This window comes from Neofelis nebulosa, chromosome 1 (assembly GCF_028018385.1).
Source record: "Neofelis nebulosa isolate mNeoNeb1 chromosome 1, mNeoNeb1.pri, whole genome shotgun sequence".
Classification (NCBI taxonomy): domain Eukaryota; kingdom Metazoa; phylum Chordata; class Mammalia; order Carnivora; family Felidae; genus Neofelis; species Neofelis nebulosa.
Window position 1 is genome coordinate 213,851,760 of NC_080782.1, and position 66,868 is coordinate 213,918,627.

Consider the following 66,868-nt stretch of genomic DNA (forward strand, 5'->3'; position numbering starts at 1 on the left):
ACAGCACTTTAAAATTTGGCAATACAAACAGCAGAGGCCTAGTCTGGCCCAACTCCCAAGCTGTTTGGGAACCAGAGCAGAGGATTTCGGTAATGCTTCTGGCCAGGTTATTATTAGTAGGGCTGCCTCCAGGCAGATATTGATCACAGGAACCACTACCTGGTGTTAATCCCTGTCTGTCTCCTCTCTCCCCACTGCAGGTGAGGTGGCCCACAGCCATCCTAGCCAATCCAGGGCCGACCTGAAAGGGGATAAAAGTCCCCGCAGCCTGGGGTGGGAGAATAAGGAAGAGGGCACACAGCTAGACAAGCAGCCTCAGGGCTTTGGCAACATTTTAATTGCACATAGATGAAGTTTATGTTTGTAGCTTCTGCCTCTGGGGTCCTTCCCGAAATGGCTCTACTTTCCTGACCTCTGGGGCCATAAAGGGCACCCTTACAAATCTGTATGTAATAATAAATTACATACATAACTAAACAGATACAATTCATAACACAAAGCAGAGGTCCAAAGATTATTTAAGTTTGCTAAATCTTGAGTGCTACTCTAGCTATTGGCTACCAGGTCAATTTGCTGTTGTGATAGATATCAGGGGACAAACAGGAGGCATGGATATGTTCTGCAGATAAGGTACCACAACAGTAGCTACCCACAGTGGACTAGCCTGGTGGCAAGAAGAGGAGTTAGGAGCTTAGAAAGTGCCTTTGCTAACGAGTGCATGGTGGTAAGGGTTACCCATTTCTAATGGATAACATAATATGCCCTGACAATTCTACACCAAACCCTGTGCTAAACGGCAAGATGGAAACAGAGATGGAAACCTTGCAGGTGCAAGCATGACTGGGGAGATTGCCCGAGATGGCAAGATAATGCTCATACAGACAAGGAGTTTGAGATAAGGTAGATTCTGATGACCCTGAGCACATGTCTTGGGTTTAAAGGGCTCTCAGGCTAGAAGGAGACACAGCACTTATATAACTAACTATGTAACGATGCAGTTAAGTGGAAAGAACAAAGACTATGGAAGTAAAAAAGACAGGGTAATTAATTTTGGTGGGAAGGGTCAGGGAAAACCTCACAGAGGTTCTCTGAAGAGCCTTGGCTGACAAGAAAGGGGGTAAGGGGGGTGATGGTAATCTTGGGAAAGGGCCTGAGCAAAGGCCAGGGGGCTAGGGTGGTTATGCAGGTGCAGGGAGCAGAGGTAGAAGGGCATCCAAGTCTATCATGGGTGTTGGGGCTGCAGAAGCCAGGTGACCCATTTCAGTTGGAAACCGAATGCCCTGCCAAGAAGTGTGGCGACGGGGAGCTGGCAGAGTTCTTCAAGCAAGGAAGTCATCGAGAGATTAACTTTGACAGTGGTGATGAGCGAAGGAAAGAAGGTAGAGACAGGCAGACCAGGTAAGGGGCCATTGCACTGGTCCAGTGACAGAGGCTGAGAGCCTTACCTGTGGACAGAGAATTCAAAATGGAGAGTAAAAGAGATATTTTGGAGAGACATCCAAGGCAAAATCGAAAGAATCTGATTGGAGCTGGAGAGAAAGGAGAAGGTGATAGAACGTGGATAAAACTCGGGGGTGATGCCATACCTGACAAGGGAGAGAGGAGTTTGAGGTTTGAGTCCAATGATTTTGGGCTCAAATGTGTTAAGCTTGTGGGGCTCATGGGACACCCAGTGGGAAACCAGAACTACAACTCTGGAGATCCAGTGAGGAGCTAAGAGCACAGATTTGATCCCCCAAAAATGTAAGCTCCATAAGCGCATGAATTCTTGAGCATCTGTTCACTAGTTCATCCAAGCCTACAACGGTGCTCGGCACATATCAGATGCTCAATAAATAGTTGCTGATATTTATTCACTGAATGAATTGTTTTAATGTTTACTTATTTTGAGAGAGAGAGCGTGCAAGCGGGGAAGGGGCAGATAGAGAGGGAGACATCTGTGTCTGTGCTGTCAGCACAGAGCCTGAAGCGGGGCTCGAACTCGTGAACCGCGAAATCATGAGCTGAGCCACCCAGGCACCCCTGTCATTGGATGAATTTGATGATCACCAACCCGAGGCAGATACAGCTGAGTGCACGGGAGATGGGTGAGAGCTCTCAGAAAGTGAAGAGCGAGGATGTGGTGGAACCAAGAAGGATGCCCTAAGTATTTAGAGAATGTTTGCAGAAAGTTTGCGGTTAAAAAAAAAAAGGGGGGGGGGGGGAGAGAAAGGACGGTACCTTGAGGTCTCTTTAAGATGGATGCCTTCGTAGGGTTCATCAGTCAATGTCCGGGCAGGCGACAGACTTCCATTCAGATGAAGAGGCTGGATGAAGGGGCTGTTTGTAGAGGTCTGAGCACAGTGAAGAGAACTACAGAGCGGCAGGGCCCCAAGAGACTGACCACAGCAGGCAACCATTTCCATCCCTAGGTCTGAAAGGGCGATGGCAGTAAATAGTGTTACCAGAGTCCAAAGAGTGCTAGAGCCTTGAAGCAAGGGCCATTAGGCAGGAGCTGTAATGGTGGAGGGATAAAGGTGGTGCCACAGTGGGGAGCCTATGGGGAAGAAAAGCCCCCAATCTACCTTCTCTTCCACTCTCTGATCTCTTTCCCATGCCTCCCACAGGCAGAATCCCACTGGAAACCAAAGGCAAGGGGGTAGGGGGAGACAGGATGTGGGGGCCAATTCTCCAAAGGAAGGAAAGCCATCTGGTGAGGTGGGGCAAATAGAGAATTACCAACACAGAAACTAAAGAAAAAGAGCCAGGAGAGACGGAAACCTTGCAGGTGCAAGAATGACTGGAGATGTGGCCCGAGATGGCAAGATAAAGCTCGTACAGACAAGGAATTCGAGATAAGGTAGATTTTGACGACCCGAAGCACATGACCATCCAGAAGGCCCTTTCTCCAGACTCGAGAAATAATTGCTCCATTGAGGTAGGTCAGCCTCCTTGTGTCCAGGGATGACCCTGAAGCTGTGAGTTTCAGGCATTGGGTCCAACTGGCCCACCCCATAGCCCCTTTGGGCATATTCTAAGAGTCTCTCCTTCCCTCTGGTACCATCACCACCTGCTATCTCTCCAGAGGCCACACGTGATGAATCTTCAGAGTGAGGCAGAAAGAAGCAGAGACCTCCTAAGGCATTTCTGTTGCCACAGATCCTGAAGCTGAGCTTCACCTAGCATGCCCACTCCAAACAGCTGTCTGTGGCACCCAGTGTGCCAGATGTGGAGATCGGGGCCTTGCTTTAGTTGTTTTAGATGTCCTAACAAGAGTGCCAGAAAATCATTGTATTATCATCCCTATCTTAAGGACAAAAGAACCGCTGTTGAGTATCGCTGAGAAACTTATCCTAAGTCACATTTAGTAATCTGACCACAGAGCCCACGCTTGAAACCCTTTCTGTCGTATAACTCACATTCATGGAGGTTCTGTGATGTGTGTAGACACTGGGAATTAAGCAGTGAACGAGGCAGACAGATCCCCTCCCTTCTAAGCGGGGTGGACAGACAGCAAGCGTATAAGCAAGCACAAATCAATATGATCATCTCCGAAAGCGACAGTGACTTTTCCCAGAGCCTCGCTGTACAGCTTTTGGACGCCCTCCAATGCCGAGCTCCCAAAATCCATGATCACAACACAAAACCCTGATTGTTAAGAAGGCAACACACCCACACAGCGGGTCTGTCTGCTGTTTGTGCGGCACCTTCCCACCAAGCACTTGAAACGTGTTAAATAATCATTGCCATTCCACGGCAAGTGCATTTCTCTTTTATTTTAATCCTATTATAGAATTTTTTGATGGCAACCTGCTGTTAGAGTACATCTAACTATGTTAAAGCTCCCCAGGCCCCGAGCATGAAAGAACCCCTTCAGAACACACGCTAGGACAGGTCTACCTTGTTAGCATGGAAATGAAAATAGAAAGCACCGCTCTGGGGCACGGGGAGGAGGACGGCTGTTCTAATACCAACGCTTAGGAGGCGATCTCTCCTTGTTCTCTCCTTCATGCTTCGGGTGGTAGTGGCTCCATGGTAAGGATTCTTTTCTGTATTCTGTCCTGCGCCCGGTGCTTGGTGTTTGAGCAGCGATGACTGGTAATATAACTCGCAACCCTTTAACTAAAGGTCATCTCTGTTGCTCCTTATGCCCCAGTTGCTTTTTTGGTGCAAGGGAACCAGCAGTCAGGTCGGCTCCTGAACTTTGGTGGTGTTTCATTAACGAAATGGAAATATATATAATTTAAATATTGCTGGGCGAACCTCTCCCTCCGCCTGCGATTATGCAAACGCAGAGCAGCCCTGGCGTGGCAGGAAGAACCGCTTCCTCGAGAACAAAGAGTTCACATTCCCTCAACATAGTTTCATTTATGGGTTGCCGCAAGAATTTGTAGTTTGATTATTTCACTCTAGAGAATAACAACACGCAGGTAATACTATGTTGGCAGTCAAAGTCAGAAAATACCCAGGGCACCTGAGCTTCCTGGGCCTTATGTATGTCCAGCAGAATACATAATGGGTGCTGTAAGTAAAATTAATAATTGAAGCCCATTTGAATAAAAGATGGATAGACACATTGGCTCCCCAGAGTGGTGGTGGCAGAGGTCACAATCGTTAGGCATCCCTCACGTGCTCCGAAAGGCCAGTTCCTAGAAAAACTGTACGGCATGATCAGGATCTCCTGTAAGGATAATGTCTTATTATGATCTTCGGGGCCCATGATACCACGTTAGGTCTCAATGTTATGTTCAGGAATCAATAGCGTTAGAATCATTAATACCTCACAAATGTTGTTTATGGATTCTTTTGATATTAACACCTCAAGCGGCACTAAGGGGATAAGAGCAGATCATTTTAAAGTGCAATTTTTAATTTTTTTAATGTTTATTTTTGAGAGAGAGAGAGAGACAGAGACAGAGTGTGAGCAGGGGAGCAGCAGGGAGAGGGAGACACAGAATCTGAAACAGACTCCACGCTCTGAGCTGTCAGCACAGAGCCGGATGTGGGCAGGGCTCAAACTCACGAACCGCGAGATCATGACCGGAGCCGAAGTCGGATGCTTCACCGACTGAGCCGCCCAGGCACCCCAAGAGCAGATTATTTTAAAGAGAGTTTGGGCAAGCCATTCCCATGTCAGCGTGGGGTTGTGTATGTGTGTATGTGACCACAAGATTCCTCACTGATATCGGAGAGTGATATATACTTCATCCCCTTAAAGAACAGTCTAGAAAAACATACTGGATGAATCCCTCAACTCGGGGGTTATATGTAAACTATTGAACAGGCCGCCAGATACGAGAGGTCACAATACCTGACTTTCACAATGCACTTGTCACGCACAGAGGCCCTGGGGTAGCCCACACGAGGCTCTCCTGCAGATGGGAGCATCTATTTACTTACTTGCTAAGTGCGCTCCATGGACGTCAAGGACTCTGGCTAAATGCCAGTGATTCATAGAATAAAAAGTTACAGCCCCTGCCCTCAAGGAGCTCAGAATCTTGTAAAGAAAAGAAAGCACATATAAAACATAATGTACAACAGAAAGCATAAATGTCCAAAGACAGGGGTGTATGCAAAGGGTTATAGGAGTTGAGAAGAGGAGAAATTATTTATACTTAGAGGAAACAGGAGTCTCCTCTTCATGGAAGAGATTGTATTTTAAATGAGGCTTGAAGAGTAGATGGGATTTAGACATGGTTGTGGGCCATACGTTAGTATTCCCCCAGAATTTATACCTCGAAACCCTGACCCCCGATGTGACAGTGAACGGACGTGGGGCCTTTGGGAGGTAACTCGGTTTTGATGAGGTCATGAGGGTGAGGCTGCCATGATGGGATTAGTGCCCATAATTATAGGAAGGGGAAGAGACCACTGCTCCCTCTCTCCACCTGTGAGGACACAGCAGGAAGAGGGTCCTCACTGTGGAACTGAGTCTGCCGGAAGCCTTGCTCTTGGACTCGCCGGCCTCCAGAACCGCAAGAGTAAGCGTCTGCTGTTTAGACCGCCCAGCTTATGGTGTGGTTACAGCAGCCCTCGCTGCCTACGACAAACATGGACAGTCAGGAAAATGAGCACCCCAGAGGAAGGAAAAATGTAAGTGACTACAGAGGTGGGAAAGTACGGGACAGACTCACGGAGCAGTTCAGCCTGTCTGCATCCCAGGGCTCACGAAGCCCGGTAATAAGAACTACAGCTGGGACGGTAGATTGGGGTCAGACCATGACACGCCACGAATGTCCCAGGGAGGCGTTTGGACCTGATCCTGTGGCACGGGGAGCCCGGTCAAAAATTATTTCAGTAGGAGAGTAACACGATCAGAGCCTCATCATCAATCAGCTCGACGATATTTTAACCTTAACAGGTAATGGTGGCAGTGAGCCGGCCCCGGATGCCAAGCTCAGCTGAATAAGGTCAGGCAGCGGGCTGCGTGTGCCTCTTACACCTGAGCCTGGAAAAATAACTGCTTATTCAGGCTGTCAGTCACCAAGTCGCTCGAAGCACCCTCTGTGCAGGACGACGATGAACTTCGTACTTAGCCGCAGGACTTCGCCCTGCCCCACAGCTGTCATCTGGGACCAGGACAAAGAAGAGGCTTTAGAGGATCTGAGAGAGGAGCCTGTGGGCGCTCCCATTTGTACCGTGTATTTCCGTGAGCTTGGCTGATGAGCCTGGTCAGTGTTCATTTTTCTGCATGAAACGGAAAAGCAAAACTCTGTTGATTTTATGTTTTACGGCTGATCGATGGGGGTCAGAGCGAGGGCTTTGAGACATGCTGAGGGGGAGGAACTGCGGGGCTTTTGATGGCCTCATTTGTGTTGTGTCTTCTTCTGGGAAAAAGGAAGGTCAAGGTGAATCCTCTTTCAGACTCAGATGGCTCCAGCGGCATCACCCCTGGGCTGCAAGAGCCAATGTTGGGGAGGGTGGGGGCAGGGCGCAGGCGTCGCCAGCCAGGCCAGGCAAGGAGAGGTGACGCTGAAGGGCTTTGAAGAAAGGCTGCACTTTTGGCAGAGGGACCCCAAACTGCACCTGCGTTTCTGCAGGCTCTTCAGTTGCTTTTTATATCCTCACAGGCTGGCTGGCTCTGGAATTGCTGAAAGGTGGAAAATCTGCACGCTCCTTGGGTGCTTGGAGAGACAGCAAGGGCAGGGAAGAAGGCGGGGAGAACTCAGGAGACCTGGCTCTCCAGGAACCAGGCATGTGCAATTCCGGCCCTGGCCATGGTACCTTCAGCCAAGCCTCGTAATCTGTATTTCTGTAACACTGCCACTGATACTAATAGGTACCAGTTGTTATGAAATGCTTCACTTCTGTATGATTGCATTTAACCCTGGGAATAACCTCTAAGCATGTGATGATTGTCCTTATTTTACAGAAGAAGTCAGAGCTCTGCCAGGGTAAGGAGCTGGTCCAAGGCCACACAGACATAAGCAAGAAAACAGACCGGAGCCCAAATCCCACCCTCTTAGTGATTGGCCGTGCTGTCTCCTCTACCTTAGTCTTCTCACCTGTGTTATGGGGAAAACCGTCATAAGAATCAGAGCCCGGCTAAGCCTCAGTGTGTGTAGACAGGCCCTGTAAACCAGGAAGGGCTGGGCAAATGTAAGACACCAGTGCTGTCCAATCCGCTCGGCCTCCCCTTTGTTAGAGACAAGATTTAGATGCAGATGTGTTTCCAAAGGCCAAAATGTCGCACAAACCGAAGCGCTATTATCATGAAAATTTGCCAGAGTCGATGAGGCCCCGTCATTATGTTACCGCTCAGGCATCAGGGAAGTTGAGCAACAGGAGGGGCTACCCTGGGATGCACAGGAAACATGTGACTAGGTAAGGAGGCTAAATGGCCACTTGAGCCCAAGCAAGAGGCAAGAGACCCACGCGGAGATACATCTGCTCTATTCCACGGAGCGGAGACGGGGACGTCGTCCCCAACCCAGCCCCCAGCGTCGCCCTCCTCTCTTCTGCCAATTTAAGCTTTTTCCCATCGTTCTGCTCCCACCCGGTTTGCATGTGAAAGCGGCAGTGTGGACATCATTAAAAGTATCGTGACTGGAGGCTGCAATGAGACGCTGATGGTCCTATTAAGCAACAGATTTCATAAACAAATGCAACTCGTTCTGCCTGCAGCCTGACCACTGTCTGAGGAGCACTGCTGAAAATAATACACCTGCTAGGGTTCTGCTTGAAGTTTCCGATGCCATGGAGCCCCAGCAAGTCACAAAGAACCAGCAGCTCTGCCAAGGGCTTGCTGCGGCCACACGGTGGTGAATGAGCCCCCCCTTTCCCACCCGCCCCACATCGCCCCCCCAGCCCACCCCCAGAAAGCCGGAGCGTCCCAGTTGCTGTTACTGCCTTGGCTACAAAGCCATCGGAGCAGCCAACCGGGGCAAGGGCCTCCCGAGAAATGACAGATTGAAAGGAAGAAATACTGTGCACTTGCTTGAGGCGAGTTATTTTAATATAATGCCGAGATGACAGCTCTCCACATTTAATCACCAGACTCCTGATTTTTTTTTTTGCCACGACATTCGAATTTCTCACAATTTGGAAAACGTTCCTTTTCTACCCATGCCTGACAGTTGCATGTTTGCAAAAAAAAAAAAAAAAAAAAAAAAGTCTGTAAACTTCTCCAATTATTTTTAATAAAATGTAGATGATTGTCTACCTCAGCCCTCTGTCTCCCAACAGCCCCTCCACCCACAGCCGTTGGAAGGCCTGGGCCATGCCCCCCAGGCAAGGTCTCTGCCACTCTGTAGTTTGCCCCGAGCTACTAACTTGCCACTCAGAAGGCTGGCCTCTCTCTTAGTCACCTACATTATGACCATTTCTTTTTTAATGGTGTCTATGATCAGCACTGTCAGAGAGAGACTACACATTTGATTATCTGTGCCGACGTGGGCTAAAGCAGGCCGGCTGGCCCCCGGTCACAGCGACATCTCAACGTGGGGCAGACATGAAAATGGACATCAGCAGAAGTCTCTAGTTTGCTACTTCCTAACAAGGTGGGGCCGTATTACTTTCACACCCATTTCTTCTGAACAGATAAGAAAGAAGCTGAAACAGAGACACACGGTATCTTCGTTAAAGATGCGCGGCAGGATGGGACGGCAGCCGGGACCCCCACTCAGTGTGCAAGTGACTCGGCACATTTGTTCTTTCACAAACTTTCAGGGAGCGTCTCCTGTCTGGAGGCCCTGGGGATGAGAAAATAAATAAGATATGGGTGCGTCTCTAGAAGAGTTAACAAGGCAATAGAGCAGACAGACAGGTAAATAAATAATTTGAGCACAGTGTGGAAGGCGACACAATCCAGGGAAGCTCAAAGAGAAGGGAGGAGGGCCTCTGCCTGCTGCCAGAACCACGCAAGTGACAGGAAAGAGCCAGGAGTGTCTCAAGAGCAGGCTGTCTTTGGGGAGGAAAGAGCACAGGCCACTGAACGGAGGCGGCATGGGGCAGGGCAGCTGGAAGGGACGATGGCGGTGAGAAGGGAGATGACTTTAGTGGTTTTCTGACTATTGAGGGTCTGACGCACGGCCCAAAGCAGGCTGGACGAACTTCTTATATGTCCCCAATCCTTCTCCCCCTGGCCTCCACGAAAGGACAACCCCAAATCAACAACCTCTTGGGGCAACACCACCCCACTGCGTGATAAACAAACCGCGGTGCCTTCTACGGGGCTGAGGAGCCCTGAGGTTAAGGAACCCACTGCTGGTGCCCGAGTTACAGGAGTGAACTTTGCTCTTCTAGGAGGCAGCTGCAGACACTCAGCCTGTTCCTGGACTCGTGAAATACGTCCCCACCCGCCCAGCAATGCTTTGTCCACCTTCAACCACAGCCTTCCCCACCGGGCCACCGGGCTGCACTCATTAACTGCAACGGGGGCCTCTCAGAGAGAATGAGGCCATCATTAGTCCCCCTTCCCTGTCACCTGAGAGAGAAGTGCTGACATTCGTTCCCCTGGAAGAGTGACAAATCACAGCCAGGGAACCGGTGCCAGGAGAGAGCCCCGAGAAGCCACCTCCCTCCAATCTCATTTTCACCTATTTCTGAAGTGCAAAGCTGCGACTTGAGAATGGGTGGTTGTGATAATAACACGAGGCACTTTGCAGATCTGGGTTAGCTTCTGGATGGTATTCGGAGTAAATAATTAGTGCTTCTTTTCAGAGATCTGAGCTCTGAAGCTCCATTAACTCACCAGAGACAATGGGCGGGGGCACTGGAGTCCTCCCGAGGATGTCCATGGAGATAAGCGGCATCCCCTGCTTCGTCCCCAGGATTTAGGGGACTGTATTTGACACTCCGCACCTGGCCCCGCAGCACTGGTGGTGCTGAGGGGACAATTCCTGTACTCAGCCCTCTCAGAATTCCTGGGCAGGTCATTGCTTTGTAAACGCAGGGCATTGTTCCCAAAAGGGCGGGTGCCTGCTTCTTTGTGAAAGATCCCGTTCCTTCCAGAACCTGTCCTGTCTTTGCAATTTCCCTCCCTTCTCCTGCCAGGTGCTACCTTGAGATACAAATGAAGCTAAAAGAGCCCAAACTCTTTTACACGCTATACACTTCAAAGGGAAACTAAAATCTCTTGAGGTGACTGTATTTATTCTAGCACAGCTCGGTATCACCACTGCCATACCCCCTCGCCACAGGTTCCAAATGAAAAATTTTGAGGGCTATTGAACACACTGCAAGTTTTCGGAGCAAATCGCGGAAAGTTACTTAGCACAGTTGTCTCCGTAATTGTGATCCATTAGAGAAGCGTGCGGTGTTCAGCAGCCCTCAGCCTTGCACTTGTTCGGGCGGCGGGGCAGCGGGGGTTAGGATTCTGCACCGCAGTCCATTAGCACCAGCAGGGAGACGGCAGCCTGACGGCCGCATCCCAGCGAGGCAGGCTCTGCAGCTTCGTCCTATTTGGTTTAATGGATCTGTTTCCCATATCAGAGGGTCACAAATAGATGAGGATAAAACCACCGCCACGGTGATGATGCCTTTGAACTGGCCTGGTGTGCTCATCGAGAGGGCTGTCTTCCTCTCTTCCACCCACATGCCCAGGATGCTGGACTGCAGGGTCCGTGTGCATCCTCCGGGGTCCTTCTTAGCCTGGAAGCACCTACAGTGTTTCCCCTCTACCACCTTCATGGCCCCGGTCTCCATGGCCATGCCCTGCCTTCTAGCGTCACGATCTACGTCAGCAGCAAAGCCCCCAGATATAAAAGGGGCCAAAGACGTTCTAACATACGCGTTTCGTCTTCAGTTTCTCATTCGGCTATGCACGTGCGAATGCCCTCGTGCTCCCTAATTCACTCATGGGAAGAGCATGGCACGGAAGAACGAGAAGAACCGAAAGTTATCATAAATCCTGTGCTAGCTATGGGACAGGCAGACAAAAAGTACAGATTTGTAAACGTTGTTTTTATTCTTCATAACAACCCTGTAAGGGAGCTCTGATCATTATCCCCGTTTTGCAGGTAAGCAAACTGAGGCCAGAAGAGGTACTTATTAAGCAGATATTCTTGACTGCAGAACTATGTGTATTGTTACAAAAACTGTGGTAGTGGCCAGAGTTGAAAGCCTGGATGTTATCTCCTGGAGCGGAGGAAAGAACTCAAATTCCAGAATGAGACAGGCTGGGGTTAAAATTCCACCTCCCCTACTGATTAGCTATGAAATTTTATGCCATTTTCTTAAGGTATCTGGGCTTCAAGATAACTGCACCTAAGATTGATTTTTGTAAGAATTTCATATAAAAAAATATATCATGGGCTGAACACAGGGTAGGCCCTCAACATAGGCCTCCGTCCTGCCCCTAACTCAGCTACACATCTCATGAACCACAACATTGGCTGGTGAATTGCTCATGATCACCCAGTGTTACCTTATGGTTATTTTATTTCTCACCATTAAGATGTACAAATGAAAGTGGTAAGGGCAACATGCCTACCTTCACTTCTACTCAAGGAAGGGCATAAAATAATGACACGAACCACCAAAATACCTAGAATGATTATCTGTGCATAAAAAATGTTTACAGAGAAAAATCTCAATTAACCAAAACCAAAGCAGGATCAGTTAGCTAGGATTTCTTCTCTCTTGGCCTAAAGAATTGTGAAACAAAGAACAATACAAACTTTCCTAAAATAGAATGTGCTACCTGGTAAAGTAATGAGGTCCCCGTCACTGGATGTAATCAGGCAAAGGCTGGAGAATCAACTGTAAGAGATGTCATAAAGAGGATTCATGCACAGGCCAAGGGTTTGATGAGATCAGCGATTTTCAAACTTTTTAGCAGCAGAGCATAAAAGAGATATAAATGGAGTTGCTTGAGGTAAAGAGAGGTGGGAAGGCCTGACCCCCCATGAACATGCTGAGGAATCCCTATGAAATCTCAGGGCTCAGGAATCAAGCCAGTAAGAAAAGCCAGTATTTGATAACATCTTGCAGTTTGCAAAGTCTCCCTGTGCATGCATGTTATCTCACAGCAGAGTATGTTACAATGTGAGTTCACACATGCTCTATGGGACTATACGCTTGGTAGCCCAAATAAGGTGGCATGAAATGATTTAATTTTAACCGGAGTGATATCATGAGGCTAAGGGAGAAAGATGCTGGAGGATCTGGATGGAGGGGTTGAGGAAGGGACGCAAGAAATATTGGCATCCTAGACCTCCTGCCCAGAAGGAGGGGTATGTTTCCAGGAACAACTGAGTCACAGCAAACTCATATAGCCTTTAAACTCTCTACCAGTTCTGAGGCCTCAATTAGGCAAACAGCCCAGAAAAAAATAATGCAGAACACAGAGTTCATTTTTGGCAATAAACACCCGCCACTAGAATTTTGCAACGTGCACCCTATAGGAAAGTGAGGTCCTAAAGTCCAACCTTACTGATAAATCAGTGCAATAATAAAGTTGAATTGCACCATGGCAAGAATTACAGCAATATGGGGGCGCCTGGGTGGCTTAGTCGGTTAAGCAGCCAACTTCGGCTCAGGTCATGATCTCACGGTCCCTGAGTTTGAGCCCCACGTCAGGCTCTGTGCTGACAGCTCGGAGCCTGGAACCTGCTTCAGATTCTGTGTCTCCCTCTCTCTCTAGCCCTCCCCCCTTTGTGCTCTGTCTCTCTCTGTCTTTCAAAAATGAATAAATGTTAAAAAAATTAAAAAAAAAAAAAGAATTAGAGCAATATGGTTCATGGAAGCTCATACTTGAAGTGGAAATTATGTGCAACCACCAACAGATAAGCCAAGATTTTTCTGCAATTTACAAATTAGCCCTTCTTATATAAAGAATTTCTCATTCCTCTAAGAACAGTCCTAGGACTCTGAACTGCATTAGCCCAAGTTCTTAATTGCCATTACAGAATCCAGTAAGAGTAAACAAAAATAAATTTCATACTGCATACACATATTGTTCACAGAATCACTGGGAGGCTGAAGAAACAGGTAAACAGATGATTCTGGGCTGAGCTTTCAAGAATTATCCTCAAAATTCAGAGCCCAGGAAAGGACCACCAAGGCAGCTGCTGTCACAATGACTCATTCCTGAGCCATGAACCCTCCACCATGATCTGTGACAGTAAAAGGGATCAATTCCAAATGAAAGCCTCACATGTATGCATCTAATGAATGGAACATAAGCATACACAGAACCCAAGCCACAAGGGAGTCTGCAAAATGTGACTGTCAGTATTCTATTCTCTCAAAGACAAGGAGGCACTTTTAGAAGGGGGTTGGAGCGAGTAGAGAGCAAACCAATCCATAGTATCCTCCACCGACCCAAGACAAAAATGAAAACAAATAGGATCTGGGAAAGGACTGAAAACTTCACAATTCCCTTAGCCACATTTGGCTAAGAGTTCCAATTGTCACTTACTGAAGAGGGACTGGAATTAACACGAAGTCATACTATGGAATATATCCAGTTGGCTGTATTATGTATGTTTGCTCCAATTTTTACCATAAGCTGGAAATATTTTGCTCTAGAATATATGTGTTTCTCGATTCTTATCTGGTCTCAAATCCAGTCTGAAATCCTGAATTGAAAGAGCCCTTCCAGATGGAGACAGCGTAGTGAGTTTGAAAAGAGAAAGGCCTTTGGAGTCAGAAAACCCAAAGTCTGAGTTCATCATCAGCACTTCTATAATCTAAAGATAGTTTGTTACTAACTCTGTAGAAAGTTCTATTTCCTCTTCCGTAAAAATGAAGATGTTCTTGCCCACCTTCAAAGTCATGGTGGTAACTGAGGGAGATGTGGTCAATAGTTTGTAAAACAGTCTGGCACAGGGGCACCTGGGTAGCTCAGTGAGATAAGCATCAGACTTTGGCTTAGGTCATGATCTCACGGTTCCATGAATTTGAGCCCCACATCAGCCTCTCTGCTGTCAGTGTGGATGGAGCCTGCTCCAGATGCTCTGTCCCCCTCTCTCTGCACGTCTCCCACATGTGCTCTCCCTTTTTCTCCCTCTCCCAAAAATAAACATTAAGAGGAAAACTTTAAAACAGGCTGACACAGAACAGGCTCTTAGTAAATGTTTGGTGTTTCCCCATCCCCGTTCTTGTTAGTTAACCAAGGAAGTCCCAACTAACAGTTGTACAGAAGTCCTGTGTGGGCCCAAATAAACCAACCTGGTAAGTGGTAATCCTTACGAAATGATAGCTAAATTAAACCTCTTTTCAGTTAAATGTGTCTCTGACTGAAAAACAATCCCTTATGTCCCAATGAACACCCAAAGATTGTTTGAGATCTTTTAGGCAACAAAAAGTCTTCAAGTAACCTTTTTTTTGTTCATTAAAATGAGAAAGTGGCCCCCAATATTTTTAGAAAGAATTCCAACAAGAGCATGGACCCTCTGAGAAGCAGATCATAGGACAGGATAGGAGTGGGGGGATGTTGAATTGGGAAATTGCACCTGTGAAAGGTAAAAAGGGAAGGAAGCTGGGTGGGGCAGGGAAAGCTTTCAGTCTGTGATGCAGATCTGACCTATGAGAAAGTAAAGGGCAGAAGAAGTAGGATTGGGTAGGGAAAGCCTCAGAACATGGTGCAGTCCTGACAAAGTCTTGGCCCACAGAAACTCCAAAGCAAGGATTTCCCGGTAGATGTGACCTGGTATTCCCACCATACTTAGTCCTTGACTGGATGCCTACGCAGGAAGAGTTGGCCTCACTCTACCAAGCTGAGGAGGACCCCAATGGCGCTAACAATGGAAGCCAGTCAGCTAACGGCATGCCTTCAACTCAAGGGCAGGTTTTTCTCAAAGCATCATCCAAGTAGCCCACCTCTGTGACTGCCACGACTTAAAAGTGATCGAAAACTGATTATGCAAACACCATCATAACAAACACTGCCATATTCAAACACTGTCATATAAGAACTGAAGGTTTACCATAATTAGAAGTTGTTGATTTCCTCACTCAATAAATATCGTAACAAGTATTTACTCTGAGTCAAAAGCACTGGAGTTATAACAGAGATTAAGAATAAGATCCTTGCTCTCACAGTGGCTTACGTTTTCGTGGGGAAGAGGCCGAGAAACAAGCAATGCTATGTATTAACAGTGACTGTGTGAATACTTCCATTTGGTAAATTTAAATTGGGTGGTGATGGAAGGAGGTGATAACTGAATAATGAAAGGATGACAACCATGTAAAGTTCTTGGGGGAGCTTAATGCCAGCAGAATTAACAGCTGGTGTATTAACAGCTGGTTTCTTTCCTTCTTTCTTTCCCTCTTTCTTTCTTTCTCTTTTTTCCTTCCTTCCTTCCTTTCTCTTTCTCTCTCGTTTTCTTCCTTCCTTCCTTCCTTCCTTCCTTCCTTCCTTCCTTCCTTCCTTTCTCTCTCTTTCAACCTATTTAGAAGCCATCCTCCAAAGAACAGCCTCGAAAGGCCATCATCTTTGGATAGGGTATAAAACTAAGGACCCATATACCAAGTGACTCTAAAAGAAATTCTGGCACCACAATCAAAATGAGACACAGGCACAAGCAGGAGAGGCACTGAATGCTTAGTTGAAGACTTGAAGTTTCTGAGTCCTCCCTACAGCTATTCCACTCTTCAGAGGTTCAGATTCAGTGGAGACATGTCAATCCCAGAGCTGCTAAACCTCAAGCAGCCACCTGCTACGAGAGTCACTCATCCCATGAAGTCATGAAGCAAAGTTGGTAGCAGGCTCAAATATCAGCTGCGGCTTTGCTTTCCATAGAAAAGGGTAATAATAAGCACAGCTCCAAAGGCTCATCAGCCATATCCCTTCCCATTGCTATCCATGTGTACTCAGTGTGCCAGCAGACTATCTCCCAAACCTTTGAGATTATGGTGCAGAAATGCACATGAGTCCCATTCATAGGTAAACCTGAACCTGTCATTCAGACCATGGAAACCCGCCCGTAACAGACCAAGGGATATGTCTTTCTGATTAAGAAAGTATGTGTTATATTTAAGTATTTGAAGAGAAAGATTTCTCATGTTGTAGTATTCTCCACCTCCCCCTTCTCTTTATGCTTATTTCCATGACATGAGTCCACAGTAGAAACCACTGACAGATGAAGATTAGTGCTTCTCAAGTACAGCAGCTCCACGAAGCCCTGAACTAAATATATGGGAGAAAAATAGTGTACCTACTCCATCCTGGGAGAATGATTTGACCAACCTGTCGAAATGCATAAACCCCGCTTACATGAAAGTCACAGACACCTATCTTCATGGTTATCTGTGGTTGAGTTGAAGTTATTTCTAAAACCAAATCAATCCAAGTGATGACTGGACTGCTCCTTTCCACAGCAACATTTCAGTCTTCTTTCCCAACCTTTTCCAAGACATGAGATTCTTAAACTCCTGTGTGCTCAGGTTACTCATGACAGAGGATTATTAATTCTGATCCCTTTACAATTTGGAACTTCAATGAAATCTTCCCATTTCTCACCTCTTTAACCTAGCACAGATTTGACGCCTCTCAGATTAATTTTGGTGATGAATCCGATTTCAAAGAACATTCATCCAAAGTTGAACCCGTGCACCTGCTAATGTATTTCAGTACTTTTACTAATAGCTTTAGAGAGCTTTTTAATTTATATTTCACTGTATATTAAGATATCCTCCTTCATTTCGCCTGCCTTTCTGTGAGAACATTTTTCATATTTCAGATTAGGACACCAAACACTAGGACGAAATGGATGAGATCATTTTAAATATTATGCAGATACCCACGCAGGTCAGGTATTTTAATATTTTCTCATCTCTAATTTATTTCTGTACTTGTTGAATGTGGCTTCTCATATGTCCTTTTAAGTATCTTCTTAATTTTAATGACATTTTAGAAAATTATTTGAGTATGTTCTGTGCGAAGAACTTTTTATGTAATGGGAAAAGGCCATGGGGGTAATGAAGTAGAAACTATTCTGGTCTGGAGTTTTTAGCACAATAAGGACACAAAATGCTGTTACCAGTATGTTCACTGGCCTTGGGCAAATCACTTAACCTCTATGTAAAATGGGTCAGTTGATGTTCATCTCATCGCCATCTCCAAGACAAACCTCAGAGTCATCATCTATTCTGCATTCTCCCACATCTCATGTGTCTTTTTCAGTTCCATTGTTTTTCAGTTCTGTCCCCATCATTTCTTCCCTATGGGCCCTTTCCTGTTTAAGCCCCTATCACCTCGACAGCTGCTACAGCTTTCTACTCGGTCTTCTGGTGATGGGTCTCTTCTCCTAAAACTCACAGTTCCTCTAAGACTCAGATCTGATCATAACATTCACCTTCCAACAAACAAACAAACAAACAAACCCACCCTTAGTGGCTTTCTTCCCTACAGGAGAGTCCATTCAATTCAATAACTCCTTCTTGAATATCTCTCAAATGCCAGGAGCTCCTCAGCTAGACAATGAAAGACCTTCAAAAGCTACTGGATGGACCAAAGTTAAGAATCAGATGCATAGGTACTAGGAAGTAACCCTCTGATCAAGTACCTGTTCTCTTTAATTTATATGTATTCAGGGATTTTTTTTTTAACTGACAAAAGAAAGGGGAAGAAAATGAAGCATAATAATGGGCCTGTGTAACAGTAGAAGATAAAGTCAGAGAAGACAAAGGGATGGCAAATATCTCCCCTCTGGGCCTTGTGGATAATTAGGCCTTTGAGTTTGGGATATAAGCTGAACTGTGTTCATAGGAGTCTGTAAGATTCTGATCTTCAGAAATATAGCCTTATGGGCATCTCTCTCCCTCTCTCTCATGCACACTCACGTGGAATGGAATGGAAAAATGGAATAAAAAACAGAGCCTAAGCTATCCACACTGCCCCATTCCCAGTCGCAGATCATAGGACAGCTGTGGCACCCTGAGAGTTGAGGGTGGCCACCTGCCAAGGTGTCCTGGCTAGGCAGAGAATATTCTGGAGGAGGGCACAGTCAGCAGTGGCAAGCTCAAAGAGCCTAGATGAAGACACCAGAGCAGAAGAATGGAAGCCATTGATCCTGAGTCCACAGGAGACAGACAGTCTTGCTGTTGGAAGTGGCAGTTTGCCCAGAAATACCTGAGAGAGAATTTAGGCATAACCTGAAGGATTAGATAACAATAAAAAAAGCCCTCAGAATCCAGACAATAAGTGTTGACATGACCCCCTTACACTCATCAGCAGGAAAGGTCTGGAACATTCCTACCGCAGGCTCATCTCCCCCCACACTCCTTCCCCAGTCTCTTGTGTATAGCCTGTGTCCCCAGTACCTGGAGCCATGTGCCATTAAGCCCTCCCTTCACCCTATTTCACACCTCTCCCCAAACCCTCTAGGCAGAATCAATCACTCTGTCTACTGGCTCCCTACCATTGTACATATGCTGCACTTTCCAATTAGATTCTCAGGCGCTATTTATGTGGCAATTCTGCCCCCTGGTTAAAAGGCAGAGGCCAGGCATATTCAGTTTTATGCAAACAAAGGGCAACCTGGAGTTGGGCCACATACTGTCTCCAGTTCTCCATACTTCCTGACCCTGCAGGCCTGAGTTAGTCTCCTGTAGGCTCCCCTGCTCTTTGTAGGTTTATCCCCCCGGCACACCTATCACACTGGCCCAACTCCTCCACAAAGTTGTTCCACCCCCAGGGCCCCTAAGTGGTTGTCAGGTGACAGGCACTTAACGACTATTTAGTACAAGAAGGAAGTCATCGAATGACTACATGATAGAACAAATAAACAAGAAGTGGGGAAAAAGAGTGTTCACCACGTTATTTCTTGGCATGAGTTTCCGCAAACATTCATAAATGACTAGCAAAGTTTCGATGAGAGAAAGTTGATTTTGAACAAATAAACCCCTCTCATTCTTTTTGAAATAGAAATCAAATGTCTCCTTTGTGGTTTTGTCTGTGTAATCTTAGGCAAGTCACTTTTCCCTCTAAGGCTCAGCTTCCTTATCTGCAGGGTGAGAAGATTCGACCATTGGCCAGAATTTATTGAGCCTTCACTCTGTACAACGAACCATGTTAACCACTTTAATTGCATTGTCTCACTTAATCCTTAGTAAAGCCCATGAAGTCCATACCACATTTTATATTCAAGAATTTAAATAATCTGCTCAAGGTCACAGAATTCTGGGAGCCCTAACCTAGGTGTGCCTGATGCCAGAGCCCAAATGCTCAAGTTCTACGCTTAGCTCTTTCAAGATGCCTTCCATTTCCAAATTTCATAAATTCTATCATGTTAAGAAATGTCTATGGCCTTAACTAAACATCATACGCCAGGCCAGCTGTGAGTTTCTTTTCTCGCCCCAAAGCTTATAGGTTTGCAAAGAAAACGTATCATATGTCATTACATTGGTAAAATAATATGCAGTCTACTCCTCTGTAACACTAGGGTCACACATGGAACAGTAATTGTTCCAACCTTATCTTGAGCATGCACTTTGGAAGGGCCTGTGCACACCCCAGATGGCTAATTAAAAAGAAAATAGGTAGAAGCAATGCAAGAGTCTGTCACTGGAAGAATGGGTAAATAAAAGGCAGTATATACACACAACGGAATACTACTCAGCTTTAAAAGGAAGTGAATCCTGTCTCATGCTACAGTGTGGGTGAACCTTGAGGACATTATGCTAAGTGAAATATGCCAGTCACAAAAAACAAAGAATGTACGACCTCACTTAAACAAGGTATCCAGAGGAATCAAACCCATGGAGATAGAAAGTAGAACGGTGGTTGCCATGGGCTGGGGGAGTCGGGGAGAGCTGTCGTTTAAGGGGTACAGAGTTTCAGATTTGCAAGATAGTCTGTGGATGGAGGGTGGGGATGGTTGCACAACAGTGCAAATGTACTTAACACTCCTGAGCTGTGTACTTAAAAATGGAAAAAAATGATAAGTGTGTATTTTATCACACTTAAAAATATTAAAAAGAAAAAAAAACAAGTATACCAATTATTCAAAAAAGGAAGCGGGGAATTAAAACCACCTTGCGTCCAGGAGGAGGTGCGCAATATTCCCATGTGTCTGGGTTTTTTGTGTTTGTTTTAATTTAGAATTAACTCAGTTACCTCAATACCATGTACATGCAATCTAAACAAAGTTAATTGGTTCAGAAGCTAGATTTTCTTTCTACTTTTCCATTCTTCTCAGTAAATAACTAGATGTGTGATCCCAAGCAAGCCACTTAACCTCTTTGGAGCTCCATTTCTTTATGTAAACTAGGAGGGAACAAGACATGAGGGCATCCAATTTTCCTCCCAGCCATAAAACCCTGATTCTATAACAAATTACCCGATTTCATTTCCTTCCCACCACCAACCAGCTCACCACCACCCCAAAATATAATTTGACTTACTTTTTTTCCTTTCAATATTTCAAATTTTCCTCAAGCAAACTGTCTCATTAAGTGGGAAGTATTTTTCTACGTTGCGATGGGTGCATTCTCCTATTTTTCTTTCGGCCTAAGACCCATTCCTTTCATTAATACAACCATATGCTTTGTTTCAATTTAAATGATAAAAGAAAAAACCAAATTATCTCCTTGCTTCTATTCCTCTTCCTCAAAAGTCACCAAATGTTTCATTACCCTGGAGACTTCCTTTGAGAAAAAGCAAGGAGTGTGATAAGATGAGATGTTTTCTAAGTTCTTTTGTAACTTGAAAGGAAATAAATTGTACTAAGAAAAAGCCTTTCACTATGGTCTGTTTTAAACATCTTGCAACAGAAAAAAAAAAAGCAACTTTTAAGACGAAGAAAAATATAGTCTGTTCCATAAATAATGTGATCTACGAGGCAACAGACCATAGGGGTAGGAGAATGGAGTTTCAGCTTCTTACTTTCTTACTTCTTCCCTTAAAATTAAAAGCAAAGCAAAAACAAAAACAAAACCAAAAAACAAACGGCGGCCATAACCAGTGTTGGGATTCAGCTGCTCTGCTTAAGTATAGCCATGTCTTGTCCATGGCGTTCATGGCCGGCCCCTGTTCCAACCGATTGAGCCACCGGTTCTGACTGATCCGTGGCTGTTCTGATTGATTGGTACCCATGCCAAAAGGTTGTTAAATATTTCACTTTTGCCCCCGCCCGTAACTCAGCAATAGAAATACGGTGGTTGCTGACTTGTTTATTTGGAATAAGTAACAGAGTGATACGTGATGAGTCAAGGAAATGAGGAAGGGAAATGGAAGGGAGGCATGAGGAGAATTATTGCTGGCACACTTTGCGATTTCACACCTATCACATACACATTCTATGAAATTCGATTTTCAAATTAACATGCTTTGTAAGCTACTATGCACAGGACTCTATTCCCTAGACAAATAAACTGAATTAAATAATACCTTGTTCTCATTCTGTTTACACTACAGTTTATTGTATTTGAACTAGCACAGCCTGGCTGTCAAAAAACCTAAACAGTAGAGTGCTCGGGATACCATAAACCTCCCCTCTGTCAGTGAATTGTTTGTCCCTGATATTTAAATAGCATTTTCCAGGGCATCAGTGAACCGTTCAGTTTCTGGGAAGGAATCGTTTATTACCTGGAAATCCAAGTTTATTCCCCTCCCACAGATGATTATTTTGCATTTAAGTTCATCAAAAGATTTGACCAACGTTACCTTCATTTTGTTTAAAAGATTGCTCATGATTAGGTAAAACATCAACTTAGACACATCAGTTAATATGTAAGAAAGAGTCCTCTGTGGCCAGAGGGGAGGTAGGGGGTGGATGGGGGAAAGAGATAAGGGGGTTAAAAGGCACAAACCTCCAGTTATAAAATAAATAAGTCACAGAGATTAAAAGGATAGGGAGTATAGCCAATGATATTATAAAAATAATGTTGTATGGGGGTGCCAGGTGGCACAGTCGGTTAAGTGGCCCGACTTCAGATCAGGTCATGATCTCACGGTTCATGAGTTCGAGCCCCAAATGGGCTCTGCACTGCAGAGCATGCTTGGGATTCCCTCTCTCCTCTTTCTGCCTCTCCCCTACTTGCACATGCACTCTCTCTTTCTCTCTCTTTCCCAAAATAAATAAATACACTTCAAACAAAATTTAAAAATAACACTGCATGGTGACAGATGGTGACCACACTTATGATGAGCACGGAGTAATGTATAGAATTGTCAAATTGCTATTTTGTACACCTGAAACTAACATCACCTTGTATGTCAATTACATTTCAATAAAAAAAAAAGAAAAAAAAAGTCCTCTGTAACTTCTGTAAATCCTGTAAGTCCTCTATAAGCTTCGATGGACTTCCTCAACTTCCAATTCAAAAAATTTATCATTATTTCTTAATTCACACACTACCTTATTCCCAAATAGATTTTTTAAAGACTACAAAAATACAGTAAGTGAGTAATGAGGACAAGGCCAAATGTAAAGCCATCCCCCACTTCCCCAAGAGAAAAAACAATGTATCTAATAAAACCCCAAATATTTGTTAGAAATAAGATAGAAATGCAAAGACGGGAACATAATCAGTTACATAGTTCACTTTGTCTGCTTGATAAAAATCCTGGTTGGAAGAAGCCCTCTTCTTGGAGCTCAGGCTAGAGAGAAATTCTTTGGGGGCATCTTTTAAATGATAGCGGTGTGTGAATGAACCACATTCTCAAACAACACCCTCATGAAAGACTTGGACTTCTCAGACTGTGACAGAGTAGCTTTCATCAGACCAACATTCCTACTAAGAACTTTTATAAAATGGATAAAATGCAAAAAATGTCTGCTTGTTGGTATCAAAAGCAATTGGAACAGCCACAACAGGATCTTGGACAAGACAGGTATAAGGAAGGAAGCCAATATTTTGCCACGTTCTCCCTAAGATATTTGCTGATTTCTAAATTTCTCAGGACGAGAAGCCAAGCATACTGCAGTATTGAAATCAGGCCAAATGTAGGTGAGCTTGGGCCAGCACAAATCTTCAAGGCCAACATCATCTCAGTGTGACCGACGACCTGTGAACTAAAGACACAGATTATCTGCCCCCACCCCCTCAGCAGACAATAGTAGTGCCAAGGTACCATAACTGCAATAGACACTGACGTTCGAAAGTGACGGTCAAAGGGACGGGGTGGGAGACATAAGGGGACAAGAGTACATAGCAGCCACTGGTCCAAAGCAATTCTGAAATCCATTTGGGCATATGTTGCCAGTTCCTCGATTAGGGCTCAGTTGTAGGAGTTGTTTTCCTAGGCTCCTGGTTCTACCAATCTTGTCTCCTCCTTCTTGGGTATTAATTCATAATTTCCTTTTCCACAAGAAATGGCCTGTATTTGCAGCTAAGTAGCTATCTCAGCCTGCTTCCCGCCTGTATAAGGTTAGAAACCCAGAAGTTCTTTATATCTTGAACTACCTCCATCCCTTTTTGTCCAAGATCATGATGCTCTATCAATATAATTCTCTCAAAGATCACTGGGATTCCTACAAAGAGCAGTGGGATCCACTCCACTAAACAAAAGGCCCACTCACAGGTCTTTTGGAGAGAGACCCCCGTCTGTATTGTGCTGAAAGTCAGGGTGCTGAGGACCAATACCTTTAAGATTCTCAGGAAATTTTTGTCCCATTCTAACAGTCTGTAACACACATTTTCTGAAATCTTAATAATCTTACAGCTGCACCCTTGAGATAATCTTTATCCTGAGATCAGGTCCTATATTAAGAGCTTTTGCAAAATGAGGAGGCAGGGAATAAAATACAGCTTTATTTTTACACTCAGTAATCCCTGGATCCTTTATATTTTCTCCAGTTTCTCCTTGAAACCAGAAAAGTTTCTCCATAGCATCTCTCTCTTTGTCTTTCTCTTACATAAAACCTCATCATACATGGCTAAAAATAACCAATTAGCACTTTCGACATTCTTGCTGGAAATCTCCTTACACGGGTTCATGATTTCATTAAGTACATTTTCTGTTGTCCATGTTACCTCAGGCAACGGTTTCCTGTATTTTCTGCCTCATTACATGGGTTGCCTTTCCTTCAGCCTCTTGTAATAGCCTCCTCACTGTCCTTTCCAGTGCATCACAATTCCCATGAGGATCCTCTAGTGTCTTCCTGCATCCTGGTCCCAAAGCTAATGCGGCACACTTGAAGGTTTTGTTTCAACCACATGCTACATCTAAGTGTTACCTTCTCTTGCACTTATCTATGTCTTTAAATAATTTATTCTCAGCTCTCATAATTCTGTGGATTGGTCAGCTGAAGCAATACAATTCTTGCTTGAGGTCTCTCACACACTTGCAGTCAGACGGTGGTAGGGCTGCAGTCATCTGAAAGCTTGACTGAGTCAGATTTCCAAGGGCTTATTCACTCTTATATCTGGCATCCCAAACGTTCTTTCTCTTTCTCTCATTCTCTCTCTGTCTTTCCAATGGAAACTTATCTTCCAAGATCTTTCAGGGCCCTCCACGTGGCTCAACTGTTTATGGCCTGGTGGTCTCTACATAGTTGTACTTCCTGACAGCGAGATTCTCACAGGGAGCATCCCAAAAGCGAATGTTCCAAGAAGTCAAGTGACCAGCAAGACTTATGACTCAGCTTCAGAAGTCAAATAGTGTCAAAGATGATGTATCTATCGGTCAGGAGTGAGTCACAGGGCGATCCTCGATTAAAGGGGAGGGACTAATAAAAGGGCAAAAATACTGGAGGCACAATTCATTGGAGGCACATCTTTGGAGATGAACTCATATAGTAAAACCATTGAAAAACAAAGAGAAAACTGAGAAAAGCAGTCAAATAAAATATGACATATTACCTTCAAAGGGCCAACAATACAACTGATGCCAACTTTTCAAAAATAAAATGATGGCATCCAGAAGATAATAGAATTGCATTTGTAAGTGCTGTGAGAAAATAGCTGCCAACCTGAAGTTATATATCTAACAAAAATGTCTTACAAAAATGAAAAATGTAAAGAGATATATTTTACAATAGCATCAAAGAACATCAGAATCCTAGAATTAAATCTAAAGAAATATGTGCAAGACTTCTCCACTGAATAAGAGACATTTTTTAAAGACTTATAGATTCAGAGCAATCAAACTCAAAATTCAAGCCAATACTTGATAAAATTCACTGATTCTTCTTATGGAAATGAAAAGAGCCAAAAATAAACAGAGTGATCTAGAGAACACAGCTGGGGTCTTATTCGACTGTATGTCAACTCCTATTATAAGTTCAGGGTGGTGATGACGCAAGAGTAGACAAACTGACCTATGGAACTTGAGAGAGACATCAGAAACAGACCCACGTATATATGGTCACTTGGTTAATAACAGTTGCAAAACTGTAAATGCAGCAGGAAAGAATTTATTTGTTCAATAAATGCTGCTGGATCCATTAGATGCCCATATGGGCGGGGGTGGGGGGTGGGAATGTGACTTGAGCCCTGTTGTTGACTGAATTGCTTTCCTGCAAATTCATATATTGAAGCCCTAACCCTCAATGTGATTGTATTTGGAAATAGGGCCTTTAAGGAGGTAATTAAGGTTAAATGAGGTGATAAATGTAGGTGCCTAATCCAATGGGACTAGTGTCCTTAGAAGAAGAGGAGGAGACACCAGGAATGCAAGTGCACAGAGGAAAGGCCACGTGAGGACACGGTGAGAAGGCAACCATCTGAAAGCCAAGGAGAGAGACCTCAGGAGAAACAATTCTGCTTAAACCTTGATTTTGGACTTCCAGCCTCCAAAACTGTGAGAGAATAAATTGCGGTTGTTTAAGCCGCCCAGTCTGTGGCATTTGTAATGGCAGCACTGGCAGACTAATATGGATTTGGATACTGTGTAGGGGGGAGCTACCCAAATATATGGAAGTAGCTTTGGAACTGGGTATTGTGTAAAGGCTGGAAAAGTTTTGAGGCACAAGTTAGGAAAAGCCTGGAGACTGTCAGTGGGAATGTGGACATTCAAGGTAGGTCTGGTGAGGTCCCAGAGAGAAATCAGGAACATGTTCCTGGGCAATGGAGAAAAGGTGATCCTTGTTATAAAGAGGCAAAGACCTTGGTTGGATTGTGTTCTAGTGTTTTACATAAAGTAGAACCTGAGGGGATGAAGTTGGATATTTAGCTGAGGAGCTTTCTAAGCAGAGTACCAAAGGTGTGGCCTGGTTTCTCCTTACTGCTTATAGTAAAGTGTGATTAGAGAGAGGTAAATTAAAGTAAATGTAAGGAATTGCTAATTAAATGGAGTCAGAAATGGAAGATCTGGAAAATTCTCAGACTATCCATATTTGAAAAAATGAGAAAGCACATGCTGAAGAGCCCACCAAGGGTGTGGCTGGACAATCACCGTATCAAGAGATGATCTGCATATCTAAGCAGCCATTTCAGTGGAAGCCAGGACCAGAGATGGGATTATACCAGGAGAGACACTGCCAGCTTGGACTAAAAGGGACAGATTCCAAGCAAAATGATTCCAAGCCTCCTAGGATTTTACAGGAGGGGACAATAGAGCTATGTGACTGTAAACATGCATTGTCCTTCAAGGCAAGGGATGAATGGTCCCAAGGGTGATTCAGAGATGGGCAGACCTGTCACCACAGGCTCAGAGGGCACCAGGCCTAGAGGGCAAGGCTGTCTTCTTCTTGGCTTTGGAGGGCCAGGTTGCTGCCACCTCATGCCTCAGGGAGAAGGTTGTTACCCAGAGCCTTGGTGGGCTGTGGAGGGGATGCTGCTGACCCAGGGGACCCAGAAGGATTGTTGTGGAGCCTGAAGGTCTAGTGGAATTTGCCTTAGTAGGTTTTGGACTTATTTGGGATTCATTATCTCTTTCTTTTTATCCATTTTTTTCCATTTAGAATGGAAATGTCCCTATCTCATGCCTATTGACTATCTATTTTTTTTAAGTTTATTTATGTTGAGAGAGAAAGAGAGAGAGAGAGTGGGGGAAGGGCAGAGAGAGAGGGAAAGAGAATACCAAGCAGGCTCTGCACAGTCATCACAGAGCCCAATGTAGAGCTCAAGCCCATGAACAGTGAGATCATGACCTGAGCCGAAGTCAAGAGTTGGACACGTAACTGGCTGAGCCACCCAGGTGCCCCCCACCATTTATTTTAGAAGCACCTAACGTGCCTGGTGTCACAGGTCCACAGCTGCAAAGGAAGTTTGCCTCGGGATGAATCCCATCTTAAGACTCACCCACACCTGATGTAGATGATGTTTAGATGACACCTAGGACTTGGAGTGGATGCTGGGATGGGTAAAGACTTTTGGAGCTGTTGGGATGGAGGAAAGATATTCTGCATGTGAGATGGACATGAATTTTGTGTTAAAATATGCATAGCTGCGCTATATGTAATCCACCAAAATTGGCAACTATCCAAATGCCCATCAACAGTAAAAGAGATAAAGAACATCAGTGTATCCATACAACGCAATACTATACAGGATAGCATCCATTCTCCATAACTACATGCGGCAACAGGCATGAACGTCACAAACGTGGCTGAGTAAAAGAAGTGAATCACAAAACAGCACGTAACACATGATCCCATAGACAGAAAATGCAGAAACAGTCAAACGTAATTTATGATGTTAGGAATCAGGAAAGCGGACACCCTTGGATGGGAATAGCTGTGGAGAGGAGCAATGAAGGGCTCCTGCAAAGCCGGTCACATTCTCTTTCTCAAGCTGGGCCCTGGTTACACAGGTATATCCCATTCGTGAAAATTCATGGCACTGTATTCTTATTATGTGTGCACTTTCCCATAAGTATGTAATGCTTTGGTAAAGTTCTTTTTAATGAAAAAGAAAAAAAGATGTTTTCAGATCAATTAAATACAGAGAATTCATAACCAGCAGATGCAGAGTAAAGACCATGAACTTTTCAGGAAGAAGAGAATGATCCCAGATGAAAGCATGGAAGTAAAAGAAAGTTTGAAGAATAACAGAGGATAAATAAGAATGTCAAACTAGGGGCACCTGGGTGGCGCAGGTGGTTGAGCATCCAACTCTTGATTTCGGTTCAGGTCATGATCCCAGTGTTGTAGGATCAAGCCCTGCATCAGGCTTGAGCTGGGTGTGGAGCCTGCTTAAGATTCTCTCTCTCTCTCTCTCTCTCTCTCTCTCTCTCTCTCTCTCTCTCTCTCTGCCTCTCTCTCCCACTCACAAGTGGTCTCTCTCTCTCTCTCTCTCAAATTAAAAAAAATGAATGTCAAACTAAATAACTATTGACTATATAAAACAATAAGAATATTATCTAAGGAAGTGTAAAATATATGTAGACTTAAAATTTATGACAATAGCACAAGAGGTAACAAGGCAAACTGTTCTCCATCCTTACATTTTCCAGGAAATGATAACAAGTATTCATTCATAATAGATTCTGGTAAGTCTAGTGCATATATTGAAATCCCCGAGGCAAACACTAAAAGAACAGTAAAATAATTTATAACCAAAGGCAAATAAATAAAAAGAGGAAAATGGTATAGTAATAAATTAAAAACTTGATTAGTTCAAAAGAGGCATGAAAGAGGAAAAATTAATGAAGGAAATCAATAGTAAAATAGTAGGACATAAGCACACGAAATAGCAATTTCATCAATATACATGAGCTAAAAAATCTAAAACTAAAATTTTCAGACTAGATTTTAAGAAATCTATGCTGCTTATGACAGACATACTTTTAAGACATGAACACAAAAATAGTGAAGTAAGAAAAGGAAAGCAGTTATGCCAGGCACATACTCACTGAAAGAAATCTGTGGGCTACACTAACATCAGACAAAGTAGACTTTTTAAGAAATAGCAGAATACTACTGTACTGCACACTTAAAAATGGTTATAATGGTAGGAGCACCTGGGGGGCTCCGTCAGTTAAGTGTCCGACTTCGTCTCAGGTCATGATCTCATGGTTTGTGGGTTCAAGCCCCGCATCGGGCTCTGTGCTGACAGCTTAGAGCCTAGAGCCTGCTTCGGATTCTGTGTCTCCCTCTCTCTGCCCCTCCCCGACTCACACTCTGTGCCTCTCTCCAAAATAAATAAACGTCTAAAAAAAATTTCTTTTTGATGGTTACGATGGTAAATTTTGTGTGATGGGTTTTTTTTCCCACAGTTCAAATTTGTAACAATTAAAAAAAAAAGAGAAAGCAGCATTGCTAGAGATAAATCAGGATTTTATGATAAATGCATCAATCCACAAGGAAAATAAAGTAAACCTAAATTTGCATTTATATAGCATAGCCTCAAAATATATAATGCAAAAACTGAAAGAATTAACAGGGGAAATAGAGAAAAGGACCCTTTTGGTAACAGATAAACAGAACTGAATTTCATAACTCTTGTCTCTCATAATGTTCTCACCATGCGGCCTCTGGACCCAAAGCAGGGTAATTAATTTCAGATATGCAGATCAATAGTAGCTTGGCTTGGCCTACAGATACCTTTTAGGGTATCTAGAAGAATGCACAGTGTGCACATGCATCAGATAACCAAAATCCTCTAAAAGGAGAAAAGTAAATATTAAAATGAATCTCATCCAGCTTGCCAGGTAGAGCACAGACATACAAGCTTTCTTTTTTTTATTGCTGGGTGTTTTGGGCTTTTTCATACCTGACCATTTGCAACACAACTAGCCACGATTCCAGAAGAGACCCTTAGGCACGGGGGGCATACTGCATTTAGTAATATTTATGTGAAAAACTGTGTTTGGTGGCTCAGAGTTTATGTGTAACTGTGTTCGGTGATACATGTGTGAAACACTTTGTTTAATGGTGCGTGGTACATTTGCTACTGTGTTTATTGATACATGTCTGAAACACTACCAGATCCAAAAAGCATGACTATCGGCTTTTTCAAAAAGGCAGAAAGGTGCAATGAAAAATATTTGAGCTTTCAAACTGAACGTACATGGATTACAATCCCAATTTGACAATTTTATAACTTGTATCCTGGGGCAAATCTCTAAACTTCACTGAGTATGTTTCCTGTTCTAAAATGGATCTCCTTTCAGATGTTTTGGAGGATCAGAGAAAAGGACCATAAAGCATCGAGCCTCAGCCTGCTGCACATACTGGCAGTCACCGAAGTCACCTCTCCTTGTGGAAGACCTCAAGGTTTCCGAGTCAAGTCCATCCCACCAAATTCGAGCACATCTGATCAATTCCTAACGCAAACTCTGCAGGCCTTCAGAACAAGGTCTTCTCCACAGAAACAAACTTATGCCTAAGCCTTTGCAACACCAACAATGGGCTTCAAACGTACTGATATTCAGAAAGTGGCTCAACCATAGAAGATGCCATTTAAATTTTCCTCTATCCTTTGCCGAAGAAGCGGTAAAGCTTGACTGTTCCTTTTACCCAGAATTAAAAGAAAAGAAGGGGGATCTTAGGATTCTGCACGCTCATATTGCTTTTTTATAAAATGTCTTATTTATGTGAAAGAGAGAGAGAACAAGCAGAGAAAAGCAGGACAGAGGATCCAAAGCAGGTTCTGCACTGACAGCAGAAAGCTCGATGCAGGGCTCAAACTCACAAACCATGAGATCGTGACCTAAGCCAAAGTTGGACCTTAAAGGACTAAGCCACCCAGGCACCCCTCATACTGCTTTTGAGATAAAATATAGATATAATAGTGTGCAAATTCTCTTGAAGTGAAATTTTAATTTATGTACCCCTTTTCTCTGACAAATCCTCTCATTATGTAAGGAGCATTTCCTAAAAATCAGCTGGTATAAAACAAGATGCTCCATAAGGCCCTGGATACGGGGGGAAGGGAAGAGTTGCTGTGCTTTTGGTTTAGATTCGTCGCATAAAACCCAAGCTTTTGCTATTTCACCAGGTCTTAAATATAAAAAGAAAAAGGAGAGGGAAGTATGAGTAAAATACGATCATAGTATATATTTTCCATTTCCCAAATCACCTAGCCCAGGACCCTACAAAACTAAGAGTGAGAAATCACCTCAGCCATAAGGGACAACCATCCCTACTCTCAGTGACAGTGGAAAATCCATCATCTTTCCAGGCTGCTGTGCACTCGGGTGTTTCAGAGAGAGCTCACCAAGCAAAGAGCAGATGCTACAGAAGAGATCACTTCTGGCAGACAACTGGGCCCCAACTGTCCCCAGGCTCAGCTGTCTCCTTCCCCTCAGGGCAGAGCAGATGCTTAGCAAGAAGGAAACCTCTGTGAAGTGGGTTTCCAAGTTCAATTCGATGTGGACAAGCTTCAGGCCTGGTCAAACATGCATTTCATGAACTTTTTCTCATAAAGTAATCTAAGTAACTAAAATTACTAACCCTCGGTCTATGAAACATTTTTTCATTAAAATTTCTTCTTTGGTTTGCTTTAGAAAGCATGGGTTCTAGCTAAGGTAACTGTTTAAAACAACAACAAAAACTCGTGGCACAAAACTGGGTTCTTTCCATTTTCAATGGTTAAATGTAGTCTATAAATGTGACTCTTATAGTTGATAATCTTGAAGCTTTTGTATGTGTGTGAGAGAGAGAGAGAGATGAGAGAGAGAGCATGAGCAGGGGGGGGGAGAGAGGAAGAGAGAGAGAATCCCAAGGAGACTCCATGCTATCAGTGGGGAGCCCATTGTGGGGCTCGAATTCACAAACTGAACCATGAGATGATGACCTGAGCTGAAATCAAGAGTCGGACGCTTAAGCAACTGAGCCACCCAGGTGCCCCTATTTGAAGCTTCTTTAAAATACAAACTTGGATATCTAGTTCATTTATCTTCCAAGTTTTATTTTGGTCTTTTTGAGGGAATGTGGGCAACCGGCTGCATGGTATTATCATTATGACAGTGTGGGATCCCAGAAAACAAAAAATAGTAGCCTTATGGGAAGAAGTCATATGAGGAGCAGAAAGGTAATACTTATATCTACTCCCTGTTCCAGTTTACTCCTAGTCTCCAGAAGAAAAAAAAAATTTATATATATATAAATTATATATATATATATATATACATATATATATATATCTCATACATACATATGTGTGTATTTCCAATATATATATATATTGGAAACTATATATATGTATAATATATGTATATATACTGGAAACTACAGCTCCAAACTTTGTACTTGTTGCTTGATTTTTTTGACCACTTGTCTAAAACACTGGTTTGGTCAAATCACAAAAGAAGTCAAACTTATTTGACTTTCCTCACTCTCTTCTCATTGTTCCAACACCAGAAGAGTGTTAATGAGGAGAAACAAGTGGAAGTATTCACATGGCAAAGAAAGAGGGCTGGGGGAGAGGAAGAGATTCACATAATCCAGAAAACTGAAATACGTCCCAGAATGAATGAATGAATGAATGAATGAATGAATGAAAATTATAGATACATTGAGTTAGGTGAAGACTGGGGCACTAAGATATAAATACAGAGATAGAGATAGAGATGATAGAGATAAATATAGAGATAGACAAAGATAAAAAAGAAGGCCACACTATCATTGGAGACATTGTAAAGCTGCTCAGGTATATAATACACTCTCTTAACATAAGTTATTGTGCATTAAGCATTTTCAAAACAGATTTTCATGGTTTCTTCATCTATAGAAGGTTTTGTTACTTTCAGGGAACAGTATAAAAATAACTCAGATGGCATTATCATAACCAGAGAGAGAAGGACAAAAGAATGCTAACTACCTTAAGTGCTTTATGTTTTTAAAAGAGTTTCTTTTATATTAGAAATCTAGTTGCTTGTGGATTAGAGAAGGGCAGAAGAGGTTACAAAAGGGTTAAAGTCACCTCGGAGAATCATTGAATTACAAGCATAACCCATGACCAGGCCACTAACTGTTTTCTAGTGTTTTATGTAAAACTCAAAATTGAATTTGCCAACAGACATGGAAAATTAAATTCCCCTGAGAAAGTTGCAAGAGCCTACATTTTGCTACAGGAGAAATAGAACATTAATGGAAGTTGCACAATATCTGTCTTTTTTAATCAAAATCTCAACAGGCCCTTGAACAGTAGCATGCCTCAAAGGAAGCACCACTGAGAGAGGAAGAAAAGCTCCCCTCCGTGCAAGACCCGCCATGTCTATTAGGAACATGCATGATGGATGAGGGGCGCTCAGCCAGAGAACAGATCACATCTTTGAGTGGCTGAACATGCATTTAGATTGTTCATATGTTCCTGGTGATTTGAGCAAAGGAACTACCAAATGGTTTTTTAAGTACTTTGATTTCTAGACCTGTAGACCCAATGAAAGAAGAACTAACAGGCTAAAAGAAAGGCAGTAAGGCAAGGCATAACATGCACCAAACTCAGAAGAGGTGTTCTGGCACTGAAGCTTGACCATGAAAAATTCTGTGACTTGCATAAGTTAACCTTGATTTTCTTACATGTAGAAGAAAGATAATAATGCTACCTGCTTCGCAGGATTGCAGTGCCACTATACACATGAAGGGCTAGACTGACATTGGTTTTTAGTACACCATCATTCCTGATGCCAACATTTAATTAGGAAATGCTCTGGTGTGTCCAGTACAGGAATCAGGGTGGCATATTGCCCAGGGAGGGACCAGAAGGCTGTCCTCTCAGAGGCTTCAGGGAATTTTGTCCATTGTCTTTGTCAATTTATTATAATACAGGGGCCAGGCCTCAGTTAGGTCGACTCAGATCCCTGATTTTTCAGCACCATGAAAATAAACCTTTTCTTGAATAGTAAAATCACTTCAACCAACCTCATGGTACTGCTATGTAAAACCAAAATCCTTTTCTTCAGCAAATGGTGTTGGGGAAACTGGACAGCCACATGGAAAAGAATGAAACTGGACCACTTTCTTTCACCATACACAAAACTAAACTCAAAATGGGTTAAAGACCTAAATGTAAAACCTGAAATCATAAAAGTCCTTGAAGAGAACACAGGTAGTAATCTCTCTCTCTCTCTCTCTCTCTCTCTGACACTGGCCATAGCAACATTTTTCTCGATATGTCTCTTGAGATAAGGGAAATAAAAGCAAAAATAAACTCTTGGTACTACATCAAAATAAAGTTTCTGCAGTGAAGGAAATAATAAATGAAACTAAAAGGCAACACAATGAACAGGAGAAGATATTTGCAAATGATACGCAATAAAGAGTACCCAAAATATATAAAGAACCGATACAACTCAACGCCAAAAACCAAATAATCCAACTAAATAATGGGCAGAAGATATGAACAGACATTTCTCCAAAGAAGACAAACAGATGGCCATAGACCCAGAAAAAGATGCTCAACATCACTCATCATCACGGAAATGCAAACCAAAACTACAATGATAGGGCGAACTGGGAGGTTCAGTCGGTTAAGCATCCAACTCTTGATTTTGGCACAGATCATAATCCTGTGGTTCATAGATTTAGCCCCAAGTCAGGCTCTGTGCTGACAGTAGAGAGCCTGCTTGGGATTCTCTCTCTCCCTTTCTCTCTGCTTCTCCTCCACTTGCACTCTCTCTGTCTCTCGCTCTCTCAAAATAAATAAATAAACATTTAAAAAACCACAATGAAATATCATCTCTCACCTGTCAGATGGCTGAAATAAAAAATATGAGAAACAGCAAGTGTTGGCTAGGATGTAGAGAGAAAAGAACCCACATGCACTGTTGGTGGGAATGCAAACTGGTGCATCCACTGTGGAAAACAGCATGGAGGTTTCTCAAAAAATTAGCAACAGAGCTACCATATGATCCAATAATTCCACTGATGGGTATTTACCCCCAAAATATGAAAACACTAATTCAAAAAGCTATAGGCACACCCCTATGTGGATTGCCTCATTACTTTCTGCAATAATTATTTATGGAAGCCCCCCAAGTTCCCATCAATAGATGAATGGATAAAGAAGATGTGAGATATATAGATATATATACATACACACAATGGAATATTATTCAGTCATAAAAAGAATAAAATCTTGCCATTTGCAACTACATGGATAGAGCTAGAGAGTATAATGCTAAGCAAAATAAGTCAGCCAGAGAAAGACAAATACCATATGATCTCTCACATGTATGTAGAATATAGAATATGTAGAATTAAAGAAACAAAATGAATGAGCAGAGGCAAAAAACAGAGAGAGAGACAAACCAAGAAACAGACCCTTAACTATAGAGAACAAACTGATGGTGACCACAGGAAGGATGGGTGGGGGGTGGGGGGGAAATCGGAGATGGGGATTAAGGAGTATACTTATCTGGGTGCCTGGGTAGCTCAGACTGAGCATCTGACTCTTGATTTCAGCTCAGGTCATGATCTCTAAGTTCCATGAATTCGAGCCCTGCATTGGGCTCTACACTGACAGTGAGGAACCTGCTTGAGATTCTCTCTCTCTCCCTCTCTCTCTGGCTCTTGCTCTCACACCAAATAAATAAATAAATATATAAATATATAAATAAACTTCAAAATAAAAATCAATAAAAATAAAGAGTATACTTATCATGATTAAAAAAAAATCCCAATTTGAGTCATTTCCAATGAAAATTCTAACTTGCATGCTTCTATTATGTGCAGCCCATTTTCTCCCTGGAAATAAGACCTATATGCAAAACCAAGTCACAGGCAGATGGAGGAAGGTTGTCTGTAGACAAGGACTCAGGTAAGTAGGTATTTGGGATATTTTAGGAGCCCATCTCTCTAAGGGCCCTCCAGTGTATTCTGGCCCCAGGGCTATCTGAGAGGTAAGCCTGGTTCCTGAGATCGGGCTTGGCTTTAGAGTCTATGCGGATGTTCCTTCTCCATTTTAGGGAGTCAGAGCACAGACACTGGTACAGGGAGTGCAAGTAGGAAGGTGGCAAGAGACAGAACTGAAAAGTGAGCATGCATTAGAGCCCATGCCTTTTATTAAAAACATCTACCAAAATATCTATGAATGTGAATGCCTTCTGGTCCTTAAGTGGGAGATGCTCTATTGGTTTTTCTGGCTGCAGGTTGGAAGGAAAAATACTTTTCAGGTTGTGTCCTTTCTGGAAGACTCTCTCCCATTATTTAGAAATGCCTCACTGTCAGTCATCTCCCCAGCTACATTGACCTGAGCTAGAAGCTGATCATTTACCATTGGATTACTTCATGCCTCCTGTGGGGTATTACTACAGCAGCATGGGCTCATGGTAACATACCGGGAGCAGGGCAGGGGGTCTACAGGCACGATTAAATGGCATATTAGCATTCAGCAAAGCAGGTAAAAGTGGGATACCAAGTTTTTGTGGGTTTTCCCAAGGATTCTTGAAGTAAACAACCAGTGCGTTTATTATTACTGGGCTCTCACATTTCTGTTTAAATACCCCCACGTGACTCTCAAGCTCATGCTGGCTTGAAATACAGCCATATGACAAAATGGCTGACTGATCAAACTTTACAAGAACTACTGTAAAAAAATGTTTCTACAGAAAGGTTCTCTTTTTGAAATCAGAGGTTCATACCACGGTCAAAAAAAAAAAAAAAACTGTAATCCCCAGGGGACTTTAACTATTATTGTTTGCCTATTTGAAAAGTTAGTTTAAAAAATAATGGCCAACCAAAAGAAATGGAAAAAAAAATACTAATCACACCAAACAAAAAGAAAAAAAAGACAAACATTTAGGAATACTTGGAATAACAAACTACGTCACTTTTTTTTTTTAAATTTTTTTTTCAACATTTATTTATTTTTGGGACAGAGAGAGACAGAGCATGAACGGGGGAGGGGCAGAGAGAGAGGGAGACACAGAATCGGAAACAGGCTCCAGGCTCCGAGCCATCAGCCCAGAGCCCGACGCGGGGCTCGAACCCACGGACCGCGAGATCGTGACCTGGCTGAAGTCGGACGCCCAACCGACTGCGCCACCCAGGCGCCCCAAACTACGTCACTTTAAACAAGGAAATGGGAAATGAGAAATGTCTCTGATGATAAGAATATTTAGTAAGTGATTTCTTTGTACAAGCATTGCTCTAAGCATTTTACATGTACTATCTCATTTAGCTTTCACAAAATCCCTATGAAGTAGATGCTAATATCCCACCACAGGTGAGGAAACCGAAAACAAAGAGTTTATGGCATGTCCTTTGAAAAAGAAGACATGATTTTCACTGTTACCTCAGGCCATGTTTTAAGTGAACAGTTGTATTCAAGCACAGTGTACGATTACACATTCCGTGTTACTCCAGGTCGGAAGACATCACAACTTGTCAAATTGTGTACAAATCCTGTGTGACCAAGGCAGCACGGATTACTCTTTCAGAAAACCAGCGCTGTGGAAGCCTGTTCTATAATACAGTCAAGTCATTCCCTTAAAATGTGATGCCATGCTGTCAAGAGTTCAAGAAAGCTTGAGAAAATTCAGTTCGCCCGTAAAGTCAGTTTTAGCCCAATCTCCCAACACCCTGTTACAAAAGGGCTCCTCTGTACAACATCCAACAATAAGGATCAATGGGCATTAAATTAAGATGAGTAAGAGTCTGAAAGAGGGTGAGAGAGCAGGCAGCTGGCTGAGGTTTTTCCTTCGACCAAGACTGAATACTTCATCTCCCTCACGCGAGTAAAACGGCTGGCCCACACCTAATTAAACTGCACAAGCGATGGTGCTGTGCTACCTGTAAAGAATGACAGACAGATGGCCTCACCAGTAGTAAGCCACAGAAATCGATAGCTGACATTTACTCGATGAAATACAAATTGAGACTAGCTAGCTTCACTTTTTATTCAGAAAATTCATGTCTGTAATCAATGCCTGTGCATGGGTAGACTATGGAAATCGGTTTTAAATTGATTTGTTTCTTCCTTAGCTAATTACGGTGTACAAGCAAATGAACAATCAATTGCTAACTCTGCTTCTACTGTATACATTTCAATGAGCAAAACAAGTCTGTCAAAGATGGATATTATTATGGTCTTTTCAAAGAGAAGCTACTAAGCATTCCACATACACTGTAATACATCAGCTATTTAATGATAATTTAAAAGACTGTCTTATTTGTTGAACAAATACAAAACTTCCCCTGCTGTTATTAGTAAAGCTTATAGAAAGTTCTCAATTGATCAAGCACCTGCTTAGAAAAATAGAGCTTATCAGAGTATCTAGCACATAGAGAGTTCTCAGTCAATATTAGCTGTTAATGAGGTAGTGGGTGTTGCACAATGGAGAACAGTGGACTCAGAAAATCTGAGGTTTAAATCCTAAATCCATCACCCTTTGACGCAACAATTCTATTTCTGGTTAGAAGGCCTTATTTCTGTTGAAATAAGGGTTTATGTCTACCCTAAAAAAACGTGTAATTTAATTCACTATTCACAAAAGCTAAAAACTTGGAATCACCCTAATGTTCATCAATGGTAGAATGGATAACTAAATTGTGGCAAGTTCACAAATGAAATACCACACAGCAGTGAGAAAGAACGAACTCCTAGAACACACAGCACGGATGTATGTACGAAAGCTCATGGACATAAGGCTGAGTTGGGCACCGAAGAGGACATACTGCATGATTCTGTTTCTCTGAAGTTCAAGTACAAGGAAAATTCACAGATGGTGAAAGAGTTTGAATAGTGGTTACTTTGAGAAGAGTCATTGCCTGGCAAGATGCATGAAGGAGCCTTCAGGGGAGCTGGAAATGTTCCATTGATCCGAGTAGTGGTCACATAAGTATGTGCATACATAATGTCATCCAGCTGTCAACCTAAAATTCATGCGCTTTAATGTTACATCACAATTCTTTCACTTAGCGTATGACCTCAGACAAATTATCCTCTCTAAACCTCCATTTCCTCATCTCTGAAATGGGGATAATAATATCACTATTTCCCAGGATGGTTATGAGGTATAAGTACAATAATTCACATAGAGCACTTACCAAAGAGCTTTGTATGCAGTAAGTATTTGATTCATGTTTCCAATTACTGTCTGTCACTGAGAATGCCGTCATAAAAGTCAGGAAAACTGCTTGAGGAATCATAATTAAGGTAGAAGCGATCATTCCAAAACCATGTGAACCTGGTTTTAAGAAAAACAAATCCATCTAATCCTCCGTTTATAAACTTGAGTCAAAGTTTTAGATTCTTGGCTTCTAGAAACAACATTTCACACAGAATTCACTTCCATAACAAATCACTCTAATGAAGTTGAAGTATTATTCAACATAACCCAAAAGGTAAGTGTATTTTATTTGAAAGGCGTGTCTCGGGTAAAGCTAGGTATGTTCTCGTTAGCTGCAGTTTCTCTGGGGCCTAGACCCCCCATTCTGGAAATCTGATACTTGGAATAGCACACTGATTCTAGAGACTCTACTGGACTTGCAAACCAGTATAATGTAATGTATAACTAAATTGTTATACATTTCTACAGCAGTGATTTTCTATGGGAGGCCAGTGACCAGAGGAGTTTAGAGTACTTAGTAGCTTCTTGCCTGACCATAGCTAAAAAATGAATTACTGGTCTTAAAAACTGCTGCATTATTTCTTGGGAGAGCTGAGGAGTATGAGTGGCTTGGTTTTATCATGAATATTGCTGCAAAATCCCTAAGGTTATAGGACTGGACATGAGGACTATAAACTTGAGGTGCTAGCTTAGAATGGCACAGGAGCCTTCAGAAAATCCCCAGGCATACGGGAAACCTTGTACTATTGGGAATTCTTGTCTTTAGACATTTTTCAAATATTTTCTAATAAATAATATAATGTGTCAATCCATTTTGAAATATTGATATGAACCAATAAAAGACTGTCGCTGACCAGGGAAGTGTGAGCATGGAGAAAAGAGAACACGCAGTCTCCCATATGTGTGCTAAGCAAGCATTGTGGGTCACTGGCTGCCTTCAACACCCCCAGCCCATGGAGGGGGTCCTCTGGCCTGCTTCTTCTTCCACATCAGCGCTGTTCGGTTGAATAGTGATGATGGAATGTTTTATAGCTGCTCTGTCCCATACTGTAGCCACTAGCCATGTGTGGTATTCAGCAACTGAAATGTGGCTAATGTGACTAAGGAACTGAATTTTTCATTGCATCGAGTTTTCATTCATTTAAATTTAAGCAGCCGCATGTGGCTAGTGGTTATTGTATTGGGAATACAGTTCATGCCCATCGGATCTTGATGAACCCAGACTCTTCCACTTGGGAAGACATCAGTGTCCTGTCCTTGCAGACTCAATCCTTCCCACAGTCTGAGCCAATCTTAAAGAAAAGAAGACACAATCCAGCTGTTTCCATCCCATCACCCAGCTTGGCTGCCCCTCCAGTCTGGTCAGTCACTCATGAGGCCCAGCTGCTCAGGTAGCCTGCGTGTCACTGCATTTTGGGTCCAATCCTTCCTTCTGCCCCGCCCCCCCCCCCCCCCCCCCCCCCGTCTCCTGTCCCAGTCCTGCTGGGAATAGCAACCCAGGTGGCTGAGGCCTGAAGACTCTCTCTACTCCTCCCACTGCTGCTCCCTGCAGCTCCACCTCTGAGTGAGCTGCTGTGATGAATGGGTTGAATGCCCAGGAGCACGACATGACCAGCCACCTGCATTTGATTTTCACACACTATCAGAATCTGCCACTGTTCTGCCCATTAAGCACTCAGCAACCACCTCTGATTCAGGCTAGAGAAATTATTTGAGTTCCCCACCCCAGCGCTGCCTGAACTTTCTCCTTCACCCCAATGCTGCTGCTTCTTTCTCCCCATCGGGTCTGTGGTTACGGCTGGGGTCCAGATTCTTAATCCAGCCTAAAGTCATTCCAAGTTAAATTGTGTTCCCAGTAGAATTGCAAATACCCAAACATCAACGTACAGCTAGACTGAAGATTTCATTTAAATCCACAAATGATCTTAGAATATAAAATACACGTTCACTTATTATATCGGGGTCTTATATCTAAGACTTTTTGGCAAAATATCCTGGATTGTATAAAAAGCATCCCGTGCTCTGACATCGACTGTTCACATAATTTAGGGCAATGTCTATCAAAAGTAGGAGGCTCGTGTATGCAACTTGGCTTATAAATACTTGACAGAAACATAAATGTGTATATTCCCAAAATATAACTGTCTGTATGAGTTGCAGCATTTCAGGGTGAAGTGGCGATTTCTGAAGTATGTGAAGGTGATCCATCCACTGAGGGGTGATTTAATTCATCATTCTGTCTGAGGGTAGGGGGAGGCGACAGGGCTGGCCTGCAGGTTTGAACTCTGCCATACACACTTTGCAACCCTTCGCTTTGGGATTCACAGGCTCGAAAATAACCTCTTTTGAGTTCTGAGTAGACTGGTTGGAAATTCATATTTCTCAGCTGGGGAATGTGAGGGTAAAAGACACTTGAAGAAAGTGCAATCCCGTGGCTATTTTCATGAGGTGATGAAAGTCCTGCTGCTTTGAGATTCCTCGATGAATCTTTCAGGATCCCTAAATGTTTTTCATTCCGAGTGATCGGAAGCAACTTGGAAATAAAATGGAATCGTGTGAGATATTTAAAAAGTCAGAATGCTATTTGGCAATATGCTTCAAAATGCAAACAATATTCAGTTGTTCAGGGACTAGTTTTTTAGTCGTTTATGTATTTATTTTTCTTCCTTTGGATCTTCTGTCAATGACTTGTACCTCTACCTGCTGGTACACTGATGAAATGAAATGGAAATAAAATTCAAGCAGCTAAATTAAATAGTTTGCTGGAATTTCTAAGATAGCTTTGGTGGGAGGAATGGTAAAAATGACAATCTAAACTGAAGTGTCTCAATAGGTGTTGGTGAGGATGTGGAGAAAGGGGAATCCTCTTGCACTGTTAGTGGGGATGCAAACTGGTGCAGCCACTCTGGAAAACAGTATGGAGGTTCCTCAGAAAGTTAAAAATAGAACTAACCTACGATCCAGCAATTGCACTACTAGGTATTTACCCAAAGGATACAAAAATACTGATTTGAAGGGATACATGCACCCTGATGTTTATAGCAGCACTATCAACAATAGCCAAATTATGGAAAGAGCCTAAATGTCCATCTACTGATGAATGGATAAAGAAGATGTGGCATATATATATACATATATATGCACACACACACACACACACACACACACACACAACGAATGGAATATTACTCAGCCATCAAAAAGAAAACTATAGCCATTTGCAATGACATGGATGAAGCTAGAGTGTATTATGCTAAGTGAAATACGTCAAAGAAAGACAAATATTTGATTTCACTCATATGTGGAATTTAAGAAACAAAACAGATGAACCTAGGAAGAATAAAAGTAAGAGAGAGGCAAATCATAAAGCACACTCTCAACTATAGAGAACAAACTGAGGGTTGCTGGAGGGAGTTGGGGGTGAGATGGGTTAAATGGGTGGTGTGTGTTTAGGAGGGCACTTGTGGGGCTCCTCGGGTGGCTCACTGCTTGAGTATCCGGCTTCAGCTCAGGTCTTGATCTCATGGCTTGTGAGTTCTATCCCCACATGGGGCTCTCTGCTGTCAGCACAGAGCCTGATTCGGACCCTTTCTCCCTCTCTCTCTCTCTCTCTCTCTCTCTCTCTGCCCCTCCCCAGCTCACTCTCTCTATCTCTCAAAAATAAACATTAAAAAAATGGAGGGCACCTGTAATGTGGTGTTGTATGTAAATGATGAATCACTAAATCTTACACGTGAAACTAATATTATACTGTATGTTAACTAACCAGAATTTAAATAAAAACTTGTAAGAAAATAAATAAATATATAAAGTAAATTTCTGAAGAATATCAGTGTATTTATTAATCCATTTATTCTCTGCATTAACTATTAAGAATGAGATGAAAAATTAATAAAAATAACTTCACTAAATGTCTTAACCCAAGCTATCAACATCTAATTCAATTATCTTGCCATCACCCATGTGTCACCCTTTCAATAATCCCACTAAACGTTTTACAAGAAAATGCAGCAGAGAGCTGGAGTATAAACCAAGCCATAAATCAGAACATCTCACTTAAAGCCAAAGACAGAAACATCCCAAGGAATGTAAATCAGCCCTAAATCTTTAGAAGACCCATAAAGTAAGTATTTAAAAACCCACTGAAAATACACTACAGCAGAACATTAAAAGCATGAACTCTGGAGCCAGACTCCCAGAATGGAAAACCCACCTCTGCCCTTACAGCTGGGTGGTTTTGATCAAAATACTCTAACAACTCTACACCTCAGTTTCCCCCTATGCAAAATGAGCTTAAGTGAGGGTACCTGCTTAAAAGCATTATTATGAGGATTAAGTGAGTTAATATTTATGGAGCACCTAGCACAGTTCTTGGCACATAGTAAGTGTTGTGTAACTGTTTAATAAATAAGTAAATAAAACATTGCTGTTGAGTATAAGAGGAAATGTGGTTGTTATTACCAAGTGACTAGACCCTCCCACATTGAATGCATTGGGTTGGCCACAGCAGCACCTGGAGCTACCAAGGGATTCAGAGAGCCTGCCTACTACTACGAGGAGGAAACTGTGTTATGGAAAGAATAAGCTGGTAATTCTCTAAACAGAGAATAAACACTAGGAGCTCCAGGAATTTGATCTTTGTTTGAAAAGGACGATTTAACATTAAATGATCCGAAAAGATAAACTTGCTATAAAACCTTCAAGCTTTGAGATGACACTAAAATATTCTAGAAAGGAAAGCAACACAATGGAACTTCTAAAAAAAACACCAGCAGTTTTAGCCTAGTCTAAAATGCAATATGATCATAAGAAATGGTCATACAGTTGCAACGTATAAGCAAGTTAGACTATACCTTTCATTCATTCATTCATTCACTCATTCATTTTTTAAGTACATATTTGAGGTTTGATGACTCAACATGGAATACAGAACAAATAATAAACAAATACATAAAGTAACGTCAGGCAGTGATAAATGGCATGAAGGAAAATAAAGCAGGGTGGAGAGTGACAGCTGGGGGAGACAGCTTGAGGTATGGAAAATCTTTGAGAAAAGAGACATTTGAACACAGGCATAAATGAAGGAAGGATGCAAACAATATGGATATCTTGAGAAAGAGCATACCAAGCAGAAGGAATCACAAGACTCTGAGGTCTGAGATGAAATATGTTTGGTTTGTTCAAGAACGAATCAAGAGAGCCAATATAATGACCCAAATTATCAAGCGGAAGAGTAATAAATCATTTGGAAGAAGCAACCAGGGGCCAGATAATACAAGACTTTATGGGCCACGTGTGGCTCATTTACAAACATGGCCCCAAAATTCTTTAATAACTTTTCAGTGTAGAGATGGGGGACTCTTCCCTTTCCCTTTGAATCTGGGTGGGTTTAAGACTGCTTGGACTGGTAGAACATAAATGACAATGTCATTTCAGAGACTGAGTTATAAAAGAGGATGTGACTTCTATCTTATTTGGAGGAACATTCATGCTTACCTATGGCTGCCATGGTGTCAGAAAATCGAACCACATGTAAAGGGCACATGTAGCCCCTCTTCCCACGCCCAAGTAAGCAATCTTAGACCCTGAATAATCCTAATCCACATGCCAGACATGTGTCTAAACCTTGAGATGTCCAAAATGATCCACTGAATCCATGAGCATAATAAAATTGTTGTTTCGAACTGCTACATTTTGAGTTACATTTTGTTACACAACAGTAGTAATTGGGATACCATGATAAGAATTTTTGGCTTTCATTTTAAGTGAGAAATCTTTGGAGAGTTCAATTACGTGATATGATTTGGAAAACAGACTGCAGGAGGGGAAGCATGGAAACACAGTCCAGGCAAGAGATGATTGTGCCTGGGGAGGATAGCAGCAAAGAAGGTGGTGAGAAGAGCCCAGATTGGGAATATATTTTCAAAGTAAATCTAATCAGATTTGCTGATGGACTGGAAATTGAGTGGGAGAAGACACAAATCAAGAATGACACAAGGACTTTGGCCAGGGCAAGAAATCAAGTGAACAGAGTTGTCATTTACTGAGGCACACACGTTAGAGAAAGAACAAATTTGTAGAACAGAAATCAAGACTTCCGTTTTGAACACGTAGCATGTCTACCGGTTACCCAAATGGAGACATTGAGTAAACAACTGGGAATATTAGTTTGGAGCTCTGGAGAGAGGCTGGTTCTATGGTTCTGTATTCAACTCTAAGGGTCTCATTTTAGGAAAGATATTTACACACCAGAGAACATTCAGAGGGGGACCAGGATGTAGATGCGTCTAGAAGTCATGTTGTTTAAAAAAAAAAAAATGTTGAGGGAACCAAACATAGGGAGAAAATATCCATAACATGAAGAAATATATGAATCAGGAGGACTTACCATTAGGACGCATCTTTGAGAGTAAGGTATCTGCTTTGAAGGGCTAAAAGATCTAGTGCTCACTTCCACGGAAACTAACACCAAGTCCATAATCAACTTTCCCCCATAGAACTAGACACCATTAGAGAGATTTTGACCTAAAACGAAATTCCCAGACATGACAGGAGCTAGACTGAATAGCATGATGTTGTGTGGGTGCAAGATTCTACAAACAAAGCATGGCCGGAGAAAACCACAAAGTCATATGTTCCCAGCAAATGGCATCCTGACCTATAAAAAAAATTTACCTATTCATATGCTATCCACTTCTGAAATCCCCATGTATGGGAAGTTCTCCTTAGTGCTGTGGTACAAAATTAGTTTAGTATTACTAACCAAAATATTCTGATTTTTTGTGTTTTAATAGTTTGCATTAATAGAGGCCACTTAGGATGATTAAGAGGAAGAAATCTATAGCTGGAATCCTGGGCTGAGACCTTACTTCCAACACTGGGGCAAGTCCCTACCCTACTGGATTTATTATGGGGAATAAATAAGTCAGTCAGCGTAAAGTATTCAAAATACATAGAATCAGCTAAAAAAGAAGTGTTCAAAAAAAAATTGTTCGCTGTGTTCAGTAGCACTCAGCATACCCCCTCTATGACTGCACAGTCCAGACCACTTGTCTGTTTGTTTGTTTTTAATTCATTTAGGCATCCAGAATTATCAGGGCTTTGTGAGGAAAAGCTTCAAAGTCACAGGTTTGAACTTACCCTCTCGCTTTGCAATCACTGGAAAAGACGCTTTCTTGAAGCCCGCTCTATACTGATGTCAGAACTGCTGTCATTCGATTCACTGTCTCCTGTTCCGCTATCTTTCGCACTAAATTCATCTGGATTTGAATGTGTACTGGGAGTGAAAAGGACAGATTCACTGTGTTATCCATAAACATGTACAAAACGTCAAACACGTCGCTTAGACAGAGCCGTACGTACTCTGAAATTACCTTAAACTCGCAGCAGATTTACCCTCTCCACACAGGGATGGGAAATGGAAAGGACCTGAGCCTGAACCCTATTTAAAAAGAGGGGTGAAAGCAGCAGTTAATTTTTCACGCTCAGATATCAAAGCTGCCAGACAGGGCACAATATCCCTCCTCTGGAGTGCTTCAGGAAGATAGCATTTAAACCCTGAGGGACGAAGATGTTCCAACTGGACCCAGAAGGAAGTTACCAGGGGCAAAAACAGCACAAAGAGACGTGGGCCTCCTCGAAACATGACCACCATGCCTCCTTCTGCCTTCATCTGTGAAGAAATTTTCATCTCAAATAAAAAATAAAAAGTCCGGAAAACTCAGTGCTTTGAAGTCCCAGACCAGATCAGATCAGGCTCTGAATTTTCCTCACGTCTGGGCAGGAAAATCGACTAAACGTTCATGAGGACCCTAAGACTGCTGGGGTGCTCTGCCAGGGCCCACAGGATCCCGCTGCTCTTTCGAAGGGAGGAGCACAAGAACACCCCACTGCCCCCAGACCGGGAAATCTCCGCAGCCTCGCCCTCCTGGGCCTCTGGGTAAACGGAAAGGGCCAGTGTCTCCACGAAGAACCTCAACTCAAAGCCCCCAGAGTCAGCCCCCGACGCTCTGAGACTTGGACCACCCTGGCCACTCCTCGCGTGGTACCTGCTCAAGCTATGCCCACAGAGCTTCTTCCGCGTCCTAGCCTCGCCTTGGCTGGAACAAGTCTCGATGGCAATGGCCACCAGCAGAAGGCCACAGCCGCTAGCCAAAACACCTGCCAAGACAACAAGGAAGCCAGGCTGTCTCCCTGCTCTCTGCGCTGTTCGACTCCAGGCGCGTCCCTACCCTCCCTCTTTTGGCGGCGGCGGCGGCGGCGAAGGCGGCACCAGCATCACTTCTCCGCCAGGTGGCGCCAAATCCGCGGGCACTAGGAGCAAAGTGGCGGTGCGCGATAAAGCCCCACTGGCCTCGGTCCCGCACCATGACGACCGCCGTCAGCTGGTTGGTGGGCTGTGGGGACAAGCGGCGCTGAAAAGACAGCTCACCCGTGAACGGGTGCGGCGCTAGAGCCGCGGGGCCGCCGCCGCTACGGTGGAAATTAGCTCTGTGTTGGGGCCTTCGTCTGCCATTTGGGTCACCAGGTAGCCCAGCCGCGCGCCCTGAAGCAGAGGCAGCTGGGCTGAGCCATTGAAGAGTGGCAGTGTGACCAGCCGTTCTGGCAGTGTGACCAGTGAGTGCCCGTTCTGGTCCTCCACATGCAGGCACACCACGGCCCAGCCCCAGAGCTGCATAGAGCCGCCGTCGAGAGCTTCCAGCCCCAGCTGCAGCTCAGCCAGTTACTTGCGATCAGAGCACCGTTGTGCACACAGCTTCCCAGTAATAGGGTCCACAGAGGTGTAGGGGGACACGGCGTCCTGGGCGCGACCCTCTTCGGCCTCCAGCAGTCGGTAGGTGACCTGGCCTTCGCGGCCCAAGTAGGCGCCAGGCGGGTTGTCCTCCCTCACTGACACGCCTTAGACCGGTCGCGTGAAGAGTGGCGCTTTGTCGTTCTCGTCGTTCACGCGCACCGTGTAGGGCCGCACGGTGCGTAGAGGGGGCGCGCCTCTGTCCTCGGCCACCAGCGTCAGGTTGTACTCAGCGATGCGCTCGCGGTCCAGGGACGCCGCGGTCACCACCAGGTAGCTGCCCGCGTAGGCCGGCTGCAGCCGGAAATGCTCGTGCCCGTAGAGGGCGCAGCGCACCTGCCCATTGGCGTCCGAGTCTCTGTCCGAGGTGCTGACCAGCGCCACCAGGCTCTCGCGCGCCGCCCCCTCTGGCACCAGCGAGATGGCGCCGGCCTCCGGCGTTCCAGGTCCGGTCGGCGAGGTTGCGTCCGCACCCCCGAGAGCGGCGGCGGCGGCGGCGGCGGCGAAGGGAGAGGCGGCAGACGCGCCCGGGGCGGCCAGCGGGGTGATGGTGATGTCCGGAGCGTTGTCATTGACGTCGCGGATGCGCACGATGACTTTGCAGGTGGAGGCCCGAGGCCCGGGACCGCGGTCCTGGGCCCGCACGTCTAGCTCATAGGTGTCCTGGCGCTCGTAGTCCACGGGTCCTGCCAGGGTGAGGCGGCCCGAGGGCGGGTCCAGGCGGAAGAGGCGGCGCGCCTCGGGAGGGGTGCGGGAACCGAAGGCAAACACCACGTCGCCGTTGGGGCCCTCGTCGGGGTCGGCTGCGTCCAGGTCCAGCAGCAGGGAGCCCACGGGCGCGTCCTCCGCCAGCTCCACCTCGGCCACGGCGCCCTGCGGGAAGGCCGGGCTGTGGTCGTTGGCGTCCAGCACTCGCACGCTGAGGGCGGCAGTGGCGGAGCGCGGCGGGCGGCCGCCGTCCTGGGCCACTAGTTCCAGGCTGTAGGCGGCCTGGCTCTCGCGGTCCAGCTCCTGCAGCTCCACGCGGAAGGGGCTGTGAGGCTCGGCCAGGCGCACGCTCTGCAGCCCGTTGGCTCCCCACATCCTCGTCCACCGGCACCTCCAGCGGGATGCGCGTGCCCACAGCTGCGCCCTCGGACACCTCCACGGGGATCTGGGCCCGGGGAAAGCGCGGCGCGTGATCGTTGATGTCCCGCACCTCCACCTCCACGTGTATCAGCCGGAACTACTCCTGCGAGAAGCTGACCACGTCGAAGGCCAGCACGCACTGTGGTGCCTGGCCGCACAGCCGCTCGCGGTCCAGGCCCGCGTCCCCGACGGTCAGCTGCCCGTCGCCCTCGCGCACTCGGAGCAGCGAGCTGTTGAACTTCATGAAACAGAACTGGCTTGGCACTTAGAGCTGGGAATTAAACAAGCCATGGTCAGACCACCGATGTCGGTACCGTGGGCCCCTTTTCCTCATAGGTGCGGAAGTTGACAGTTGCAGTGCAAAACCCAGACACCAGCTGCAGCCACAGAACCAACAAGGATTCCAGTCAGGCCCAGCATTAAGTGTCAGCGGGAAATCTGAGCTTCCAATGAGACGTCTTTGTCCCTTAAAGAGAAAAAAGCCAATCAGAAGTTCCCGCTGAGACTTCCAGTCCCACAAACCCTCTCCTGCAGGCAGTCAGGAGACACTTGCCCTCCTAAATACATCTGATCGCTAAACCCTCTCTGCTGTGTCATCACTTTTCTGTGCTCAAGGCCTAAGCTTGCCTCTTCTGAACCTTACTGGGGAGGTTACATAGAGAAGAATGTGCAAACAAGCATCCATCCTTCTGGGCCAGTCTGTAGAGTCTCCAGGCCTTGGGTCACGTGGCTCCCTAAAAGACCTGGCAGAAGGGCCTGGAAAACTGAACTGTGGCCAGGGAAGTGCAGGGGATCAAGAGTCCTACAGACGTTTGCACTGTAAGAATGCACGCGCTTGCTTTTCCAGTGTGAGTGATTTCCACTTTGATGGGAGGAGCAGGGAATCTGCAGCCTCTGTATCCCTTCCTAAACACATTTACATATTCCTCAGACAGAGACACAATTACTCTTCTCTGCCATTTTTAAACCAACGCCTGTATGCATCTTTTGCCACTCACAGTTATCCATCTACATGGGGTTATCAATTCCTGTATTGAAAGATTCTGGGGGAACAGCTTCTCCAGGGTCAGGCAACGTGTAATCAGGGAAGAACTGTTTTCCGAAGTAATCGTTTCTAAATAGCTTTTCTGTAGCAAAGAAACCATTAATGATGAGATTTCAGCCCCTTCATCTCCTTTTATGTCAGTAATTACTTATATGTGAGGAATCAGTGTCAGTCAGGGAGGTTTGTCAGCCACAAACCACTGTAAGGGATAGTTAAGGGTAAGAAAAAGATTTAGGGAAATAGATCGCAGTCAGTCTTGTTAGAAAATTGCTAGAGACCAATTATTTCTAAAGAGCCCTTGGCTGAAGAAAACCATGGGTGGCCTGATAGGCTGAAGGCTAAAGAAACATTAAACCATCTGTCTAAAGCACAGTAAATAGTCTTGTGTTGAGTTCTCTTTATGCGTGAAATGTTCTAAATGCCAAACGGTCCACATGTTAATGATGACATCCTTCCTCGTGCCATGGAGTCATCATCAGTGCAGTGTTCTTTAACCAGTCATCTTGAATAAAATCAGGGAACAGACTGAGTTATTAATATGCCCCGGCTATTCTTGGCTCCTACATGATCTGTAATGTTATTGTTTCCTGAAGGGACATGTCAGTAAATGACTATTTTTTTTTTCTTTCACTCTTAGGAGAAGGTTGTGTCTATTTTAGTGCCAGGATCTACGAATCCAGTTCTGAAACTGAGCCACCTTTGATGAGATAATTAATTTGCAGGAATTTTAATTTAGTGGAACATTTGGCAATGACTCTAATTATAAGTACCAATAACCCGATGTCGGAGAAGTTTGCAGTAGGAAGCATGAATTGATTTGGGTTGGGTACTCTGAGATCCTAAAAAGAGAAAGTACTTCATCTTGTTTACTGTAGAGTTTTAATTTTGCCTGATGAGGCATCAGTCTGAGGAAGGGAGCGACTCTACTACAGTTTAGCTGGACCAGATTCTTGTTAAGCCAGTATCCTCACGGGCATAGAATCAGTTAGCTTTCTTTCTTGGCAGTGAGTATCCTGAAGAAGGGCCTGGTTATTCAGCCTCTGGGTCTCAAGGAAAACAAGAGAATCTGACCCTCCATCCAGCTTCTTAATTCCTACATTCCCCTTAACTGAAGCTTGAAACCTGATTCAGCTGATGCCATTTAAAAGGCACATGCTTCCATACACATTAGCCAGGAGAGGGACCCATTTAACCACAGTCTGAGTCTCATTCCTCTTCTCCCTCATCTCCAGCAATCTCTGCCAGGCTTGGCCTCTGCCGGTCTTCAGCATTATTGTCGCCATTCATGATGAGCGAAAACTGCTCAGCATACCAAAAATGAATAGTCATGACTCTATCCACAGAACATCAAAAGATCCGGATAAAATATGAAAAAGGCAAGCAATCAAACACATTACCTCCACAATGCTAAGCATCTGGATACTTATGTTTGGAAACATCCAGCTATGATGTTTAAATGCTCGATTGCATTTTCCCCCGCGTTTCCTCCAGCTGTTTGGCAACAAGTAGACCATCTACGATAAGGAATATGCTATATTGTTAGTGATTCATTATTAACATTAGCATTGTTTTCCTAGTAAACAACCACCTTATTAAAACGCTGCTTTATGAATGAAGGACAGCTGGAGTTTCAGGAAAGAGACATTTTCTGAGGCGAAAATCAGTTCTGTGCCAGTAGAATGACAAGCCACATAATATAGAAACTGTATGATCTGTCCCCCCCCTAGGGATGTGTCATCAGGAAGCTGTGTTTACAGCCCTGAGCTGCGGGTGCTCTCATGTTCCATTCTGTTGCCTCTGTTAGATAAAAGTCTGTCTCAATATTAAAAGCATTGTGGCAGAAATATGGTTTATGTTGCTTGTTTTCCCATTTGCCAGCATATTGCCAAACCGTAAGTCCATAAAATGTAGTTCTGATCTCTGTCAGAGTCAAACATGAAGCAAAACAAACAATGGGAGCAGAGGACTACCACCACCCCGGGATGACCAAAATGTGGATAAAGCAGCAATTTGGTTCTCTTGCTCAGTTTGGTTTTAAAGGGGGTGTCGTGGCAGGATTTTGGTAAACTCCCTACAGTTTACTTTTGTTTCTAAAACAAAAGCACCAGATATATTAGCATCAGCCCCCCCCCCCAAATGCCAGGAAACCAGATCTAGAAAATAGCATTTGCGTTCTAATCATTTCAAGGGAATATTTTCTGTTTTGCTGAGCACATAACACCAGAGTGTCCCTTTACACACTAAAGCACACTGTACATAAACAAATTTTCATCGTAAACATGGGGAAAAATCGGTCTCTTAATTCAGAATAGTGTCTGTGCCTTTGCATATTTCCTCTTTCCTACTATGTGAAACTAATGACATATGTTGAAGGGCGCAGGAATGAGCTATAGGAAAGTCCCTAATGTGCAGATTTCACTAGACCATGGTGTCCATGCATCAGAATAAGCATCAACTTTCACAGGACCTTGAACTAATACTTTCCTGGCCCAGAAACCGTTTTTGTGCCATTTAGAACAAATCACTCTACATAGTATACTGAGACCCATTTTCATTTCTCAACTGAACAAACATCTTATAGGCGAATGAGCAAAATATTATCGCGTGCAATGTTGCTGTCTTCAAGGAGTTAAGTTCCAGAAATTGAAGCTACGAAGACTGTTGGAAAGAAAACAAATTTACCTAACAGCTGGATGTTTTTTCTTTTTCAAAATCATACCTTGAAAAAACTAAAGTCAATCTTTAGGAGTATGAGCCCCCAAAACAGAGAAATTGTTTTAAGTCATCACATAAGAAGTACCATTATCTCATTCCCATTACTCCATTGAGTAATCAATGTGTTAGTATGTCTTGACTGTGTAGTCATTTGTAAGAAAACTTATCAGCAAATTGCTGGCCCTTTTTGTGAAATGATTTCAGGGAAAATAATTCAGCCCTAAAGTCAGCCAAAATACTCTACAAGCATCGCATAGAAACAAATGATGTTTTATCAACTCTTTAAGTGCTTTAACCTAGAGAAAATCAGAGAGAACCATGACAGAGTATCAATACTAATCACAAATTCCCCTGAACGTAAAACAAGGATTTAAATGATATAATCTTCTCTTAGAAAAAGTTTCCCATAGGATCATTATGTTAATAAACATATCGTCAAAACTATATAATCTTAAAATACCACGTAAGACTGGTTTTTAAACTGCTGATTTTATTATTCTAGCTGCATGAAGGACAGTAAATCAATGCATAATTAAAAATACCTTACCTTTTTGTTTCAGGGATGTCTCAAACCCCAAGTGAGCCAACGAAATTGACTTTGGTGCTTGACTTCAGTCATTGGCTCAAGGATCATAGTTTGTATTCTCGTCACCCTGTAGAGAGAAAACCTGCCCCCCACCCAGAGATTGTAGCAAAGCAAGAAGAGAATAAAAGAATAAAGATCGAGAAGAAACTTTTTATCTGTGCCTTATTTTATCTTCCTCTCTCTCCCTCTTAGCTGAACCTAAGAGCCTGATGCTGGCTCGAACCCACGAAATGTGAGATCATGTCCCTACTCTACACAGACGCTCAGGCTCACAGTAGTCAAAGCACTTTTGGGGCCTTTACCAACAGATATTGGATCAAATATTGGTAATACGATAAATCTCACAGCTTTGTAGAAGAATATAATGAAACATTTAAAAAATAAAACCATCAGAGTTCAGAGAAGGTCACAAGTGCCAAATGACAAAGAGAAAGTTGTATCAAGCGCAAACAAGAAACGATCTCAAGAGTTTCTGGGTAAAATCACAAGCAGCCAGAACTGCCAAACACACACAAACCCTGGGAGTGATGTGAACAAGTTGTGGAGGACAGGCACAGAGCCTGTTACAGAGACCTAGTAGACTAGTTCGTTGGAGTAGATGTTTTGAGGACACTATGGAGATGCTATGGGCAATGGCCATTGTGTGTGTTTTTCCCTTTTCCAGATGTTTTTTTTTTTTTTTTTTAATTGCAGCTCTTTGTCATTAGATGTGTCAGGGGATGTCAAGTGTATCAGATGGGTTGTCAGATCTTGAGCCGTTATACCCAGCCCTGACTGGGAGAAGTGCACATCTTTCCAAGATCCTATACCAGTCTTTCAGCTTCCCCATGGGAACTGATTAAGTCACCAATTGGTGGAAACAAAAGAATGTCCTATTTAACAGGGCCCAACATGCAGGAACAGAAAGTTTGATTCATTTATCTTTCGCCTTTTGCCTCCAGCTCACCCTCCCTGATAAATGCAGCCACCCCAACATGAAACATCTTGCATCCAGCTGCACCTATCCGTCCCTTGTCCTTTGTCTCTCAACCAACCACTGGATATCTTTGTTGACTCATTTTGTCTCTGTAACACTGCTGTCAGCCTGCAGTTGAAGATTCCATCAGTCGACTCAGCCCCTCCTTCCAAAATCCTCTTCCCTTCTGCTTTTAATCCAAGGCAGACAAGGCTCCCCCTCGTTCCTGAGAATTCACCTCTTATCTGTTTCTCTTGTTCCTGGCTGCTTTATCTATTTCCCTGATTCAGGACAGCTGACAGCTTTACAAAATAGCTTCTGTCTCTCCCAGAAACCTCATCAAAGGAGGCTGGAGGAGGGATTTGAGGTCCCTTCTCAGCCTGAAAGCAGAGTGCCTGACCAATGCAAAATACAGCAGGACAATACTTCATCTGCTCGCCCCATCTATTCCTGAAGGACAACGTGCTGTACGCTTTTAAATCTCCCAGGTCAATTTAACCATCCAACCCTTCACAGTGAATGGGCGATGGCTATAGAATTCTCAAGTGTTCCTGCTTGACTTCAGGATTTACTCCATTGTCTTTTTTTTTTTCTTTTTTTTTTTTGGAGGAGGGGTGCTCAGTACTCTTGTATTACTTTATTTTTTTTCATTTTTTTAATTTTCAAATTTCATTTAAATCCAAGTTAGTTAACATACAGTGTATTAATGATCTCAGTAGAATTGAGTGATTCATGATTTACATATAACACCCAGTGCTCATCCCAACAAGTGCCCTCCTTAATGCCCATCACCCATTTAGCCCATCCCTCCACCCAGCACCCCTCCAGCAACCCTCAGGTTCTTCTCTGTATTTAAGAATCTCTTATGGAAAACCGTACCCCATTCTCTTTTAATAACATCTATAAACTTAACACCTATTAGTAATATATTTTTGGGGGGTTCCTGAGTCGGTTGAGCCTCTGACTCTTGGTCTCGGCTCAGGTCATGATCTCACGTTTCGTGGGTTCGAGCCAGCATCAGGCTCTGCGCGACAGCGTGGAGCCTGCTTGGAAGTCTCTCTCCCTCTCTCTCTCTGCCCCTCCCCTCCTCTTTCTCAAAGTAAATGTTAAATAATAACAATCGTAATACAATTTGGTAGTGTGAAGGTAAAAGGGAATATACGAAAGAACCACATATGACACAAAAGTTAAGTTCTAAATCTATCACAAAACTTACTTTATATATTTAAAGAGGCTATTAAATAAAAATTATCATTTCCTGATCAAAAATGTTTAGTTATCCCCACTACCTCTAAAACAAGATACAGCTCTTAGACGCTCTGTGAATTCAGCCCTACCTATCTTTCTACCACTTGATATCGTGCACTCCGCTGTTTATGCTCATTTATGCTGTTTATGCTGTTTAAACTAGATAGGAGATTGCCCTGGAACTGTTTTATTTATTCCCACTGCTGTGCTTTGCTCACATTGTTGTTCTCTGTCCCTACAGTGTGGTTCCTTCTGCATGTGCTATTACCATGCTATGCATTCTTTAAAGCAGTACTTTTAATACATTAATGCGGCTGCAAATCACCTGAGGATCCTGTATGAAAGCAGATTTAGATCTAGGTCTCGGGTAGAACGTGGGATTCTGTACTTCCAACAAGCCATTGATGTAGCTCCATGGCTGCTCTTTGAGAAGCAAGGCTTGAGAGCTTGTTCAAAGGTCAGCTCTTGAGGGAAAGTGCCTTCTCGCTGCCTCAGCTGTAATGCGTCTCTCCACTGCGTGTCTTCCAACACTGTAATTAGCTTTCCCTCACTTCTGCCATTCTGCCTTACTACAGAGCTCAACTCCCAAATCAAATTACGATATGGCATAGTGTTTTTTGTAAGCTTGGCTGTACACTTTCATGTCATAAGAAGGGCCCATCATACGTTTGTAAATAGCAACAGTATCATGCTCAAAGTGGTTGTTTAGTAAATTTGGCTAACTCAGACTAGATTAGATAAGCCAGCGTTGCTGTGGTGTCTCCCTTAAAGGGAACCTTTATGACAGACCCAGACCAGGTATCATAGGCAAACACCTGGATGCTGCATAGAGCAGGGGTTAAGAGTGTGGGCAGATGACTTGGGTGTGAATCCTGCCACCACCATACCCTAACCATGTGGCTCTGAACAACTCATCTAAACTCTCTAAGTCTCAGTTTTGTTTTTTTGTTATAAAATAACAGCGATCATACCACTTTGTAGGACTCTTCTAAGGTTTAAGTCAGGGAACAGATGTAAATGAGATGGTGTTTATAAAGCACTAAGCATTGTGCTAATTGCATTGTAAGTGTTCTATAATAATCACAAATTTTTATTTTTACCTGGAATGACAGTTGTTTTTTAATTGCCATGACAATCCTTTTTCTTTCTTTCTTTCTTTTTAATTTGCATCCAAATTAGTTAGCATATAGTGCAACAATGATTTCAGGAGTAGATTCCTTAGTGCCCCTTACCCATTTAGCCCATCCCCTCTCCCACAACCCTTCCAGTAACCCTCAGTGTGTTCTCCATATTTATGAGTCTCTTCTGTTTTGTCCCCCTCCTTGTTTTTATATTATTTTTGTTTCCCTTCCCTTATGTTCATCTGTTTTGTCTCTTAAAGTCCTCACATGAGTGAAGTCATATGATATTTGTCTTTCTCTGACCGACTCATTTCACTTAGCATAATACCCTCCAGTTCCATCCATATAGTTGCAAATAATTGCCATGACAATTCTAAGATAAGTTTTAGATTCCTTTAATCATTTTCGGGCTGTTCTTCAACACCTCTACTGTGACTTGACTACTCTCTTTAACACTGAATAGCAATCACAAATACAGTCTGTAAGGGTTAATACCACCGATCGCGGTCTCCTTCCTGTATGTTAAAGCTAAGAATATGCCAATTCCAACTCTAGAAATTGACATAAAAGATTACTAAATTGAGCCCATAAGGTTACCACAGCAACCGCTAGATGTCATCTTTAGAATGTCCCTGTGCTTCACATCCTATTTGAGTAAGAGCTATAAAGTATATACATTCACCCATCTACTAAATAATTGGCTTGCGCAGTTTTAAAGAGTAATCATAACCACTCATGCATCAATATAACAAGATATGCAACGGCAGTACATATTTTAAAATGCACACTGTAAAAGTATAAGACTTCCTCAATATTTAATTTCTATTTCTTTTATTTATGTTATGATATATAGCCTTTTTATTTAAAATTAGTGAATCACACTTAAACTTGCTTTGTTTTCGGAAAAAGAGTGTTTTATTTTGACAGCTGTTCCTCTCTTATAACCAGTGTAATACATGCCCAATGTGAGAAACACAAGAAAACCTCACATTTAAAAAAACCTCTAATGACACTATTCAAACATAACAGCTGGCAACATTTTATATCATGTATTATTATTATTATTTATATTTTATATTATACATGTGTATATTTATATATAATATTTTCTATATAGAGAGGGAGATAAAAGATATATGTGCACACAGAAAAACATCTATATATACATGTACACACATGTATATGTACATATACAAAAAAATTATATTTACAAATATTGTTCATATCCTGCTTTTGGATGTAGCCTATTGTTGTGTCTTAGTCTTACATTGTGAAAATTATTTCATGGTAAGAGTGTTATATGACGTCATTTTAACAATTGCTTGGTATTATACCCTATGTATATATCATAATTTAACCGTTCCTTTGCCATTGAACATAGCGTTGGTTAGATTAAGCTTGGCTATTTCTAACAGGAAAATGTAAATATAGTGCTTAAACTAAATTGGAGGTTATTTTCTTTCATGCAAATTAAGTCTCAAGGCATGCACGGACATTCCCACAGTACCCAGGCTCCTTCTTGTTATTCTGCCATTCTTAGAGTGTTGCCTTGTGTTCCAAAATGGTTCAGATCTAACCATTACATCCAGAATCCAGTAAGCCAAAGAGAAATGGACAAAGAACAGAGACTTCTTAGTGAATGTTGACTCACAACACTTCCAATAGCCACAAGTTAGCTACAAGGGATGGCCAATGTATGAATGCTTTACTGGGTGGCAATGTGCCCATCTACAAAACCAGAGTTATTGCTGAGGAAAAAAAGTTTTGACGATTGAAGAAAAAAAAAGTCTCTGACACAGTTATCTTGTTTCCAATTTTTTTGCTATTGTTAATAATGCTGTGATGAACATCCACATCCGTGCACATAAACCCATACACATATCTCTGATAATTTCCTTGGGATAAATTCCCAGAAGAGTAATTGCTCAGCTCAAGAATATACCAGATTTTAAGAGTTTTGATGCCTATTGCCAAACTACCCTCCAGAAATACTGTATCAACTTCTACTCTTATCAGCAATATAAGTTGGGGAGAGGAAATGCTTTATAAGACTCTATTTAATTTGACTGTTCAAAGATTCCATACCTTTTGCAAGAAAGATAAAGATCCCCCACATCTCTGGAAAAGTAATGATTGGGAAGATTTCTGGAAAAAAAACAAAAATAAAAACAAAAACTCAGTGTCAAGTGAAAAAGCCTTTTTCAAAATCTAATAACATCAAAGGAAATGCAACCTAAGGCCTAGCAATGGAAAAGACATTGCTAACTTTGGTTATTCAATATATTTTAAAAGGGATGCATGAGAAAACAAACAACATAGTATAGTGGAAAGAGCATTGGATTTAGTGCCAAAAGACCTGAGTTGGAATCTCAATTTCTTTACTGTGACTCTAGGTAAGCTATTTAACCTCTCTTAGTTCATTTTCTCCATTATAACAATGGGGCAGTTAATATCTCTCTCTCCTTTGTAAAGTTTAAATTTGTTAATGTGAAAAGATTTAATCATCGTTGTATTTGAATCAAAATTTGCACTCTCCTTAAATTTTATGATACTACAATTCAGTATTTTATATCCTTCATAACTGAATAAAGATGAGTAATAAATTATTTTTCTTCAATAAAAAGAAAACTAAATAAGACATTCCTCATGGCTTACTATTGTTTTTGCTATTGGATTTTTTTTGTTATTTTTATCACTAAAGGATTTGAAATTTTTAAATTAATTTTATTAAAGCATCATTTACATACAATAAAATCCACTCATTTTAAGTGCCCAGCTCAATGAGTTTTGGCAAGCGTATGCACTGTGAAATCACCTCAGTCAAGATGTAGAATGTTTCCATCAACCCCAGAAAGTTCCCTCAGTATTACTTTGCTGTCAGTTACATTCCAGGCAACCTCTGATCTGAACTGTATCCCTGTTAGTTGTACCTTTTTTCAAATGTCATAGAAAAGGAATCATACGTCATGTACTCATTTGTGTCTGTCTTCTTTCGCTCAGTATATTTTTGAGATGCATCCATGTTATTCCATGTATTTCTTTTCTGTTTATTGCTGAGTAGTACTCTATTGTATGAATATACAGGTATGAATATATCATTCACCTGTGTGCACATCTGAGTTCATTTGAATAGTTTACAATTTGGGGCTCTTGTGAATAAAGCTACTGTGAACATCAGTCTACCAGTCTTTAGTGGACATTTTATTTTGAAAGAATGGGGGATAAACACCTTAAAGTACAATTGCTAGGGCATATAGTAAGTTCATGTTTAATTTCACATGAAACTGACAAACTGTTTTCCATAATGGTTGTGCCACTTTGCATTTCACTAGCAATGTGTGAGGTATCCTGGTGTTCCACATACTCACCTACGTTTGATATTCATAGTCTTTTAAAATTTTTGCATTCAGGTATGTGTGAAGTGGTATCTCACTGTGGTTTTAATTTGCATTTCCCTGATGAATAATGATGTTGAGCATCTTTTGATAGACTTGTTCTTGACAGTTTTCATATTTTTTTGGTGCAGTGTTTGTTCAGGTCTTTTTCCTGTTTTAATGGATTGTCTTCCTTATTATTAATGTGTATTATGTTCTTTATATATTTTATTTTGTAGAGTGTTAAGACCTTTTCCCATTTTTAATGGGTTGTTTGCATTCTCACTGTTGAATTATAAGAGTTCTTTGTATATTCTGAATATGATTTCTCTGTCAGATATATGTATATGCATGAATATTTTTTCCAGCCAATGGATTGCTTTTCATTTTCTTAACGGTATATCTTGAAGAAGTTTTTAATTTTGGTGAAGTTCAAATTACCATTTTTAAATTTGAACATTAGTGCTTTTTGTGTCCTATCTAGGAAATGTTTGCCTATCCTAAGCTGACACATATTTTTTCCCACATGATCTCCTAGAAGTTTTGTAGTTTATCTGTGACATTTAGATCTGTGATTTATTTTGAATTAATTTCTCTGTATGGTATAGACTGTGGGCCAAGGTTTATTTTTTCTAATATAGATATCCAATTGTTACAGTACCATTTGTTGAAATGACTATCCCTTTCCCATTGAATTACCTTGTTACTTTTGTCAAAATGAATTGATCATATACATGTAGATCTATTTCTGGATTCTCCATTTTGTTCCATTGAGTCTGTCTACCCTTTGACTATTCCATATTGTCTTGATTGCTATAGCATTTATAGAAGGTCATGAAACCTTCTATAAATCCTCCAATTTCTTTTTCAAAATTGTTTTTACTATTCTTGTTGTTTTACTATCCTTTGGCATTTCTGTGTAAATGTTAGAATCAGATTCTCAATTTTTACAAAAATGAGTTCTATAATTTTGGTTGTCATTACATTGAATTCAACTTGGGGCAAATTAACATCTTAACAATATTGAATGTGCCAATCCATAAATACGGTATATCTCTTTATTTAGAATTTTAAATTTTTCTCAGGAATATTTATTGTTTTCAGTATACAAATCTTTTATGTTTTTTGTTACATTTATTTAAAAATATTTTGTTTTTTATATTATCCTAAATGTTTTTTAATGTTTATTTTGTAGTTGCTTTTTGCTAATATATAGAATACAGTTGTTTTTTTTTTTACTTGGATGCATCCTGAAACATTAATTCTAATTGTTTATTTCTTTGTTTTTTTATAGACTCAGGCTTTTCTGTCATGTCATTTGTGAATAAAAACAGTCTTCCCGAATATTTGTTCCTTTTATTCCTTTTTTCTTGCTTGATATGACTAGCTAGGACCTCTAGTACAATATCGAATAGAGGTGGTGAGAGCAAATATTTTTGCCATATTCTCATTCTTAGAGAACAACATTTGATGTTTCATCAGTAACTATATTTGTTGCAGATATAGTTACTATGTTCATTATCAATGTTGGAGACTCTTTCTATTCCTAATTTGCTGAGAGATCTTATCATACGTGGTTGTAAGAATTTCATCAAATGTTTTCTCCAGTTTCTACTGAGATTATTTATTTCTCCTTTATTTTGTTGGGGTGATGGATTACATATATTAGTTTTCAAATGTTAAAGCATCCTTATATTTCTAGGATCAACCTTACACTGTCGTGAGGTATTACGTTTTTTCTAGCTATTGATGGATTTGATTTGCTAAAATTTTTATTTTTACATCTATGTTAATGAGGGGCATCGGTTGATAGTTTTTTTCTTGTAATGTCTTTGACAGTCAAACTAACTATTAGCTACTAAACTTGAACTTGTTAGCCTAGGTTTTAGGCTGTGGAAAACTCTAGTTGATCCTCATTCTCTATAACTTAGTGGAAATTTCCAAACTGTCTCTCTGAACATCTTGACAAAGCTTGGATTTTTAGGCTTTAATAGGGTAGGTCTAGAGTAAGCCTTACTATAAGACAACATGGTCATTTCTTCTAGAGTAGGACCTCTCTGGTGTCTCAGATAAATGCCTGGGGTGCTAACAAGAACTCTCTCCTTAGGCTAGGTCAGAACTCCAACATCTTCCAGTACCATTCAACCTCTGGTACCTCTGTTCTACCCTCAGGCCTGCCATGATAAGCTCCGTATAATCTTGCCCCAGAATATGTGTCCCAGTCCTCAGTGAAGAATTCATGGGAACTCCCATACAGACTCCTCACTCTTCTTTCATCATGCAGCACAGCTCCCTATTCCCCAGTGCCCTGATATGCAGTTTCCATCCACTTGAATAGCCCCCAACTCCTGTCTCTGCCTCTTAGGTCAACTAGACTATCACACTCTGCGTGGACTCCAGCTTTCTGTACCACAGTTGGAAACTTGGGAAGAGACCTGGATGAACATAGGGAGTGAGTTTCCCTTTTTTGGGGGATTGTGCTTCTTGTTGTTCGATATGTGAAAATAGTTGCCTTATACATTTGTCTAGTTTTAGTTATTTATGAAAAAAAGCAGAAGTCGTCAGGGTTTTGTTTTATATAAACTCTTTGACTTGTGGCTGCCAGAGGGAAGATATCAGAAACATCAGGACAAAGACAAAATGGATTTTTTTATTATCTCAAAGATGTGCTGAAGGCAAGATGGTTGCAGGCTGTATATAGACATTTGGAAAATATCATACTTCTCAGTCATTTTAAAATCTTATCTTTTCACCTATTTCCCAAGAACCCTTTTATTCTCATAATATTCTACAAAATCTCTTGATAATAGCCACCCACTGAGTTAATAAGAAAAGTCCAGGCCAACTGATCCTTGTTGCATTCTGAATGAAATAGAAAAATTGAGACCAAGGGAAAATCTACCTGTGTGCTTCACTAAGAAGGACAAGGAAAAACTACCTATGCTTTTCCTGAAACCAAGTGTACTTGGCCAGATATGTAAGAAGGATCTTCTTGGCCCATCTAGGAAGCAAGGATCTGTTTACAAGAACTAGATGCAAATCCTTGATCCCAACTTCAAAGAAGAAAATGATGAAGGAGACTTCAACTCTCTTTCTTCCCACCAACGCCCCTCCCTTCCACCTAACTTGGAGATTCTGCACTTGTTGTATCAAATATCTATTGCTGTATACCAAACCAATCCAATACTTAGTGGCTTAAATAACCACGATTTTATTTTCCCTGATTCTGTGGTCAGCAGATTGGGCAGAGTTCAGTTGGGTGGTTCCTTTTCTGGTCTCCCCTGGGGTTGCTCATGTTTTTATAGTCATCTGTCTGCTCATATGGGGCTGTTTAGTCCAAGCCTCACTCAAACATCTGGCAAATGGTGCCAGCTGTCAGCTGGACCATGGGTCAGCAAGAGGCCAGAAGACTTCTTCACATAGTGGCCGTGTTCCAAAAGCAGCAAGAGATGGAGCAAGCCCTACTAAGAAAGCATTTGTTATGCCTCTGCTTGGGTCACATTTGTTAACGCCCTGTTGCCAAAGCAAGTCACATAGCCAAGGCCAGAGTCAATATGGGAAAGGACTACTAGAGGGTGTGGATACCAGGAGGTATGATTCACTGGTGCCATTACTGGAACAATCCACCATGTTACTGAGATCTCCAACCATGCCCCTAAGCCCTGGTGTATTTGTGTTATCTTCCTTCAGCAAATCTTCATTATCACAACATGCTTCTTCTAACAGAAGATGCAACAACCTGGAAAGACAGGAAGAGGGACTGCTGATTCCTAAGTCTGTTTTGCCTTAGCAATTTGACACAAATAGCCAGGGTTTCATTCCCATAAGTGTAGTTGTAGCAAACATGAACAGGTACAATGCTACTGGTTGTTGATATCAAACCTCCATTTTCACTTCTGCTGTAGGGCTGGAAAATATTTAGAATATCAACCCCGCCCATATATGTCAGTTACTTGCAATACACCAATCCAAGTCTGATAAGTACCCTAGGCATAATTCACAGACTCACAGGCTCCTTAGCACTTGCCCAAACCCTCCAAGTTATACTTGGAGAAACTGAGGCCCAGAAAGATCAAGGGACTTGTTCCAAATAGGTCATGCAAGAAGTAGATAGGAAAACTAAGCTTGGAATCCAAGTCTTTCCATTGTTACACCCATGTGTTCTTTATTAAGCAGTATCACGACTGATTTTCATGTGATTTAGTTCCGCCTTTGTGGACAATATTCTCTTAAACTGCTGCCTTAGTTTATGTATTTAAGATCTGCATTCCAGCCACAGACACTAAATGTAAGCTTTCTTAATTGATAAAGAGAAGACAGAAGACATTTGGAATTTCCTACTTGGTATTCTTTATAGAGTTTGATAGGAACATATTTCATCACTGCAATTCCATCTCATGATTTTAGGGGTGGATGGGAATGAAGAAGAAGTGTTATTATAAGCACAGATGCAAAACCATCTTTTCTGAATTCTCTCACCCCATTTTTTCAGCAAAAGCACCCCAGAGCCCTGACTCCACCAATCAGCCCTGACACCAAGGAATTTCAGCACCACCATTATTGCCTTAACATGGCAGCCATCCTCAGAAATATTTCTGTTCTGATCTAGTCACCTATTTATACATGCCCCAGAACCACTTCAGTCCCAACACTTTAGGATCGGCACTGCTTTTCTCCCAAAAGCAATCACTGAAAGCAGGTTTGAACACTCCTTTGAAAGAAGAGTCAACTTGTGCTCTATAACAGACTAAGGGGCAAGACACTGGAAATAGAACTATCTCTTGCATCTAATAAAATCCAAGTTGTCTCTCTGAACAAACAAAGGGGCATAAAACAGAAGATAAAAACCCTGGGGCCACTTGGGGCTACTCAGACTTCCAGGACCTTATGATTTCGTGTGGTCTAGCCGAACCATGAATTTTACAGCTACAAAGCCATGAGCACTCGATACAACTACAAATCACTAATAAGACTGTACAAGCACACATTGAAAATTCAAATTCATCTTTAGCAAGTGAAGGGTGTGCTAACAGGAGAAAATATAAACAGCGCATGGAGAGAGATACATAAGAAAGGTACTAATGCACCAATTCAAACTCTTGTCAGACATCTCTTTAGTGCTCCTGTCAGCAGGAAGCCAATTACTTGGGAAAGAATGAAGTTTGTTTTATGAGCACAATATTACAAACGCAGCCCCTTCATCCTAACATCAAGGAAGAATTTTGCATTTCCAATAGAAGCCAACAGTGCTCTGCAGCTGATGAGCTGGTAGTTTGGAGGTTAAAGCTAGGGGAGGACTATGAGGGAACCAAAAAGCTCCTTAACCCCCTAAATCTAGCTCTGGTGATTAATCTATACAATTAATTTGTGATAACCTGCAATGAAAGACCCAGGCCCTCAGAGCACAGTAACTAACATTAGCATAACTTAGCACCACTTTTGGCTTCATGGGCTTCTAAGGGTCTCTGATGTGACAAGCCTTGAATACTTGTGGCATTGAAAGCCTATGATCCTATTCAGAGGGACAGACAGAGCAACATACAGCATCATCTTCCATTTCATAACTTATAGACGTAATTATTATTTAATCATGTAATCATCCCTAAGAAGCAGCTTTTTGAAGGTTTGCACATGAAAACAATGCTTTTATTAAAAAGCCAACTTTGCCTTTATGCTGAACACAGAAACATCTAATTTCTCTCATTTTGTTTATATATCCCTTTCCTTCATATTTAAGCAAACGGAGGGCAGGATTCTTAATTACTTCTCACAGTGTGCTTGGTTAAATAATGGTGTGAAGTGCTTCACTGTGTTCCTAAACATCTGCCAGATTTTTTCCCAGGGAGGAGTAACACGAATAAGAAAAGGAAAGGACTCAGGCTATCTGACAGATCATTTGGATGATAGAAATATCACTTCTATGCCAGGGCACAGTGTTCAGTATTTCTAATATGATTATCATGATTGTCCCAGAAAGCCACTACAAGTTGACCGTGTAACCTATAAGATTAAATACAGTAAACTACAGAACAAACACCTGAAAAGACCTACCATGGCTTTTCCATGTCCCAGATGCAACATTCCTTGAAACTTTGACAAAAAGAGAATGAGAAAGACTCTATGCAATCTCCTTGGGCGAGCTCCTTCGCTGCTGTAGTTATGATTTTAGCATAATGATATCAGTTCTCTTTCCAAAGCTTAAATAAGTTCTAATTTCCATTGTGATTTCTTCTTTGACCCATAGTTTATTTAGAAGCATACTGCTTAATTTCCAAATATATGAGGATACTTCTAATTATCTTTTCATGATTGATTTGTAGTTTAATTCTACTGTGATCAGAGAACATCCTGTATATGAATTTAATATTTGGAAATTTGTTGAGACTCACTTTCGGTTGCACTGCAGTTGTTGGATGCTGTGTGTTCCCGTTTGTTAATTGGGTCAAGTGTGTTAACCATGTTCAGTTATTCAATATCCTTTCTAATTATTTTCCTCTGCTCATCCTATCAGTCACTGAAAGAGGTCTATTAGAATTGCCTAAGACTATTGAGGGTTTGCCTTGGACTCACTTTGGTTCTATCGGTTTTTGCTTTGTCAACTTTGACACTTTCTTATTATATCCATGCAAATTTGTCAGTGTTACTTCCCGGCAACTTAACCATTTTATCATTGTGGAATATCCTTCTAGTAGTTCTT

The 66,868-nt window shown here is 42.5% G+C and overlaps 1 long non-coding RNA gene and 1 pseudogene across 1 annotated transcript; both read right to left on the reverse strand.

Annotated features, from left to right (window-relative positions):
• Nucleotides 1-8,463: 8,463 nt before the first annotated feature.
• On the reverse strand, nucleotides 8,464-46,854 carry LOC131484915 (uncharacterized). Its single transcript, XR_009248496.1, has 4 exons — nucleotides 46,582-46,854; nucleotides 46,349-46,484; nucleotides 39,186-39,325; nucleotides 8,464-9,170 (listed from the first exon to the last, which is right to left on the reverse strand). It is a non-coding gene; the product is annotated as an uncharacterized LOC131484915 (long non-coding RNA).
• A 216-nt stretch (nucleotides 46,855-47,070) lies between these two features.
• LOC131484907 (protocadherin-8-like) lies at nucleotides 47,071-49,583 on the reverse strand (annotated as a pseudogene).
• Between the last annotated feature and the right edge of the window lie 17,285 nt (nucleotides 49,584-66,868).